The sequence below is a fragment of the Thermobia domestica genome, unplaced genomic scaffold, assembly GCF_964235325.1.
Source record: "Thermobia domestica unplaced genomic scaffold, izTheDome1.hap1.1 HAP1_SCAFFOLD_382, whole genome shotgun sequence".
NCBI lineage: Eukaryota > Metazoa > Arthropoda > Insecta > Zygentoma > Lepismatidae > Thermobia > Thermobia domestica.
The window spans coordinates 65,879-137,967 of record NW_027656095.1 but is presented as its reverse complement, the minus strand read 5'-3'; the positions used below and the strand labels follow the sequence as shown (position 1 = coordinate 137,967).

The following is a 72,089-nucleotide window of genomic DNA, read 5'->3' as shown; positions in this document are numbered from 1 at the left end:
GAAAAACTATCAAACTTTCACTAAACTAAAAATTTAGGAGTTGAGTTTGATTGTGAAATCGTGTTTGCATATTGCATTTTAAGTGCTTTTTAATTTAAAATGTAATTCACCAGTGCAACTTGTGCCAACCTATTGCGGTTTGGAAGCGAAAGTTTTTAGATTTTTGTTCAAAAATATTAATATATCTGCATTTTCAGGGAGAAGTCTAGATCTAGTGGCACTAACGATATTACTAGCAAGTGAAAATACTCGTTCAGATTCGACTGAAGTTGCTGGCTTTTCAGTCTTGCTGGAAATGTCTTTTTTAGCAAGACATGCTAATTTTTGAAGCCGATGTTCGTTAAGTTTCCACCATTCAAGGCTGTTGCCACTTTGCGAAAGACACTTATCTAATTTATAGAGTAAGCTCATCTGTTACATTAGGACTTTTTGAACACGTTGGAAATATTCCAAGCAAATAGTCTAATGCTGATGACCCACCGGACGATTGCTGTGATAAATCATCTTCTGATCCTTAAGATTCTACGAGCATATCATGAACCAATCTACGGATCTTTGTTTGCATTTTAAAATTCAGAAATGGTAATGATTTGTACTTTGGGTCCAAGAATGTTGCTAAGGGGTAACATTTCAGAACACTATTTGACAAAAAATCTGATGATTCAGAATCGGATAATGCATCGAGCTGAAGACGCTTTCCTAAGTCAACTGATATTGAAGATTTCAAGTTCTTAACAATTTCAGAATCTGAAGAACATTCCGACATGTGGTTAAAAATAAGATCATAGCCTAATGGTAAAGCAAAAGAAATGAACACTTTTGATCACACATAACTGTTGTAGCCATTTGTACTGGCTTCAGTACTCGAACGATATCTTCCATCATTTGCCACTTGTCTTCAGTTAATGTTTAGTGACATTTCTATCAGAGAACACTGCAATTATTGCTTCTCTTTGTTCCAGCTACCGTTCGATCATCGAATATACACTGTTCCAGCGAGTCTTTGTATATTGAATAAGGCGATGCTTTGGTAACTTCAGAATTTCTTGTTTCTTTTCAAGCGCGACTGAGGCAGTGGTGCTATGTTTGAAGTGCCCTACCACTTTGCTACAGATTGAAATTCGCTTTTCTCTAAACTGGTCAGTATGGATCGCTGCAATGTATGTGCCAAACATGATACATTGTAAACCGGCAACAAACGTCCAGCATTAATCATATTCGATGCATTGTCGTGAACTAATGCAACTACTTTGTCTTTGATGCACCATTCCTCCATACACAGTTTAATAGCATTAGCTACATTTTCAGCTGTATGTCGTTCTTCTAGTTCAATTGTCTTGAGAACAAAATCTTCTGTACAGAAATTCGTATACAGGGCATGACATGTCACTGTAATGTAAGAACCTGTTGCTCGAGACGTCCATATATCTGTCGTTAAAGCAACTACTTCTGCTTCCTGTAGCCTCTGTTGTACTTGCTCTTTCAGTTCAGAATAAAAAAAGCTGCAAGCGTCTCCATAGTGTCCGCCTAGACGGTACGCTATAATCTGGTTCAAGAAAGGACATTAACTTCCGAAACCCTTTCCTGGGAGTAGATCTGTTACTATCATGTTTGCAATCCTGTTCGAAATCTGTTCTTCATGTTCTGGTGTGCACGGCCGGCTATTTTTAAGATACTTTACTATTGATCTTTGTTCATACGTTCGCTTTTTATTGTGTGTTTGAGGAACTCTAATTACATCATCACGCGTTTCGCCATTGGTGACAGTTTCACAGGAAGCTTTCACAGTAGTATCTTCTGATATATTTGTGGCCTCAACACAGTCTGAAAGTCCAGGAGAATCTTCAGAACTATCCGAATAGGAAGCTTCCACAAAGGTACTGTTAAAAAAGAAAATGACACAATATTATGTTTAAGCAAAATCACAATGTAATTCTATGAACAAATTAAATATAAACTTATTTTAAAGACAAAAGCAGAGAAATTATGAATATAAGCATTGAAAATTGTTTTAGTGTATTACTATTTGACTCATCAAGCCACTACGTGGGTATGCATGTAACAGTTGTTTTGACAAATTTGCCTCAGGAGATTTGTTCGTACTTCCGCTGTCTTGAAATTAGGGTGGTGGGAAACTGGATGGCGTTCTGGTCAAGAGCATCCTTGTAGTAAGTTATCAGAGAAGGAAAAATATCCTCCATTAAAAAGGAGATTCCATTCCATGTCGCCTAACGATTTATCAGTCACTGATGTCTCCAAGAGAAGAATGTCAGCTATTTTAGGTGAGATGGGAATTCACATCTTGCCTAATCCTTTCTCGCCTATAATGGCGGTAAGATACAAGGAGGGAATTTCTGCACTAAAGAGAGAATTCCTCTACTAGCATTTTAGCCAGATATTTTAATCAATATTTTCAATTTCTGTCAACTACAATATAAATATTTAATAAGTACTATACAACAAGAAAGCATAGGGGAGGGGGACGATTAAGTGGATGTAGTTCACTTTTGGTTTGTTTTGGGAAAACTGGAAAGTGCTTAGCAGACAGGAGCTAATCAGAAACAGGATAGAAATATACAGGATAGAAATATATAGTGTTTCAAAACAACACTGACAACGTTTGGGAGCCGATTCCTGACACCAAGGTAAGAGAAAAAGTATAGACCAACCTGGGTGTACAAATACTTCCTTTCGGTACTATGACCAGAAAACTATCTGTCGGAAGATGCAAAAAAAAAAAAACATAACTCGAGAACAAAATGTCGGATCGAAGTTGGGGAAAAGGGAATGTTTATTATTTTTAGCCGTAGTTTCCATTAATACACAACTCGATGTGGTACAGGGCGGGGGCAAGAGTCACCCCAAAAAAATTGAAGAAATCCTGGGATATTTTATTAAACGTTGAGTAAAATGACATACGATTAAACTAACTAAAACTAAAGACGATGTTTCAACTAACAAAAGTCTTAGAACGTGGTCCAAATACAAGAACCTCGTTAGAATTCGAAAAAGGAAAGATAAGTATATTTGATTGATCTACTTTGTCTCAGTACAGAATTGGCTATCGAGGAAAAACTGAAATTATATGAAATCCAAAACGTTTAAATATTATGTCTTCTAGGCTAATGAAGACAGAGAAATCACTCACGGCTATGTGGGTACCATACGGGACTTTGGCATAGGAGACCCGGCTCCGATTCCCGGCAGGAACGCAAGCGGTTTGAATCTCACGTTAATTCGTAGCTCCATGGCTCATATAACTTTGCTACCGAAGGAATGCTAAACTCAAATCCGATCCAATAATACAGACAGGTAATAGATGGAAGCTAGTTATTGGAAAAAAATTCGTGAAATGAGAATGTAAGTGAAAACAGATAATCCCGAGAAGACTCATTGGTACGATGGTATCCACCACGAACTTTTATAACCTGGGATCGAACGAGGTCCATCTCGCACCAGAAGTAACGCTCTATCACTAAGCCATCGTGACCCTACTTTGGAGAAAGCACTAGGATTCTGACCGAAGTATCGGTCCAGAAAATATTGTGTGTGATAAACCAATATAACTTACTAGAAGTACAAACAGTCAGAATGTGGAACTTCTTTCGTTCGGGTCGAATGATTTTCGATAAGTACCTCGCATATGATAAATAATACAAAATAGCAGCAACGTGAGCACAGCAGCCAACAGTTTTGTTCACGAAAACCGAAATTGTTCCAATATTGGACGGAAACTGTGATGAGAATTAATTTCTTTCTATTCATTCTTTATTTGATCATATTAAACACACATATACAGTAATACCATCGAAACAAACTAAACACATGAACAGCTATTAATAACAGGCATATTATTAACCAACTGTTACAAACAAAAGAACAATTACTAAAGAAAGATCTATATGTATCACAGAACATTGATTATGTGCACAATTAACAAAAAATGCGGGAATGTATAATTTCAGTTGATGTACAGCAGTGGTGTAGCCAAAGGAGGTGTGAACATGGTCGAGAATCCCCTTCATCCTCAGAGACCAATTACCGTTAAGACAATAAATATTTGTTATCATAAGATTCCAATGTTATAACAACTTCATCTCCTCCCCCATTCAAAGGTATTGGTTATCCTAGTGGTGTACAGTGTGTATCATATGTATACCACATAGATGCTGACCTATGTACATTTGTCTTTTTTCACTATGAGGTAAATTTGCGAACAAAATGAAAACAATATATGTTGTTAGGGACCCTCTCAAGAAAAAGCTGGCAAAAAATTGTGGGTGTCCCATTTAGTCTTCTATTTTTTTTGAAAATTTCAAAAAAAATACCAATTTTCAACCTCAAAATATTTAAAAAAAATATTTTCCGACTTTTCTCTTGCTGAGAACACCTAACATCTTTTTTTTCATGCAAATCAGTTGAGCCGTTTAGGAGAGAAAAAAATTTCAATTTTCCTTCCCCCCTCCTAACACCCCTCCAAAAGCGCTTGGGAAGCTGAATCTTTTGGAAACCGAGTTTCTCATAAATGTTAATCGATACTGTAAATTTGGTGCAGATATGCTTGGGGGAGCTTTCACATCCTTATTCCGTTAAGCCCTTTTTTCCAAAGTAACTGCAACGGTAACGCGTCAGAAATTTCTAAGGAATAATATACCTAGTTTGCTTTAGTTTCTTTTGCGTTACATTTCGGACGAGTAACTATAATATGTATGGTTTTCCGGAAACAAATCTTTATTTTCTTTCCTGTTTTAAATCTCTTAGAATGGAGCAATGGAGCATGAACTGTCAGTGACCAACAGTCACTCACACACAAAGAAACAGATAAGATCTTAGGGCCACTTGCTGGTTCCAGAAGGGGAGTATAACCTCAGGGAAATCACGTGTACTGATTGCAAGCCAAGCACCTGGAAGATTTTGTAGTAGACTTTAACAGCTCTAAATCAATACATTCAGTGAGTGAACTGCAAGTGCAATGATAGTCTAGCTTTCCTTAACGAAAATATTTGAAAAAATACTTTTTCCTAAAAGCTGAGGATGAGGACATAATTTGAAAGTAAAATGTCTGAAGTGTACCGGTGGGAAATATATATCAATAGGCAGGAGTTCGTCTACATATTTGAAGAAACATCTGAAGTTTTTTATTATTATTATTATTTCTAGAGTATACCGAAACAGTACCCACACAAGCATTGCGGATAAAGCTATTGTCCAAATGTTAATAATTTCTTTACACGTGCTCTTACTAATACTATATTAATACTTTCTTCAATACTTCATTCTTGTTTAGTGATATTCTGATTATACTTATGGAGATTTGTTTATATTTATGGATGTTGCAATTTCTTCGAAAAAAATGTTTTAATTGCAATTAAGTAAGAAAAAAGATTTCATTTTCTCAAGAGATTAAAAAAACGAAATGTATATTGAGTGTAGGTGAAGTAATATGTAGATTGGTTATCGTGACAATAATATAGTAGTAGTAGTCCCCGACATATGGCGAACTGAGTCAGCAAAAATTTTTGTGACGTCATAGGTCAAAGGTCAATGACCTTGGCCCGGGGTCAATGACCTAGGGGTACCTAGGACCACCCCCTCTAAATTTTGGCAGGGGTACCTTGGCCCACCCCTTAAATTTTGGCAGGGGTACATAGGACCACCCCCCTTAAATTTTGGAAATTGCCAAATCTAAAAATTGGGTATGGTAGCCTAGGACCATAGTATGTACCTCTATCAGTATTCGGGGTCTATGTCGTTCCCTTTCATGGATAAAAAATTGCCAAAAATTGAAATTTCGGGGGTTTTTGACCTAATTTATCCCCTTTGATGAGGTGTTATTACCTTATATAGTTATATGCGCGTATACAGGGGTTCATTACCTTTCATAAGACATGGGTATATTTGTGCACCCCTTGAGAAATTTGGGAGGGGTACCTTGGCCCACCCCTTCAATTTTGGAAATTGCCCAATTTCAACATTTGGTATTATAGTACAGGACCCTAATATGTATTATGATAAATTTGGATGGTCCACCTCGTTTCCTTTTAGGGGTACCAAATTGCCAAAATATAAACGTAAGCAATACGTTGTACCACGTGTTTGGTTTTTGGCTCAATTTATCCCCTTTGATGAGATGTTATTACCTTATATGGTTATATGGTCATGTATAGGGGTCCATTACCTTTCATAAGACATGGGTATATTAATGCACCCCTTGAAAAATTTGGGAAGGGTACCATGGCCCACCCCTTAAATTTTGGAAATTGCCCAATTTCAACATTGGGTATTATAGTATTGGACCCTAACATGTATTATGATAAATTTGGGTGGTCCACCTCGTTCCCTTTTAGGGGTACAAAATTGCCAAATTTTAGTACAACCACATGTTTGGTTTTTTGGCTCATTTTATTCCCTTGGATGAGGTCCTATTACCTTATATGGTTATATGGTCATGTATAGGGGTCCATTATCTATTATAAGACATGGGTACATTGGTGCACCCCGGGAGGGGTACCTTGGTCCACCCCTTAAATTTTGGAAATTGCCCAATTTCAACATTTGGTATTATAGTACAGGACCTCAATATGTATCATGATAAATTTGGATGGTCCACATCGTTCCCTTTTAGGGGTACAAAAATTGCCAAAATATAAACGTTGTACCACGTGTTTGTTTTTTTTTGGTCCATTTTATCCCCTTTGATGAGATTCTATGATTACAGGGGTTCATTTCTTATCATAAGACATGGGCACCCTTCTTAAATTTTGGCAATGGGGGTCCACTGAAATTGTCCAATTGAAGCATAGTACAGGACCTCAATATGTTTCGGTGGTCCTATTACCAAATTTGTTTAGTACAACCACGTGTTCGGTTACTGACTCAATTAAGGTTATAAGGTATGGATGGGTATCCCCTTTCAATTTGGTAGGACCCTTCGGGTGTAGTACAGTCACGTGATCGATGATTTGGTTTTAATGCGCGACGAGGTCCCTGGTCAATGTTCTCTAGGAATTAGGTGGAAACTTTGCCCAGGGTTCTCGTCTTATATCACACAGTTCTTTAGGAGAATCTGATACCGTTGTATATGGAATGGACAATAAAAACACATAAATAAGTATAAATTGTATTTTATTCATTTTTCTGGTTTCTTCTTTTTCTTTCTTATTGACAATGTTTGTATATTGAGCTGGGTTTCTTCATTAGACTGCCTCCTCTTCTTGATTGCGATGATTTGTTTCCATGTTTTGCAGCATAGCACCCGTTTGCAAAGCTTCGTATTGTGAATTCTGTAAAAAAGAACGAGGAAAAAGATGATTAGTATAGAAATAGATGATGATAAAACAAATACACTTACAATGATAAATATGATAAAATTACCTGGAAGGTATATTGCAGCAGTCTACGATCATTAACCGTGGGTACTGTTGTGAACAAGTATTGAATTTCACGCAGAGATTTTCCTTGGGCTTTACAGCACAAATAAAAATAAGCATAATAGCCACATACGGATGAACCAAGACTTTGCATTTGGCTATTATTATATTTATAGTATATACAATGAAGTTTTAAGAATGCAACATGTTGTGGTACATAAGGAGGAAGGCCATAGCTGTCAAAATATTCTCCAACACCGCGCTGATCAATATAAATTGCTATCCAATGACTTCCTAGTTTTGTAGATGGATCTGTATTTACAATGATTGCCAGAGGAAGAGAAATCCGTGAGGGCAACTCATCGCTTGCAAATACCCCGGTAAAATGATTTCTGAATAATGGACTATCGTGTAAAGCACTAGCTAATTGTAATGTATTTAACATCGTGAATGGAAATGATACATAACGTATACGTACCTTGTAATTTAAAAGTCCAGGATAATGTTGCGCTGGTGGTCTATCTCTAGGAGTGAGGAAAACTCTCCATATACAATACAGTTTGCAGGTGCTGCTAATTTCTCTTGGAAATGAACTTCCAATCGGATGGCTCCATGTCGTTGTAAATTCCAATAGTGACAATCTCCAGCAGAAGAATCGGGAGTTAGGTCAAATACAAACAGTGTATATCCATTCTTGTAGTCGGCTCTTGAAATTGTATTTCCAGTATTGGTAAAATGTATGCCAGAGCCTGAGAACAATGTGTGGTACGATGAAATGTAGAGATTTTCTTCAAAGTTGGGTTGCAATGGTTTTGAAGGTACAGCTTTTCCATCCACGTACAATGTAAAGAAATTAATGTTTAGATGTTGAAATTCAAATGGATTGGTGGTAATAGTTCCACTGGATGCTTCATTCGATGTAAATCCTACAATAATACGATTTGGCAATGTTCCCATAAACAGGTTATCAATAGTTTTGGATTGTATATCCTTCGGGATGGTAAATGATTTCATTTGAACCCTTGTCAGAGGATACTTTTCCGGTGTAGATTGTAAAATTTTATTGTGTGCCAATTTGACACTAGGGCTGATGCTGACTTTTTTCACCTGCAACGATGCATCTAGAATATTGATTTTTGCACTGACACCACTTTCACCGGCCATGAGACAAAAGTTTGGCTTTGCAGGAATAAGTTTCACACGTAATTCCACTCCATGAATTAAAAATTTATCTTGATTAAAAATGTCATAATGAAGATGTCCAATCATATCGAATTTCATACTTTGTTTTGTCAGTTCATAGCGTTGTTGAAATCCTTTGTTCTCACTTGTGGTTGCGTTCATATGACCAGCCGTATCTTGAAACCACATTGCTGTTTGTAAATGTGTATTTTTAGCTCCATCACTATAATTGAGTAGTTTTTCCATGTACGAACGATATGGATGATTATGTGACGGAAATGAAATCAGTTTATTGTTCAAGTAGATTTGTACTTCACTAAACATAGCATTTAGAAAATCATTGACAGGTGCAATTGCTTTATCCGTATTGATGAAGGAGGAACCATCTGGTTTCACAATTTGTGCTTGGATGTACAATAAGGTTTGTGGTAAATCAATATATTCATCACTGCTACCACTCACTACAAATTCTATTGGTGAATTTTCAGCTATTGAACTAATTGGTTTGTAGCCTATAATACGATTGTCCAGAACACTGGTTTGCGTGGGCAACGTTGAAAAAATGTCCAATTCACTTTTTACACATTCACAGGATTGATGATGTAAGAAAGCCATCGTTGAATTAATCAAAAATATCTGGTGACGATGCCAATGATCTCTTCTTCTTCTTATGTGATAATTTACGTCTCTTTGTAGGATTGATGGTGTTGTTGATCGTTGGAAGGTCAACCTCAAACTGAGAGCAGTCATCCCATTTTCGTTTATGATATCCACTTCCCAGCATAGTTTTCAACTTGTTTTTAGCTTTTTCTTGTAAATTCGATTTTGCTTCTTGCATACGTTGATGAAACGATTCATCCAGCGGTTGATTCGAGATCACAACATCATTAATCATATTGGCACCTGATTTTAATAATCCTTTTCCCACAGTTTTAGCGCCTTGCTTCACAAGTGGTAACACTGAACGAAATAAGCCACGAAGGAAACTTCCAATGCCATGTCCTGCTTGATAGGGACTTCCCACATAGACGTTGCCGATACCGGATAACGCTTGTTTTTGGTAGTATTGCAAATACGGATCAGTCATGACGACGACGACGGAAATGTAGTTTTGTACACACCGTTCCAAAGGTGAATGGCATACGATGACCTGTGCTATCCCTTATATCGATTTGTATTTGCTCAAAATTCATTTTTTCCACCGGAACATAATGTGCAGGATTAAAGATTTGTACTGCATGACTTCCAAAAGTATGATTCACAGGATCCATGTTGACAATTCGTAGCAAGGGTACCATTGTATCTCCAACAATGACAGATTCAATAATGTCACAATAGACGTACATTTGTGATGGTAAGCCTAATCGTACATCCGGTGTATATTGTCCCTTTTCCATATCTTTTAAATCACTTTTCGGGTCAAATCCAAGCATTAAACTAACACTTGGTGACAATTGTACAGAAGTATGGATTTCCTTTTTGGGATGTCTTATGAGGCATATATTATTAATTGCGTCATGAGATATAAATAAATTGGTTTCTTTATGATGTATATTAATTGCATGAATAAGATCCCGTATATTGTTATAATAGCGTACAGGGATCGTTACAACCTTCCACGGTTCTTGATCATTACTACTTGATGATTTGTAATATATTTTATTGTTTTTACTGTTAATGTTCAGCAAAGAATGTGGATAATGAATCTCTACAATTGCCACATCCCATTTCTGGCGAAACTCTACACGTCGTTGTAATTTCGTAATATATGAAGTCAATGTATTTTCTGGAAAATAATCCATGGAACTATTACTGGGAAGTGTAACGTAAAAATCTTGATCAGGTTCCATTCTTCTTCTTCTTCTTCAATGAAGTTGCAGGGATCCACGAATTGAATGAGGAAGGATATCCTTTCCACTGGACGAGATACTCCTTTCTGCGACCTTTTGTTCTTGTACGTAATATTTTATCGATGAGGAACGTCGAAGGGAGCGGTACTGGTTGTAATTCTTCTCTGTAGAAAACACCATCGATAAGTTGATGATTTAAATCCTCTAGTCGATACACTGGTGGGTTTCTTGGTACAATGGCTTTTACTCTGAATATTTCCCAAGTCCAGTTCTCGAGGTAACCCTTGTCAAAGATACGTTTTGTTTTACTTATACGAACAGTATCACCAACAGATAAATCCGTATCTTGTTTTGAACGTTGTAGCTTTTTGTCGTATAAGTTATGCCACACCTCCAGTAAATTGTCCTGAGAAACGTTTGCAGGTGCCATTTTAATACTGGAATGCCGACTTTCATTGTATGCTTTTACAAGTAAAGGCAATACTTTGATGTAATTGTATGTTTGATATTTGGTAAAGTATTTCCACATACGATGTTTCAATGTCTGATTAAATCTTTCTGCGATGCTGGCTTTAATATCTGGATCCTTTGTTGTAACATGTTGCACGTTGTGTTTTCTGAGAAACTTTTGTACTGTCTTGTTGGTAAATTCAGTTCCTTGATCACTACGTAGTACAATTGGTTTCCTCTCCTGGAAAATCATTTCAAATGCATTCACTATATCCTCGGCACTTTTTGATTTTAGTGGTACAGCCCACCCGTACCGACTAAACACATCAATCACTGTAAGAATATAGCGGTAATTGTCATTATAGTTTTGAAGTGATTGTAAATCATTTAAATCACATTCCCATTGATCATCAATATTGTTGACAAGATAAAAATCTCTACGGAAACGACGACGTACAGGACGATGTAACGTGTAGGTAGGTTGTTTGTTTAACCAAAGTTTTATTTTGGTTAGAGGTATAGATTTTCCTGTAGCTTGCCATAATTTCTTTGCAGTAGAAAACGATGCAGGATGTGCTGGATTGTAATAAATGGATTTCAACTTTTTGTTCATGGTTTGTACGTTGACCATTGTGGAATGATACGTTTTCTTTTTGGTCGGACTTCTAAAACATCATCATCATCATCTTCTTCTTCTTCTTCTCCGGAAGAAAATAATTCAGGTGCCGGTTTTGGTGGTGCAGATCCTTCAGATGCTGTTGTACTATTATGCTTGACAATATAGTTTAATCTTCGTGGATTACCAATCAATTCTTGAGGTGTGTTTGACGATGCAAGGTAGTTGCAAAACAATTCCCAGCCTTGAGGATTAGAATGTTTCCTCGGTCGAGTCACATCGCACATTAAATCTACAATATTGGATCCATGTAGTTTATTATCGTTGATGTACACTGTTCCTTTATGATCCCACGTAATTGCGTCATCTTGTTTTAAACGACGGAATAGTAGTTCGGCTTTCTTACGATACATTTGTGGTATTGCGGCTAAAATTTCTTGTTTCGTGCTATCGTCAACATTCGGGACGTCACCATCAGGTTTCATTGATGTAATTGTAAGTGGTATTGGTTCTTCTTGTTTACGTATCACATAAAGATATTTCTGTAATATTCTATTGTACTGATTCCATTTTTCTTCATCACTTGGATACGATGTATTCAATATGGATTGCATTTCACGATCGAGATTAGATTCTCGATTTTCACTCACACGGGATGATGATGCATGCATTCGTTGAAGCATTTCTGGTGGGACTAAAACCATCTTCTTGCTATGTTCCATGATGTTTATTGTTTAAACAAAATACTGGATAACACACTTCCTACAATAGGTGCAAGTAATGCAGGTAAGAATCCTCCTTGTTGTACGGCTAAATGTTTCTTCTTTTTATCCAATGATTTTGTATTGTCTACGAGATAGCGGAGCGTGTTCTTGTAACGCTTTAATCTTGACTTCTGCGCACTTGTCAGTGGAACATTGCCTTTTAAGACATTATAACAACATTCACAAATACTATGAATTAATGAAGCGTCTGCATTGGCAATAATAGCTTTACGCAATCTTGGTTTAGCTTTGTGCAGAGCACGTAGCAGATCAGCGTGTTTCACTGTAGGAGACATCGTGACAGACTAAGTCATTCTTTTCACATGCACAATAATTTAAACATGTTTTGTTGGTACGTAAACATAATGATGCAAATCGTCGGGAAAAATATTTGTACGAAATCGCATTTCATCGGGTGTATCTTGTTTAAGATCCATCAGTAAATAGCCATGTGGATTTCTTGTTGCGTCTGCATAACTTTCTTGTAGAAACAGTGGATGCTCAGGCATGATTTGATAACTCATATGCTTGATTTGTGACTTGTCACGTGGATTTTTAAACAACACCAAATACGAACAATTTAAACTGATATTTCTATTTGCTTTACTTTGATGAAATACATTTTGTGATATAAAAATCACACTAATATTTCGATGATGTGATCCTTTTGTGAACATATCAACAATATCACTATTCACTTCTCGCATATGGTCATCAATAATAATCAAATGTGGTCCATCTTGAGGCTGAAAATCTTTCATTCGTGGAAGTCCTTCGTGAAATTCTACTGGAACTGGCATTGTTGCATACACGTCTTGCCATTCTGCATAATACCAATATATCTTACGAAATTTTGCATTGATCATGGTTGGGAGATGTGACAGTAATCGCTTCACAAAATACGTTTTTCCACACCCACTAGGCCCTGCGAGAATACAGGTAAATGGATGTTTCCACTGTGTATCCATGATGAACACTAACACCTTGTTTCAAATATGATGCGTATTTAAAGCGAGTACAACAATTCTTGCACTCACTGGTGTGAAAAGGAAAAATCCGTTCATGTGTTTATTGAATAGTTGAAAACCGTTTATTTGTTAATCGAATAGTTGAAAACCGTTTATTTGTTAATCGAATAGTTAAAAACCGGATAAAGTTTAACGGTTAACCGTGAAAGCTGATCACTGTTTGATTTAAATTCTATTTGAAAATTTTTCGTTTCAAATTTGTTTTGAAATTTTTGCTTCAAAAATTTTGTTTAAAAATTTTTTTTGTTTCAAAATTTTTGTTTCAAATTTTGTTTAAAAATTTTTTCGTTTCAAAATTTTTTTTGTTTGTAAATTTATTGTTTCAAAATTTTTTGTTTGAAAATTTTTCGTTTCAAATTTTTTGTTGAAAATTTTTGTTTCGAAATTTTTGTTTTAAATTTTTCGTTTCAAATTTTTGTTTTGAAAAATTTTTAGTTTCAAGATTTTTGTTTAAAAGTTTTCGTTTCAATTTTTGTTTTGATTTTTTTTTTAGTTTGAAAAGTTGAAAAAAAAAGTTTTAAATGCCAAGAATCTTGTTCAAAGTTTCCACCTAATTCCTAGAGAACATTGACCAGGGACCTCGTCGCGCATTAAAACCAAATCATCGATCACGTGACTGTACTACACCCGAAGGGTCCTACCAAATTGAAAGGGGATACCCATCCATACCTTATAACCTTAATTGAGTCAGTAACCGAACACGTGGTTGTACTAAACAAATTTGGTAATAGGACCACCGAAACATATTGAGGTCCTGTACTATGCTTCAATTGGACAATTTCAGTGGACCCCCATTGCCAAAATTTAAGAAGGGTGCCCATGTCTTATGATAAGAAATGAACCCCTGTAATCATAGAATCTCATCAAAGGGGATAAAATGGACCAAAAAAAACAAACACGTGGTACAACGTTTATATTTTGGCAATTTTTGTACCCCTAAAAGGGAACGATGTGGACCATCCAAATTTATCATGATACATATTGAGGTCCTGTACTATAATACCAAATGTTGAAATTGGGCAATTTCCAAAATTTAAGGGGTGGACCAAGGTACCCCTCCCGGGGTGCACCAATGTACCCATGTCTTATAATAGATAATGGACCCCTATACATGACCATATAACCATATAAGGTAATAGGACCTCATCCAAGGGAATAAAATGAGCCAAAAAACCAAACATGTGGTTGTACTAAAATTTGGCAATTTTGTACCCCTAAAAGGGAACGAGGTGGACCACCCAAATTTATCATAATACATGTTAGGGTCCAATACTATAATACCCAATGTTGAAATTGGGCAATTTCCAAAATTTAAGGGGTGGGCCATGGTACCCTTCCCAAATTTTTCAAGGGGTGCATTAATATACCCATGTCTTATGAAAGGTAATGGACCCCTATACATGACCATATAACCATATAAGGTAATAACATCTCATCAAAGGGGATAAATTGAGCCAAAAACCAAACACGTGGTACAACGTATTGCTTACGTTTATATTTTGGCAATTTGGTACCCCTAAAAGGAAACGAGGTGGACCATCCAAATTTATCATAATACATATTAGGGTCCTGTACTATAATACCAAATGTTGAAATTGGGCAATTTCCAAAATTGAAGGGGTGGGCCAAGGTACCCCTCCCAAATTTCTCAAGGGGTGCACAAATATACCCATGTCTTATGAAAGGTAATGAACCCCTGTATACGCGCATATAACTATATAAGGTAATAACACCTCATCAAAGGGGATAAATTAGGTCAAAAACCCCTGAAATTTCAATTTTTGGCAATTTTTTACCAATGAAAGGGAACGACATAGACCCCGAATACTGATAGAGGTACATACTATGGTCCTAGGCTACCATACCCAATTTTTAGATTTGGCAATTTCCAAAATTTAAGGGGGGTGGTCCTATGTACACCTGCCAAAATTTAAGGGGTGGGCCAAGGTACCCCTGCCAAAATTTAGAGGGGGTGGTCCTAGGTACCCCTAGGTCATTGACCTTTGACCTATGACGTCACAAAAATTTTTGCTGACTCAGTTCGCCATACGTCGGGGACTACTACTATAGTGATTTTCTACTATATACTCTTTCAACTTGAATAAGTAGGTTTTAAGTTAATCATCGAAACGTAAAAACTTTGACATAAAAATATTCTAAAATGTTTTATTATAAATCAACAATTAAGAATCGCGGTTAATATATACAGTGGCGTATTTACGATTTTGTTTCGGGGGCCTTTGCCTGAAAATGTGAAAATTCTGCAAGATATTACATATACTTTACTATAGTAAGTAAGATTTCGGGGGGGCTTAAGCCTGGAAGCCCCCCTAAATACGCCACTGTATATATATATATACTTTTCAAAATATTTTATTTGTAAATAAACATGTTTACAATATGCTATAGCAACTACTAATAGTGCAACACAGACACTGTAAAAAAAAATCCCACAATTTTTGGATCAAAATATCCAATATATTACAATCAAAATTTTTCTTGTATGCCTTATATCTGGAGAACTACATATAACTAACTAACTAACTCTATGGCGTATGGAACCCGGAGGATCAATGCCGCGATCACAAAAGCTCCCCATTGACGTTTATCCTTAGGCAATTGAATCCAATTGAACCCAAACTATCTCTAAACTCTGTATGGTGTGCTCATTCCATAAAAAATACGAGGCCGTTCAAAAATTTTGTGATCCCTGATCCGAAAACTAATTATTAGCCAAGATCGCAATCCTTTGATGCATTTTTTTAAACATTCTTAAAGTTCTTGCCCAAGATCGCAATCTTTTGATCATTTTTTGGGATAATCCCTAAAAGTCATGTACGCGTAAACTGCACCGACTTCTAGTTACTTCTTTATATATATATATATGTATGCAACAGGAGTGCAATTGTGACAAAATGTGTGGGAAATGCGCAGAAACTTCCAAGGGTGCAAGTCGTGCACATTTCTCACACGTTTTGTACACGCTTCTCAACCTTCTGTTGCTTAAATATATAAATGTAAAAGAAGTGATCAAAAGTTGCAGTTTACGCATACAATTCTTTTTACAGTGCAGTATAGCATTTCAATAATAGCGCATTGTTTATTGTTGCTATTAGTGTAGATATGTTTGATGGGTGCCATAATTAACGCTGATGAGCAAGCCTAAACTGCCCGCATGAAGGGATATAGCAGCGCTACTATTATCAACCTACAGTTCTAATCAATTATTACGATCGGGAAAAATCAGAATGTGTAATAATAATAAAAATAATAATAATAATAAATAATAATAATAATAATAATAATAATAGTGATAGTAGTAGGAAAAATTTAATGAAAAGAAGGTTTTTTGTATATGATTATATTCAAAGTTCCAGACATAAAGGTAACGTGTTACTTGTCTTGCTTTCGAAGTAGGGTAACAGTTACTTTTCTAGGGGAAGTAACGTTCCCTTACTGTTAACGATATGCAGTAAGGGAAAGTAAACTAACTTATAGCGCGTTACATTTTTACAAGTAATTTACCCAACACTACCTCAAAGCTTCAACAAGTCTTTGATGGGTACCTGAAACTAGCTTTCGGAAAACTGATTAGTAGATGGGACAAATACATTCACATGAGAGTGTTTCATGCATAGTGTAAATAAAATTTTGTGAGAATAGCATTCTATAATAAAATGAGCCTTGTAACTATTTGAATGACCCTCGTCTTTGTTCTCCTCACAACTGATGCTATATGCCCAAACACACACAAACATACACATTGACGATTTTAGAAGAGTCTCCGCGGAGAAACTGAATAAGCAACGAGTGTAAGTAGTACAGTACTACTAAAATACTAGTTTTCCAGAGGTTAAGCCCAATCAGAGAAATGCCCACGGAAATTTCGTCGTTCTGGTGCAGTATCCTCAGGCCACTGCATGAAATTATTGCTCACACAATATTAAACACCAGTAGTTTAAGCAGTAACGAACGCTTGGTTTTTCCAGGGTGGGAGGCTGACATACAAGCAAAATTGCAAATACAAGCCCCTTGAAACACACAATAAGTTCTACTGCATGCTCATGGCGTAAGTTTACTACAGTAATGTGTGTGAATAAGCAAATTTGTTTTTATATGTATTTTGAGGAATCGAACCAATTTTGATAATCCAGGGGGCAATGTCCTCCTTGACTCCCGTTGCAGGTGGGCATGAAAGTAAGGATATAATTTTTTGGTAAGGGATACGCGCAACTGTTTTCAAACATATAATGTTACCCATCATCCCCATATATGCTTCTTCTTTCGTAAAATTAAAATGGGTGAGTATTATGGTTACCAACACGGAAAAAAGAAATTACCGGCAATCACTCAAAATTTCCTGTGATATAGGCCTAAGTGAAAAGTCTCTCTCTTCGAACCCATCCATGGGAAGGAAATGTACTATCCTGGACAAAATGCATTAGGATTTTGATTTCTGGGCTATCGGCATTTAAGGCCATTTAGCCCTTAACATTTTGAGGGATGACGTCCCTCGGCGAGCACACAATCCGGGAAAAGAGAAGGAAGAAAGGATTGGGAAAGGAAGGAAGTGGCCTGGGACTTAAAGTTAGGTACCACCCTGGCATTTGCCTGGTGTGAATGAGGAAAACCCAGGAAAACCTCATTCAGGATGGCTGGCATGAAAAAGCGTTTTACACATTTTCGGAAGAGTGCCCCCACCAGGAATCGAACCCGGGACCGCTCACACCGAAGGCGAAAGCGTTAGCGACTTCGCTACGCGGGGCCACCAAAATGCATTAGGACCCGTATTCTGCATATCCTTAATACATGCACTTATAAGCGTAATATATACATTGTGTTCTGAAGTCGTATCGATCATTTTCTTCTATTTAACAGTAACTGCTACTTCTTTAAAATTATCGAGAGATGAAAAAAGAGTATCTTAATCTGTACGTGTCATTTTTGCACAAATCCTCACGCTATATTTATGCCGCACAATTATGACAAATTAAACATTTCTGTATCCAGGGGCGGATCCAGGGAAGGAGGCGATCGGGGCGATCGCCCCCCCAGAAGAGAAAACTTTCTTATTTTATATATATAAATAAAACCCATCCCAAAATTTGGAGCCTTTAAAGGTAGCAGTATGACGACCCACCGCCCCCCAGAAGTCGGTTCTGGATCCGCCTCTGTCTGTGTCTATTGTCGAAAACAATGTTAAAAGGGACGTTAAACTCAAAATGAAAATCATGAAATGAACTGCCCTAGGTTTAAAAAAATCACCGAATGTATAATACAATGAAAACTTATTACTGTTCAAGAATTAGGATGTTTAATGTTTTATTCTGGATTATAAATTTCAAAATAGTGGTCATAAAGAGGCTGGTAAGAAGTTTATAGTGTGTACTGGTTACCGACCTTAATAAAAATAACCGCAATATATAATAACGGGCTGTTGGCAACCCTAGTTAGTATGCATAGGGCTATAACAATATAAGAAGCCTCATACTTTTATGTACAGTAATGAACACTTCTGAATGGTACACCCATATGGAAATTTACGGCAAAAGTGTACCATCCAGAAGTGTTTCTTACTCAGTGGTTAAATTCAGCCGGGGCCCACAGGGGCTCAGCCCCGGTAATTTTTTGGTTGCCGGGGCTCAGCCCGGGATCTTCTCTCGTTGCTTTTTTAAAAATTTTCTCCGCCTCTGAAATAATGTTGATAAAATCCGTACTTTAACTTTCCATTGTCACTATTTCGGTAGCTCGGTGGCTCACATTAATGTAAAATTCAAGTGCATTACTGAGGCAACCGGGGAGTGAGAAAATATCAGAAACAAGGTTCTTTTCTATCTGGTCGCTGCTGGTAGTTTTCTTTTTTCTATTTGTTTTTCAACAGGGGCTATAGCTGAGCTATAAAATCCTTGGGGGAGGAGGGGGGCGGATAGTGACAGAAACTAAGAAGTTCTTTCTTCTACTGTCTTGTGTGAGCTTTCTAGCTTTTCAGAGTCCTTGCAAGAAAAGACTATAGCCCTACCGAAGGCAAACAAGCTCATATACAGAACAATCGAGGTGTTTAAGGCCCATAAAGAGAGAGGAGGCATATACTGGAGAGAAGTACAGAGAGCCATAAAAGAGAAATATTTTAAAGAAGTTCCCTTGAAAATGAATGGCAGTAAAAACGACGCTTCGGAAATTAATAAAGGCCAGTTCTATGAACAGAAGGTGCTTGACTGAGAAGGACACTGTGTACTCCGAAATGATGAAAATTATTTACCCTGAGTACTGGCCGGAAAATATTAATGTCGATTGTAGCGAACAAGACTTGAAAGAATTGTGTGAATTGTTTTCTTTGTGTTTTCGAGAAACTATTCAAACTTATCGCGACTTTAAGGATAGTGGAGGCAGGCAGGTCTTGGGGAGAATGAAGGTACTAATGCAGTGTGTGTGCAAACGATACCAGTCAGCAATGCTGAGTGTGAGAGGGGTTTCAGTGTAATGAATAATGTTTTCACGCCAACTAGAAACGCGCTATCGGTTAGAAGTGTGTCATCTTTAATGACAATAAATATTAATGGTTTGCCATTGTCCGCAACCCCTCCTGTACGTTAAGCGCTGGATATCACAAGGAAGAAACACCGCCCTCTCAAGTTGCTAGGAAAGAAATCTCTAGGCAGAAGAAAACAAATCGAAGGAAGCTTTATGGAAACTACTGTGACTTAACTGCATTCATTGTCTTATCAGCTATTTTGATATTGTTATTCACATAAACATTATGTTAAAATACTATGTTGTCATGAGATTTGTTTGATTTGTGTTTGCACAAGTTTTCCCAACTCTATTTAATATGGAAGTGCCTGGAATTTTACAAGATTTGAATAAACCGCACAAACATACACTTTATATATATATATATATATATATATATATATATATATATATATATATATATATATATATATATGGTAGCCAGGAAAGGCCCCGGTACTTTTTTTATCACGAATTTAAACACTGCCCTTACTGTACATCCCCTTATCTCTTAAAGCCATTTTTAAGGTAAAATAAAATAACGAAAGTTTTGGTTTGTTTCAGTTTACCGCCCCACGGTTATGCCATGATGACTAAAGAGACTTGGACTTACTGATTATAATGGAGTCTGAACCACTTTTTCCGTTCAACTGTATCCCACCGGGAACCAAATCCACGCGTGCCGTAGGCAAGCTTGTTAGCCACTAGACCAAACGGATGTCCAAAATAACGAAAGTTAAATATTAAATGAAATATTGCATGATAAAACACACGACGGTATATATCCCTTGAATCAAATTACATAAGAAAGAAAAGTGTTTAAATCTTCTTACTTTAACGTGATGTGTTTTGTAGAACCAGAGATTCCAGGATCGTCATCATCTCTTGATTGAGTGTTCCGTGCAATCACTTTATTAATACAATACTCCGTGACATATTGTGCTTTGCTTCACCTTAATTGCTTAACACTTAATTGCTACTTTCACCCTTATCTTGCAGTTCACTGAAATATTAAATGCTTGCTCAGTGCGTTTGCGCAGTTGACCTTGACAATCGTTGCACCATATGCACCTGCAAATGTTTACTATCAAGAGCTCAACACATTATAGGCTTAAGACTTTTAGGTTACAAAACGTTCAAATTAGAATAAAGCACATTTAAGGACGTTATACGTTATCAAAAACGTTGTTTAGGATTTTGTTTTATATATTACAGAAAATGACATTTTCGTACATTTGATTACCAGTATATTTTAACAATGCTAGCTAATGTGCACATCGAAACATCTTTTAATACAACAATATTTTAGTTTTAAGCTATCATCTCTTAAACAAAATAAAATATTAATAGAACTGTCCTTACCTGGAGTTGTTATTGAAATCCGGTACAAATAACAATGCCAAAGGGGGCCAAGGAGGCGGGCGCTACCCGTAGGCTATACCTGCACCCCAGACTGGTAGTATATATTAATATCGCGCAAATAATGTGAAATTAACCTTTTCAGTATAACCCCCCTCAAGTAAAATGTATCCACCCTTCGATTGTGTCCACAAGAAATTAAATCTGATACTGTAATTGGTGGTATAGCATATCATAGCCAGTTTAGAACTACAATGAACCTAATATTTTTATTTTACTTATTTATTATTTTTAATTTTCTTATTTTTAAAATCAAATGCACTTCACTTTCCTAGAATCACACTAAGGGAGAAAATAATACCTATATGAGGAAGAACATACCGCGTAGAGGGAGCCTTGTTATTCCATTGTTCAAAACTGTTTGACGATGAGAGGCTAAATCAATATTTCGTGCGTTGATATATATATATATATATATATATATATATATATATATATATATATATATATATATATAAACGGCAACTTAGGGTATAGATTCTAAACGCGGGGGGGTCCGTCCCGACTTCGAAAAAGCACTTAGGCGTCGCCCAGTTCCTAAAAAAAAATACAATGGAGAAATATAGGAAGGGGGAACAAGCGTAACGTCATGCTGCTACCTACCGTCCTCCTACCTTTTCAGATCCACTTTTACCCTTTTTTATGACCCCCAAATTAGAACATTTTAGATGGTTTAAAATTCTTGTATTTTTGATCATAGCAACTTGACCTGTAAAGAAGACACAAAAATTTCTCCATTAACTGTACAGGAATGAAATAGGATCATCCTTAAGAATCTGAAGCTTCGACATAACACTCCATTTGTGATGTGTGTCACTGCATGAGACCAATGCGTGGTAGAGATTTGTGTTCATGCAAAGCAAAATGTGCGTACATCAGCACAATACAAAACTGAAAAAAGCTATTTATTAATGCTTATTTTCATTACCGCAAACTAAACGCAAATATTACGTTGTGTCGAGCTCGAAAACCGCTAGTGAATGATGCTCAGAGCGCTTGAAAAAATTGATTTACACAATAATTTTGTACTCTGAGGCCAGGAAATGAACACCAATAGGCGTACATACATTTCAATTTCTTACTGGTAAATAGTTATCCGGACTTTCGGTATCCAGTTCTCAAACAAGCCGAAAAGTTCGCTATAGTAGGTTAATTCAACGACGGTACTAAGAATGAGCCGTTTCAAAGAAACAATACACAGTAATTTTTGAAAAAGCGGTAGATGAGCCTCCGTAGGAATGCCTCCGTCTGTCTTTATTAGTGAAGACAATAAATCAAGCAATTTTTGTACTAGTATTACCATTTCTTCTATCTACTACATAATATTACGCAATTCTATCATACAGGGCATAGTGTTTCATTTCAGTATTCTCCCCATTAAATTGATCACTTGTGACTATAAATATCTATATATTAAAATGTTAGGTTTATATGTTTGTGTGCAAAGAAAAGTTTATATGTTTGTCTCCAATCGTTTTGACAATGAGATCTCGAAAACCACAAGTGCTAGAATCGTGCCATTTTTGCTGGTCGATTCCAAATTTTGTGTAGATTGGCCCAGTTCCAATTGAATATTTAAAAAACGTGGCCATTATTTCTTTAATACATATTTTAGGGTACACTGGAGGTGTTGACATTTTAAAAAATAACACATTCTATAATTTATACACTGCAACACAACATGTTTGTATACAGTGGTTGTATATTTCTCAGGCGTTTGTTTCATGATCAATTGATAATGGGAATCGAAGAAAACTATTTCTCGAGTGATGGAGAATCTTTAATATTTAGTATGTTTTGCTAATGAACACCAGATATCAGTGGCATTGTAATAAATTGTGTATGTAATGTATTTGCTTATTACATACTGCATGCAAGAAGAAAGAAAGCACTGATCATACATGAAGTAGAAATTCCAACAAGAAGTAGGCCCAATCTTGCAAACAGTGCGAGATATTGAAAAAATAATCAAAAAATTTCTCCTTTGTGGTACCCCTTGCCGATTTTTATCAAGACGTCTTTCATTTGTGTCTATAAGGGGACATGTACAGATATTGTGAGGAATGACAAGAAGATTCATGCTCATATGTGAATGATGCACTGTGTAGAGTGTGCAGGTTAAGCTAGTCTAATTAAAATAAATCCAGGTTCTGAAAGTCTATTGATAATAAAGAAGGTAATTGTATTCGAAACAACTAGAGATTTACAGAAGAGTGAATATTGAATCGAAGGAAAAACATGTTTTTAAGCGTAACTAATAATAATAATAATAATAATAATAATAATAATAAAGTACCGTTATAACAAAAATCCCAACTGGGTTTTGATGAAAGTTCAAACTGGATTTAAGTAGAAGCTCAAAGGTAGTTCTTGATGAAAACGGAAGCCAATTTTGATTGAAAACTAAGCCGATTTGAAGATCTAAGACATATGTAGATTCTCAAGGAACGAATACCGGATTCGGTAAACATCGCAATGGTTTTAGTAAAAACTAAAACTCAAAACTGTTCTGGAAAACACAAAAAACTATCTGTGGAAAGGAAATGGGTTCCGGAGAACAACGAAAAATATTCTGGTCAGAAATAGAACCAGTTTTGGAAAAACTGATACAGGTTTTGATGAAAAACTGAACCGGCTTTGAAGAAAACCGAAACCGGTTTCGGTCAACCGAAGCCGTTTTGAAGAAAACTGAAACCGGGTTCTGAAGAAAACCAATACCGTTTTTTTAAAAACCGAAACCGGTTTTTGTGGAGAAAACCGGTTTCGGTGAAAACCGTTTTTTTTTTTAAATTTTGAAAAAACGGTTTAGGTTTTTCTTGGAAACTTGAAACAGAAAAACCGGTTTCTGCGCCTACCACTAGTATATACTGTACGTGTGTGTCGTCTTTTTAAGCGTATGAGTAATTGTATGTTTATCTGCTATTTATATATTTATTTATTTATGTGGATTTATATATATTTATAATATTATTTAATTATTTATGCCAATTATTTGTTAGTTTAGATTAGTTGTGCCAAGATCGTCCTTTTTAGGTGTGTGTGTAATTTACAACAGATAGGAAGCCACGGTATAGGGAAATACGAATTAGAATACTTAAAATGGATTGGCTGCTGCGAGGAGCCAATCAGAAGCAAGATATCTCAGCTCTTGTGTGTATATAAGACTGCACGTTTCTCATGTATCTCATAGTGTCTGATGAAGCCAAAATGTTAGTTGGCGAAACTGTAACACGTATGTAATATTTTTATGTGAATATATTGTTTTGGTCAGCAAATATTTTGTTTGTGTTCAAGTATATATAAAGCAAAGCTTCTACTTATTTTAAATATTACATGTGTAAGGATAAAATAGTATTGTAACGCCGCTAGTGGCGCATCGAGCCGGAAGCTTCATATCGTGTGGAATGAGTTGATAGCAGGTAAATTTGCAATTAAGTTTGGGAGTGAGATGCGTTTTACTGATAAGTAATGTGTCAAATTGTTTCTCGTGTAATAGTTTTTAAAATATGAGTTTATGAGGTAAGTACAGGAGAATGTTGAGAAATAGAAATAAAAGTCATAGTCAAATAACTAGATACATGATCACTATGAAGTTAAATAGTTGTTTCGGGTGGAGATACATGAAAGTGCACGTACGAACCAATGTAAGTGTCATGAAAATCGAGGTGAAGAATGTTGCGAGCTGCGTGCTGAACGTGTTTTAATATTAATGGTTGTGCAAAAGACGAACGTTTTGAAGTGTGTGGGTGACAAATGCTAATAGTTTATGCATATAAAGACATTGATTAGTCTTTCGAAGTCTCACCTTTTCCATTTTGAACATAATGAGTCAATAGTGGTACTACAAGTTTCGGCCTGAATTCTTCTAGAGCAAGCCGAGACTTGCACTTGTAGTTGTATCTCGGAGGCGGGAATTGATACCAAGTGTTGCAGATTGGAACTTGTTGCAGATTCGGACAGTTTTCAAAGGAAAAGGAAAAGTGTGCACCTCTTTGTAGGATAACAGGTTCATAGGTTTCACCTGTTAGTAGGATGTACTTTGTTTTCTTGACAGCGTTTACCTGGGAGAGGAATTGGTCGTAATAAGCAAGATTGTTCAAATCGGCATCTCTTCTTGAAAACTAAGATTTGTTTATGCAAAAGGTCGTTGATAGTATCCTGTGATGTTCTCAGAATTCGAACTATGTACGTTGGTCCATGATTGTTGCGAATACGGATGCATTTTTAAAGGTGTATCCCACTTCAGGAAGTTTAGCCTATATATCAAGTGTTATAGATAGACGGACCCCTCGTACTACTATTGACATGGTATGTGGCTGAGGTTGCTAGTGTCGGATGTTGTTGAGAGAAGTTAAAGTCAGTTTTCCTGAACATTTCGAAACTGGATTGTCACGAATTATTTTGCGAAGTTGGCCGACTGTGATTTAATGATGAATCCATTTTTTTGTTTCTACCATTTGCGAAATATCTTTGCGTTGCCGATACTGGAAAAGTTAAAGAAGTAAAACCTTCGAACTAAAGTACTTTGGATTGTAGTTTTGCTTTAGCAAGCTGTAGACAGGCTGCAGAGGAGGATAAGCTGGTTGGAGTCAAAGTCGGAGCTCGAGATGCTTTGTGCATTTGTATGCTTCTTAAATGGTGGTGAACTCGTTGATGATGCTTGGTGGTTGCCACTGATCGGAGAACGAGAACTCCGGAAACTTGGTTCAGTGTATGCTGAGCATGAATGAAATTGTGGAATGATGAAAGTGGGAGGAAACTGGAGAACTCCGAGGAAACCCAAGCACAAGGTGTTTGTCCACCACAAAGTTAACTTGGCGGGAGCAGGGTTTGGACCCGAGACCCCATGCATCAGAGGTGAACGCTTTACAACTGAGCCACCCCGGCAATTTTATCTTCAAAGGATGTATGAAAGACTTTCCATCGTCAATTATCATATGCGGTAAAATAACCGAACTGAAACAGTGTTCAAAACTATGTGATGAGAACAAGATAAGAGTGAAAATGATCATAATGATGATTAAAAATTATACTACTTGTGTACTCCAGCCAAATTACGCTCGTGAAAACTCTCAATTTCTTGCAACCTGTCGCCTGTTAATGAATTAGCATCACTGTGCGCCCACATGAGTGCAATAAATAGAGTCTAGACTTGGCAGCTACGCCTCACTACATGTGCGCCAGCTGAGAAAGTATGTGAATGCACTACGTTTTTCCGGCAAATCAAAGTGACTAGCAACCTATGAAAAGGTTACGCCCTCTGTAACGTAAGTGATGGAAAAGAATTTATTTACAAAGTGTAAGTGGAGATCTGTGCTCTATCGAAATTTTACAATTATACGGTATAAAAACTAACAAAAAATCAAAAAGAAAAAGAAAAATGGGCGTATGGAACTTTGATTCTTAGCATTATTATGTAAGTAAACATATATAACACAACTTAATATAGACAGATTGATTCAATATAAATACAATACAATTAGAGAAAATAAAAAATGTGTAAAGGGATAACGAGGATGGAGAATGAGGGGAGGTGCGAAGCACAAGTTAACACATGTGTATTGTTAATGAGACAAATGAATGTGTCTTTTGCGTAGGGTCATCTCTATGTGATGATGGGAACCGGAGAAGCCAAACTGAGCAGAAAGTGATTACTGTGCAGGATAGGATGGATGAAAGAGTGGAAGATGCTAATGAATAACATAATCAGATATAACCTTGAGCCCCAGATAAGCCCCAATTCGTGACTTTTTTTGAATTATTTGTAAACAACTGCAACAACAGTTTTCTTAATTGGTATGTTAGGAACTTTGGGTGAGACACTTGTCGATTTCCGGGGAAGATGTGGATTTCGTATTTATATGCCTAAAAGACCTCCAAAATGTGGAATTAAAATTTTTATTCTTGTTGGTGAAACATTATACTACACAACAAATATAGAAGTGTATGTGAGGACACAACCAGAAGGCCCGTTCCAGATAGATAACAAACCTGAAGAAGTAGTGAAGAGATTGTATCAACAGATTCATGGTTCATCTTGCAAAGAGACCTTTTTACAATAATCGGTTTGCAAGCTGCAATTTGGTTAAATAAATGGAATGAGACAGTAAGTTAAATATTATAGGGACAATTCGTAAAAACAAGAGAGTTGCCCCCGCGTTTGTGAATGCGAAACGGAGGAAAGAATACAGTAGTGTATTTGGTTTTAATTAGAACTGCACCATTGGTTCGTATGCATCTAAGAAATATCTGTGTTTAGTGCTGATCTCAAGTATGCACAATGACGTCAAATTAGATGAGAGTACCAGAGATAACAGGAAGCCAGAGATCGTCACATTTTACAACGATACTAAAGGTGGGATGGACATAGTAGACCAGATACCTACTGAATATGACGAAGAAAGAAATACTACACGATGGCAAATAACGTGGTTTTATCACTTCTAAAATGTAGAACCGACTAGTAGTAATGTTATACATTTAGCGAACACAGCAAGGTTTTTCGGATTAACTCTAGAAGATGCTTCTGTACCAAATCATGTAGGAAAGCGAGGACGATGTTACATGTATAAACACAGTAAGGCCAGATATTTTGCCAAAAGTGCTGTAAGTGGATTTGCCTAAGTCACGCAAAAATGATGTGTGGAGACTGCTGCAGAATTGAAACGTGAATATACCGCTATTAGGAGAAATCCTGGTTTACTTCTTTCTAGTTAATAAATATTTTATTTTCAGTACCGGTATTTAAGCAATAAAATAGTCACATAATTATCGAACTTAATTTTATCAAAAAAGGTATTGCCTCAATAAAAATGTATAGTTTCGCTTAAAGCGTATCCACTGTCTGGTGCTTGTATTTAATATTATAAATATAATACAAATTTAAATCCTAGTTCACATCTTATCAGACAAAAATGTTCCTGGGTCCAGGAGGCAAAATGTTAGCATTCACAAAAATTTTTTTCACCTTACCACTATAAGGTTAAGAACAATGTATCTCACGAGGGTAAAGTGTACTGGCAGAGCGTAAACATTAGGGACAAGGAGTATGCTGATAGCGATTTGGTGTGGGTTCTAAAGTGAGGTAGTATATATTGCATGAATAAAGAGTGCTGAGTTTGGAAGCGTTTGTTGATATAGGTGATATTTACTTTTTCGATATATTAGTGTAATATGGACAAGTTATGCATTGGTATAGCTCCAAATTGGGACTACGTAACGGGACAATGAAAGGTATGTGGAAAACTTTTGGTTAGAAGGTCGACAGTTTCTTTTATAGATTTTGAATAATGAAGTTATCCACACTCTAAATCTGTATGTTAAGTTTGGCAGTAGCAAATTTTTTTATGTACTTAGGATCGTCTATGCATAAAATATAAAAAGACGGCATCAAACCGCAGAAATTTAAAGTTCGAGCTACTACTTCGGGAAAAATATTTGTGCTATCTCTATGCTTTATCATTTCTATTGTGAACCCAGTAGTAAGGCAACGGCTAGAGTCTGCGTTTGACAGTTGGAGATGCAGTGAAATATCGTTATCATTTATTGGTAGAGAACACTCAATTAAAATAATTTACAATGTTCAACTCAGATGGCAAGAAAAGAGTGAGTGACTTGGGCAACGTGATCCCACGCTAGAGAAGTGTGCCAAATCAAATGTTTTATATTCTGCGTTTAATGTGGTGATGTACAGTAGAATGCTACTCAAAAGTGCAGTGAACAGAAAACCACCTTTAAACTATACTACATAAACGTACAAAGTGTTACGAACAATTTTACAGACTGTGCCGTAAATGTGGCTGTTTAGTGGTGAGCGAAACATGTCTGAAAATATCAATAAGGAACAGTGGAATGTCGTTTCTCAACCAATTCTCTACATAGAAATAAGACCGCAAGACCATACAGGCGGATTCTTTGTAGTATTAAAATTAATGGGGCAGCAGAGCACAGAATGGTCTCGTACGTGAGTGTGAAACTATTTGAGCAGAGGTAAGTCTGTCCAAAAACAGTCTTCGTCGGGTGTTTCAGCAGACCATATAGGAACAGTGCTCTAAGTTTACTTGAAACATGCCACGAACATTTCCAGATGTTGTCAGAAGGTGACAAAGTTGCTCATTTTGGTGACTATAACTTGAGCTTAGATATGATCTACAATAAACATGGGATAACGTCAGACACAAATGACATCCCTTCGTCGACTATTCTACTCAAACATCAATTTAGGATAGTACAATTTTCATAGCACGCGTAGAAATAACAGCGTAGATTATATCATCTCTATTCCTCCAACAAAATGCGACATCTCATATAAACTCTCCGCACGTGTGAGATTTTTGTCCTTTGTGGATTATCATTTACTTTGCAATATGTGAACCTTGAGTAAACGCCTTGCTAAGATCTTTGCATCTCTTTGGTGACTGACATGTGTTCAACTGCGTTTCAACGTTTGAGCGTAGACTATATCGTCTTCCACACCTTTCACGTGTGAGGTTTTGATATTGTGTGGCTGAACACGTATGAATGTTGAAAAAATTATATTCCAGGATTTTTGCAAAGTGAGATTTGGCTACTGTTTGGATTCACGTGTGTAGCCAATTTCGAACGTAGATTAAATGCCTTACCACACTCTCGACATGTGTGATGTTTTTCTCCTGTGTGGGTTAACATTTCTCTAGCCAAACTTCAACGTTTATCAAATGACATACCACACTTAGGGCATATTAATATGTGTAGCCAGAGTTGAACTTCGATTAACCTTCTAACCACACTCTTAGCATACCTAACCTCTTTCTCCTGTATGGATTAACATGTGTGTAACCAAACTTAAACGATATTTAAATTCGCCGTCACACTCGTAACATATGTGATATTTTGTTCCTCTGAGGATTAACATGTGTGCAGCCTAACTGGAACCTCGACAACCAAATATGAACGACGAGTAAATGCCGTACCACACTCTTGGCACGTGTGAGGTTTTCCTCCTGTGCGGACTAACATTTGTGTAGCCAAAGTCGAACGTCTATTAAATACCTCACTACACTCTTAGCACGTATGAGATTTTTCTCCTGTGTGGATTAACATGTGTCTAGCCAATTGTGAACGTCGATAAAATGCCTTACCACACTCTTGGCACGTGTGAGGTTTTTCACCTGTGTGCATTAACATGTGTGAAGCCAAATTTGAACGATCATTAAATGCCTTACCACACTCATGGCACAAGTAAGGTTTTTCTCCTGTGTGGATTAACATGTGTGTAGCCAAATATGAACGTTGATTAAATGCCTTGCCACACTCCTGGCATGTGTGAGGTTTTTCTTCTGTGTGGATTAGCTTGTGTCTAGCAAAATGTGAACGTTGATTAAATGCCTTGCCACACTCTTGGCACGTGTGAGGTTTTTCTCCTGTGTGGATTAACATGTGTGTAGCCAAATACGAACGATTAATATATGCCGTGCCACACTCTTCGCACGTGTGAGGTTTTTCTCCTGTGTGGATTAACATGTGTCTAGCCAAATGTGAACGTTGATTATATGCCTTGCCACACTCTTGGCACGTGTGTAGTTTTCCTCCTGTATGAATCACCATGTGCGTAGCCAAACTTGAACATACTCTAAACTCCTTTCCACATACTCCACATATGTTAGATTTTTCACCTGAATGCACTAACTCACCACTTGACATAGTTGAACTTTGAGTAGAGCGTTTATCACTATTTTGGGACGTATGACTTTTTTCACTTTCCTGTGTCACCATATTCTTTGTCAAACGTGATCTATGAAATTCTTTGCCAAACTGCGTCGAAGTATCAGATTCATCATAAGAATGAGAAATGGATTTATTTAATGTAGTAAACGTATTCCCTTCTCCGTGGAAAGCAAAGATGTTATCGCGCCTGTAACGAATTCAACAAACAATGAAATGAAAATGGAGATAATGATTAAGTAGCAAGAAAACATGTAATCATTCGCTATATTACATGTTTTATTACATTAAATATTGTAGAAATATGAAATGGAGTACCATATCACTATTGTCTCAAAATAAGTTGCTGTAGTTTGTTTCACTATATCAAATTAAACTATCATTTATATCGTGGCGGACATAAGCCTATGACCAGGTATTGTCGGCTGTCTTGACACAAATGCACAGTATGAGAATTAAATCTGTCTTATGTGTAGATTCGTGTGGAGAAAAAACCAACTTGCGATCCAAAGGTTTAAGAACAACTCAACGTATTAATAGAAACTGTACCGAAGATAATTCACTTATATCATCATAAGAGGAACACGAAAGACGTTTTGAAACCAATTAAAAAATTACATACAACTTTCCAAGCTGAGGCAGAGAAACATAGAGTAACAAGACTAAAGACGAATCATTTACAGCGTTGTGATCGTGGTTCAGTGGCCTAGGGGCTTGACCAGTAATCTCGAAGTTCTTCGTTCGAATACACGTCAAGCATTTTTTTTTTTTACTTTAGGAATTTTGATGGAAATAGATCGGCGATAACACACGCTTCATTACATTCAAATATTTGAATACACGTTTGTTTCAGCACTTGAACTATCAAATTTTCAGAAATAATACTAACAATAATAACAATTTTCTCGAAGAATATTTAATTAATATTATCGCTCAGGTCGTACCATTATAAGCAGAAACGTGATATTAGGCAAAAAAAAATATTTCGGTTTTGTGTAATGTTGCCCATGAAAACACGAATTTCTCATCTCGATTCTAAAACAAACCAAACAAAATCGGGATGAAACATTTTAATTCGAGACGAGACTAGGTTAACTCACACTATAGTCATGCTTTGGAGATGAGAATCGAGACGAGACCAAAACTATCGTATCTCATCTTATCTCGATTCTAGAAATAGTGTATGCCACTCTTTAAGCAACAATTGCTCTGTAGACTGAATCTTATACATCATTTTGATAAGATTTCAGAGCTCACTGAATTATGATCTGTGTATATATTTTTGTAGCAAAGCTTTTTTAATTAAATCTGCCAACTTCACAAGTTAGTTTATTACAAGCTTTAGTTTTCAATTATATTCAGTTCTTTTTTTTAGTTTTTTTCCTGAAAACGTGTAGTAGAATATTTTCTCCACGAAATATTAGCCGAAATATTTCGTTTAAATTTGAGTAGCTGTAGAGATGTCTCTTGATGGTACGGAACCTCTTTCCCGAAACGCCTTCGACTTCTTCTGTAGCTTAGCCAGCATAACCATTAGTTAAAAACAACTGTAATTACGGCTCTTGTGAGTTGAGAATCCCTACTTTCTACACCAAAATTACCTCGAAACTTTCCGTTATAACATTTAACTTTCCTTGATAACATTTAGCTAGTTGTAGGGAAACATTCCGTTATAACATGTAGCTAGTTGTAATAACGTATCGAGAGGGTATGTGCTGTTGGTCCTGATACTTGTCTCAAATCCCGACTATTTTGTAACTTATGGCTTACGCTACGGGTTATTTTACAGGCTTTAATACAATATGTCCTCATACGGAATTTGTTACCTATATTATTATTATTATTATTATTATTATTGTTACTGAATATTTGAGTTCTCAATATTACGTCACACTGCCGTAGCAAAGCTGGGATAAATGCAATAAACAAGTGACAAATCTTGGGAAAAAGATTAAAATCAATGTGAAGGTTACGATTATATTTACAAGAATCTAACAACTACCAAAAAACACAATTTCAACCACATGGCGACCGTTTTCCGGATTAAATTATAGTAATCTTCCTACAACTGCTTTTACAATACCATTAGTTACACAGATAACGTGTTGAGTTTGGAGCTGATTAGCCTAGTGTCGACAGTCAATTTCTATCAGATCCTCGGCGAAAGCAATTAATTAAAAATAAAGGGGAGTGATAGAAAAAAACAAAAACTGAGTAATGTAGATTTTTCACGTAAGTTAAGTAAATATGTTTTGACCTTGAGAGCAACAGAGAGATTAATGTAGCTCATAAAATTTTTTCTTGTTGATTTTTAATTCTATGTAGATGTGAGTAGATAGCAAACAGCTGATTGAGTATACACACATACATACCTAATTACACTATGCACCTTCATGTGCATTTATGAATAAGAGTAAATGTTTTAATACTAATACACAATAACACACTGAGCAAGGCTATGTGATAATGTGTAAAAAGAAAACAGTATCACGTGACAGTTTCAACACAATAACTGTGCAAACAAACAGAGAACATATAGAGAATGTTTCGGAAAGCAGGAATTAGGACGTACAGGAAAAGAGGAAGCAGAAGAATTGAACTAGTCAGAAGAAAAAAATAGAAAAGCAATAGCGAACAAAGATCAAGGGGGAGTAATATATAGAGTAGGATGCGAGGAGTGTAACAAAATTTTCATAGGATAAACAAAAAAAATTCAAAAAAAGGATTAAGCAGCACCTGGATGTTGTAAGACTGAAAATGGACAACAATGCGATATACAAGCATCAGAAAGAAACAAACCACAGGATAGGGTGGGAAGGAGCAGAGGTCATAGAAGTAGAGAACAGGACTTTGGTGAGAAAATGGAAGGAAGCCAGAGAGATTATGAAAGCAGGACGCAAGGTGATGAACTGGAATGCAAGATTCTCGACAAATAAAGAGTGAGAGAAGTTTCTGCTTAAAGAAGAAGGAATAAAAAGGAAGAAGAAAGAAAGAGAAACTAAATAACAAGGATAATTAGAGGACAGGACGCATCCAGCGGAAAAAAGTAAACCTTTAATTTGACACGTGTGCAGCTAAAAAGTGAAAGTGAAAACCAGACAAGTGTTATTTTTTAAAGAAGGGGCGGAACCTAATTAAAATTGATCTCCGGACAGTATATATAAGTGATGACCAACTCCCAGCAACCAGAAGGAGTGGAAGTCTGATGAAGACACAGTCGTTGTGTAGAAACTGTCACGTGATACTGTTTTTCAAATATTATCACATGGCCTTGCTGAATGTGTTATTGTGTATTAGTACAAAATGGAATCAAAGCCTGATAGAATAGTTATAGAAAATATTTTATATATGGTACTAGTTTATATCTGTGTTAATTTTATATTGAGGCACTTCGCAAAATGAAACCTGAGTTGTAAAAACAAGGATTGGTTGTTAATGATCGTAATATCAAAATTCTTAGTGTTTCATGTTTTAAGTGCATGTTTCTTATTTTCGTATTAAACTCAGACATTTATATTTTTGTACTTTGAATTAGTTGCTCGTACCTCATATCAATATGGAGGCTAGTTGTTTTAGAACAATTTCAAGCAATATTGACAGAAGAATTAGAGAAAAAATTAGAAACCATGGCTCAAAAATGGTAATGAATATTGGATGCCTAGGACAAAAAATACATGAATCAGTAGTTGATCTTCAAAAGCCTGTAACAGAAACGATTTGGGAGCGTAGGAAAGAGCGAATTGAATGCCAAAGCAGACAGCTTACGTATTAATATGAAAGTAGCCAATAATTCCTTAACTGAAGTACTCTCTGAATTAGTTAACGCGGCCAATCATGTTGATTCAGTAACTGCTGAGTTTAAAAAAAGTGTAGCGGAATGAAAGAAAGGTCTCACTGTGTTCTATGAATACATGCGAACGGCACAGATTGAGTGTAGGCAAACCAACAAAAAAAAAAGAGTGCAAGGCGGAAAAGAAACCGTCTTGAATTCGAGCCAGCCCAAGTTGTGAAAGACATGTGCCAAATAAACCAGAAAGTCGATTACAGTCAGAAAAAGGAAATATGCAGTGTAGAGATAGCAAAAAAGAAGAATCGTTACGCGTACCTGTAAAAAATTGTTTCTAATGAAATTGTTTTGCCGGCAAGGGATATTGATGTTTCACACGATAAGCGGTAGCGTTCAGGTTGCGCGTATCCGACCTCTCGAAAAAGCCAGGGAAGGCTTGAGAGTTCAAGTGATGATTTTGTGTGATAACGAAGTTACAGTGTTGTTTGTTTTGTGTCGCAGGCAAATGGTTTTGCGCGAATTAAAAAATTCAAATTTGTCTTTGTAACAGTGTATGTCTAACGTAAGTTGCATTTTAGTGCTGCAAATCCATTCCGACTTTATCAGCTTTGAGTATTGTAGAAGAAAAGGACTTCAAATTCACAATAGACCCGCCAAGCGAATTCTGTTTTACGTAGTGAAGATCTCGTACATAATATATCGATCGGAAATGTTTACCGTAAACAAGCGTAACACTTCCAATAAAGCACACGCAGTCGAAAGTATATTTCCGTTATAGAACCGAAATGTAACACCAAAGTTAAGAAGAAAAATAAGATGGCCAATGATACCCAGTTGAGTTTTCGTAATACATTATTAAGGTAAACTTGATTTCGAGGAGCATAATCAGTAGAATTAAAATGAGCAGACGTGATCATATCAGTACATCAGATGCAACATTTATTAATTTTCAGTTGCCGAAATGTTTGAATTTTCAAGCTAGTACTTCACTATTGCGAAATTGTAAAAAGCGAAAGTTTAAGTGTAGTGCTACACAAAATGTAGACATGTTGATTGCTCATGATGAAAACAATGTGCGTCGACCTCCACGTACAGCGTATTCTCAGCACGCACAACCACACATTAGGCGTGCAGAAGGAAATAAGTTGAGAATAAAGGAAAGTGCCTTGGTAAGCGTAATTCGGAACGCACTAAACTCGGTCAAAGACGAACTACATGCAAATTAAAGTCGAGCTGTAGGCGAGGTTATTTCGAGTCAAACATGCAGAAGAAGTATACATCGACTCCGAAGAGCACCAGAAAGCTTAAGCGAAAACACGTACGAACATTTTATAGTACACTACATGGCAAAATATAGTAATAGTAAGCGCAAACCTAAAAAGAAATTTATGACAGGTATCGCAATGCAGCGTAAATCTAAACGTCGTAAAGGAAGGCTTGTCATTACGTGGAAATTTAGTAAATACGCTGCAAAAAGGAGAAAAGTTCCGAAATTAAACAAACTAACTGGAAAAGTACACGTAACCGTGCTAAATTACAGCTTACAAGCGTAACCGGCACAGATGGAAAATTAAAATCTTAGCACAAAGAAAGCGTGAACTTCACCCCAACTCGGGTTAAACCCGGGAAGAGATGAGAAATCAGAAATACCGAATTTGAACTTTTAAACTTTTAGATTATGAAAAAAGGATTACTGTTTATTTATTTGATTATTTCCCCGAATTTCGAAGGTTACTTTTCAGAATCAAAGTGTGTGCCCACCGCCACTGACGCACCAGTCCAAGAAACCATCAATATCGCCCTACAATCAGATACGTTTACTTAGATGTCATATATTATGGTTTCCTTACAGCATTTGGAGGTGAAAGATGAATGTGGAAAGGAGAGGAAAAACAGCATTGGAAATTTTAAACAGGTAATTGATTTAGAACGCGATTTCCGACTTTGAAATTGTAATAATACCTCACCACTTTTGAAAAGTATGGCTATCCCGTTTTGGATGCGGACTTTCAGTATCGAATTCTTATTAGGATGTTTAAGTTTTGTACTTTTTTTTTCAGGTCTTTCCAGTTTTGGGAACCATACTTCATAATAAAATTTTATTATTAAATTTTGCTTGAGTTTTTTATCATTCTCCTTTATGTTTATATTAACATTAACTGTCCCCATACAACCAAGCATTTAGAGACTTGTTAGGCAATTAGATATAATTACGAACATAATTTGTGAAGTACTAGTAATAACTACAATTAATCATAAAGTTAAAATTTTGGGTAATTAAAAAATGTGCTCTTCAGATAGTGAAGTTTTTCATCTGATGTTGTGATTGTATAATGAAAAAATATACGAAATTTTTAATGTAAGATCAAGTCGCCGTCAAAATACTGTAAGTTAAACACAATTTAGTATAATATTGAAAGTAATTGACAATAACCTTGAATTTGATAAAGTTGCTCGTTGATTTGTTCGTCGTTCAATATATACATGCAGTCTACTATGAAAAGTCAATGTGCATTCAATGTGACTTATGATAACTGAAGTTAATTGACTTCAGAGAAAGCGATATTATAAGTTAAGAAGAGTTGAAGGTTAAAATATAGTTCATCCCCTAGGGACATCTCTACTTTCGTTATAAAATTAAAGTGATGAAACCAGTCCGACGCGTGGTTGGGTCCCAGCTAATGTGCAAATTCGGCAATTGACTAAAATTTCAAAATTTTGTTCTAATTTTTAATGTTTGGCATAATTAGAGAAAAGTATAATGGTAATAAAAATGATGTTCGGATTTTAGATTTTGATATAATAATTAGTTTTGATTTGGATTTATAGAAAATAATTAGAGTTTTGATTTGCATTTAGAGAAAGTAAATTAAATGTTATTCTTTTTGATATTTGAAAATAACTCTTGTATTCTTGTGCCGGGAATCATAAACCGATCTCGAGAAAAAGAAAAAGGGAAGCCCGTTTACGATTCCACGTTACCCTTTACTACGATAAACACCGGATACTATGATGTATCGATAGTACGGAGTGCCTACGTCAGTTACGCAGTATATGGTAATACTAAGGTTTATGTTATGAGAACATATTAAGATTGCTACGTACGAGTAGGCCATGAACAACAATAATGTTTAATGAACAAGTTAATATTACTGTTATCTTGTGTTTCACTATTGTGACAAATGCTCTCGGATTTGACTTTATTCTCGATAAAGATAAGTGCAATTGCTAGTAAGCCACACATAAGTATTAGCCATCGCTCTTTAAAAGGTTACATTTGTAAACCTACCAATTTTGTAGGTACGAGCGGGCCTGAAGTAATACTAATGATTAAAAAATTGATGAATTGAAATGTGAGGCTGTAGCATTAAATCTCCTCCCAGGGTGTATTTCTTGTCGTCCTCTTCCTTATATTTATTTTCTTAAAATGCCTCCTCAAGGCCTGAATGTTGAAAGCCCAATTGGGGTTCGGACATTAACCCTGATTTGTCATGACTTGAATACCGAAGGCATGCAACTAGGGTGGTATGTAAGGTCTTAGGGTAGAAACGATTCATTCGAATCGTCAGGGACCCTGCAAGCTTCAACTGTAAGAGATTGTCAGAACTGTTGGTTTTAGGATCCAATTCATTAATCTGTATTTTTAATGAATGACTTACAACCTGTGTTGTCAAATAGTTACGCACAGAATGGCGCTCCGTATGGCTTAACCGCCGTTTTACTAATTTATTTGTATTAAAATGTTCAAACGGTTATCAGTTACGTTGTATAATGCAAGTTACAATGTTTAATATAATGAAACTGACTTAACATTGACGGAAATTCTTTTAAAATTTGGCGGTCCTTACAGTGACTGTTTTCCACGCTACTACAACAACAAAGCCTCTCTGTAATTAGAACTGATGCTGACCCCAACATTAACACCAAAATAGAGTTACATGTTCTATCGTAGGGGGTAGTTGAAACTTCGTGTACCGTATACAGTTCATGGTTTTACCGACGGATGACTGTGAAACTCTCTTCATATTTTGGCGAAGTAATGCCCGATGTGCAAAGTAACCCCTTGTCAAGGTAGCAAGTAACCACTGTAAGCGAAATGAAGTATCAAAATTTAGTGTGGCAAATCATAACACGGAACTATGAAAATGCTTGGGAATGAAGGGATCCATATAATTAAGAAGTTACGTCCCTAATGTATTGTGTTACTTTGGAACACAAATATACAAGCAAAGAAAGCATTTCAGCATGTTACCTACAAAATACTTAGGAACGTACAAGAACACATTCAACACGTAAGATGTGTAAGTCATCCTAAATACAGAATTTTGCGCTATCTTTGTTTACCCACATTCTGCGTAATGCCCTAATCTGCATAGAACTCTTATTTTTACCGGCCATCTAGCACATGCTGATTAGCGTTGTTTTTACAATAATTCATATATTATGTACGTACACCAAGCCCCTAAAGTGATCCCATATTGAAAAATACAGGTTCATACCCTAAAAAAGATTCCTGGGAATGTAAAAAGTCGACTTCCTTGAAAAAATGAGTGAAGCTGTGAAATGGACTGATGTATGGACCTCTACAAATAATGAACATCCATTGTTGGTTAAAATATTCTTTATCTTGTATTTTACTTATGTCTTTCGAAGCCAGCCGGAAAAATCAAGCTACACCCATTTGAGCTAAATCAAAATAAAATCACAAACGTCCATAGTTTATGTTCGAATATAATACATTACAGGTTTACATTTGTAAAATTTTAGAATAATTACCATTCTTATTATTTGGTATTTTACATAAGTCTCTATATAAATAAAACAATATCGTCGAGCACCCATATTTTAAATATGTGAACAATTAGTGAGAAATATGTAACCAATAATAAAGAAATCATTATTTTATCGAGATATGAACTACATAAGAATTGTGTGGATCGTATCAATCTTGTTATTACTTTTATTTGGTATACAGCTTGTCTATGTGTGCCATGTCATTTCCAAATTGTAGGCTACTAACTTACGTTCATGACATCTCCCATACCTAAATATTTCTCGTGAAGTATTGCTTTTAACCAACAAAATTTCCGAAACCATGTAACCGTATTATCAATCTGAGCCAATTAGTTAATGAAAAATTGAACATTACCTTTCTGGCCGAACTGAATTTAAACTTTTTGTTGTTAATTGTTGGGAGTCATTAGAATACGACGCGCAAGTCTCCTGAACCACAATTTTTCTTAGCGTTTCTATATTACTTTCAAATTCAGGATCTTCTTCTAGTGCTAATTCTGATTTCACCCTATCAACGTTTAGTTTCACATCCAGAGAGCACTTAGCTTTATCCTTGTCCACTGATACATCTCCTTCCGTTGTAGATAATATTAACTCTTTGTTGTCACTCATTAATTCGTATGTCCACCCTCTCCCTTCGAGCGGATCATCACTAGGTAAGTCATAAGCAATTTCTTCTTTGCACATCAATTCCGACTTAACAGACGCCTTACCAGCCATTTTGAATTGAAATATAATAAGAATTTAAAACTGTTCTTATACTCCCCTTATATTTTACGCTGCCAGTGTTAATGAAATGATTAACAAGTACGTTCACAAGAGTAACTTTGTATTTCCAATTCTTCTTCTTCCTCTTATTCTTCTTCATCAACCACTACTCCTCTCTCGGCAATTGATTGTTTGTTTGTAGTAAGCATTAAAAAATTTTTGCATAGTATCATTATCACTCTCTTGAACAAGAATATCGGCAATTTAGAAAGGTAATTAAACGTGTAAAATGTAAATATTAGAATAGTTGAAAAATGATAAAAAAGTAACAAGATGTGTACAAAGTCATAAAACAGATAGAAAGTAGTAAGTATGATAAAGCGAAAATACGTGAAAAAAGAAGTGTCGCATTCGGGAAAAAGTCAAATTTCAGGTTCAGGTTCAGGTTCAAGTTATTTTCCTTCCTTCTCTTCGGAAGTTTCGTTCCTGAAAAAAGAAAAAAAGAGAAATAAAGTACTGCCCTTTTTTCATTTAAAGTTTTCCATTTTCTTTTTCCATCAAAATTCAAGAAGTTCTTTGTTTTTTTCTATTTCTTTCTCACTTAATTCCCTTCCATTTACATTAAAGCCTAGCCTCCAAGCTTATTTAACCAAATTTCCTTCCTTTTTCATTTCATCGATCCATTTCCATTTTTCCCTGATTTTAAGGTTTCTACACATTTTAACAATAAGTGTTCTAAAGTTTCGTCTTCTTTAAAACATAATTGACATTTTTCGTTCACTTCTTTAAATTTTTTAATCTTACCCTTGTTTCAAGGCTCCCTGACCTGGCTTTGAAAAAAAAAAATGCTTCGCAAATCATTGTTCATATAATTTATTTTCTTATAACGCTTTTTATATGTTTATATTCCTTTCAAACTGCTCTTCTTGACACCTTCTTCATACCACTTTTCCTGCGCTTTCTCTTTAATTGTTTCTTCTGTGATTTTTTGGAGAGAAGTATGGTACAATATGAAAAGATCAGAATAAGGAGAGAATTTCCAACACATAAAGGGGGCTGAAGGCCAAGTTCAACACAACAAGAGGTAGAGAAAATTCAGGAGTGTAAAATGACTGGGAAAAAATGTAGAAAAATGAGGGAATGTATGAACGTGTAAAGGAAAGAAAAAGTGTGTAAGTTCAGTAAATATGTATAGAAAACCCCACACAACTCTCGTCATCACAGGACACACAAAGCGCGATGCACTCGCCATAACGGCCACTTTACTCGATATTTCATGGATACTCTCCCAGCAATTATAGACGCTCCTTGCAATCAAATACACAATCAGGTTTTAATATAATACAGAATAATTGCTTATTGAAAAAATTAGTTCTTCTTCTTTACAAATATAAAGCCCGACCTGACAAAGACCATTAGAAATTTATAATGTGTTTGAAACCACTGTTGTATACATGTTGAAGGCATGAGCTACCACTGATTTTATATATTAATAATAATAATAATAATAATAATAATAATAATAATAATAATAATAATAATAATAATAATAATAATAATAATAATAATAATAATAATAATAATAATATGCATAACAATAAACGAAAAGTGGTTGGTGTGTTTTCTTTGTACTTTTGTTTTGATATCATTATTGTTTTCCACCGTAAATTAAATTGCTCTAGTTATTTATTTCGTTTATTCTATTTGTAAAATGTTAACTTTTACCAATGTCAACTCATTCAAGAATAGTGATAGGCAGTGGGAATATTTACGGTGGAAAGGAAAATAAAAAACGGAAATATTCCCGGGTTTTTCTCTTGCATATCAATTTCCGGGAAGGAATTTATTTCCATTTCTTTATTTTATTTTCTAAATTATAAGAAAAGTATGACAAATTTCTTTATTTTCATTTATTATGATATACTTCTAGGTTTTAAACAATTTGGAGGCTACAAAAATTAAAATTCGTTGACTGTATTTTATATAACTAGTCATATGATTTTTTTCTAACAAGGGACATATTTCGGTTAAAACGCGATGATCGGTATAAAGCTTGGTATACATATACAGGACTAAGTACTGAACACTGTATGATAAGTAATTCTTGTGTAAAACTCGTTTTCCGCCGACAACGCCAACTATCCTTCGAAACACTAGCAGTTAAATTCCTCGTTATAGGTGCTGAGTGATGATCAGTCTGGCGGCCAGTGTGTCGTAGTAAGCTCGAATTAGTGTTAGGTCAGTGTGGAAAAAATGGGGCGGGCTGCTGGCATTAACCTCCTTCATGTAAGTGAATTGTCAAAAGACAAACTAAGGCGCAGATTTAAGAATCAAATATCAGTTGGAGCAGGAGATGAGTGATTTGCAACACTTTGATGGAATTTAATTATCAATGAGTACGAAAATGAATTAGAAATGATCATACTCGTCAGAGATGATAAAGAAAACTGGGCCATATGCAGAGTCCTTCTGGCTTGTGATTAGTACCATACTAAAGCGTTCGATTTATATATGCGTCCTTCAGATATCGGGCGTTTAGCATGACGCTAATCATTTGTCAAAACGACTTTGCATAAGGCGGATAAAATTTCTAAATGTTATAAACAAATTAGGTTGGGTAACTGCCAGAACACAGATACCCCACCATTTTGTCAACACTTGCGTTTAACCCTTAGGAGATCTTGGCTTTTTGGGCTATTTTTGAAACTTTCAGTCAAGCAGCTACTGCATCGTCACTATTTATTCTAGGATCATGGTTCATACCTCATTCTCTTCAGAATAGAGCTGGCTTTCAAATGGTACCACTTGCATGCTCATACCATATACCAGAAGCGGGAAAAAATTGTCAAAGTGAAAATTTCGGAGGGAAAATAATTCCTCGAACTTTGGCCACCCTGGACCCCCCCTGTGTGATCGTAGCCATCTAAAAAAATCTGATAAATAGTACTTGCTATTCTGAATGTGTGTGCCAAATTTCAAGTTTCTATCTTGAACAGTAAGGGAGAGAGAATTTTTATCAAAAATTCCCACAATCCCCCAAATCACCATAAAACACTATGATCTCAGGGAAAAAATTCCTGAGACATCCCTAATTACCCTAGGACTATAATCCGCCAATCATTCTCTTCAGAATAGAACTGTCTTTCAGGCGGTACCATTTACATGTCTCCATCATGTATCTAAGGCGGGAAATTTCTGGAAAAAGGGATTTTTTTGGGCAAAATTTCCCTTTTCTCAACTTTTGCCCCTCTGGACCCCCCTGTTTTAACGCAGAAATCAAAAAGAAAACCTTATGTAAATACTACTCGGTGGACTGAATGTTTGTGCAAAATTTCAATCATCTACGTGAAAAAATAGGCCCGCCAGAAAAAATTTCAGTACCATGCCCCACTTTTACCCTATACAGAAGTATATTTGGATAAAAATTCACTGAGACGGCCCTAATTACCCTAGAATAATAATTCGACTGTCATTCTCTTCAGAACGGAACGGCCTTTCAGACGGTATGACTCGCGTGGTCCTATCATGTAAATGAGGCGGGAAAATGACGAAAAACGGAATTTTTGGGGTAAAAATATCCCTTTGTTTACTCCTTTGCCCGTCTGGTTCCCCCCTGTTTTAGCACTGACATCTAAACAAAAAATCTGGTAAATACTACTCGGTGGACTGAATGTTTGTGCAAAACGTCAATCTTCTACGTTCAAAAATAAGCCTGCCAAAAAATAATGAACATAGGCTTAAAAAGGGAAAAAATACATTTTAAGATTATGACGTCATCACCTCCCATGTCTGGACGCAGGACGGTCTGAAACCATACGTAATGCCTTCTACAATGTCTCTGGACTTGAAAAACAAAAAAAAAAAAAAACAACCGGACGAAAAAGCTCAAATAGAAGAGAAATAACGCAATGTACCATGAAAAACGCGTATGGTACAAAATGTACCATAAGATCCCCAAAGGGTTAAATATGTATGTTCACAATATTTGCATGTATTTCCGTTTTTTTAAATTTTGCATGTAACATTGCCACACACGACTTTTCTTCCTACCTATTTCTCGAAATTCCATGCGTGAATTCACATGTAAGTTCGAGTACCTCTTCAGAAATTCGAGTCAGAGAGAGGAGACAGACTGACGTCTATTAAAAACGGCAAAATTTGATGCAAATATCTTAGAACTGTTATATATATACAGGGTGTCCGAGAAGTCCTTCCCTGATTACAGAAATTGATAACTCAGGCTAGAAATAAGACAGAAATATGAAACTGGTGTAGAATTGTTTACAAACTATAAAAGTTTTGGTCACATCAGTACACTTCCACATGAGCACCCTTGGTAGCACGTAGCACATCTAGGCGATATTCAATTTCCATCCACACATTAGCCAACATCACTGGAGGGATCGATGCAACGACTATGGTTATTCGTTGCTGCAGGGTTTCAAGATCTGGTACACGTGTTCGGTAGACCTCATCCTTAACATAACCCCATAAAAAGAAGTCTAATGCGGTTATGTCAGGAGAGCGTGGAGGCCAAGCTGTTGGTCCATCACGACCAATCCATCGCCCAGGAAATATCCTATCGAGATAGGCACGGACGTCCAAACCCCAATGAGGTGGTGCAAAGTCTTGCTGAAAAACGACATCGGGGGAGGAACAGCATACAGCTGCACATATCCAGGTACACTGCAGATGTGATAGTATCCTCAGCGAAGAAGAATGGCCTGATAATTCGATCGTGCAATAACGCGCACCAAACATTCACCTTTGGACTGCTTCTGGTGAACTCCCTGACCTCCCTGGGGGGTTCTGAACCCCAAATGCGTATCGTCATCCGCAATAAAAGTTCGCATATACTGTAACTTCCACATTTTTATTAATAACTCGCTCTTCTGACTATATTATTGCTTCTTTGTGCTTTCCTTAACAAAGCAGTGTAATAATGCATAATTATTTATTATTTAGAGAAAAAATAAAGCAAAATAAGAAAATTATAAGCAAAAAACCTTTAATCTTATGAAACCTTAATGTGTCAAATAATTACACGAAGAATATCCCGTGGGAAAAAAGAGGGAAAATGACACAGGTATTAGGAAACACTCACTAACATGTGAAGCTATTGAACAGAAACATGAACTGAAGAGTCTACTTCGTATTTCTGCGTTTAATATGCAATTCACACTTCATGCACAGTTCCAATATGCAAAATCAGTCAATATCTTCAGTTGAAATTACTGATATAGGGAGAAAATGACTATTTAAAACTTCAGGTGTGAACGTGCGCTTGGAGCGATATATGAGCATTATTACAACATATTTTTCATGAATTGTCTCGGTGGTCAAGCGTGTTTAGTAGTGTTCTTGAAAGTCTAGCATCGGAGGATCGCAGTTCGAATCTGTCTTCCGGCAGTTTTGATTTTTCTCAACATATGGAAACATTTCTTTAAATATAAAGTTCTGCTTTGAAGTGCTTGAAAAAAAATCAGATGAACTATCACGTTTCAAAGCCTGTTACATTTGTTCACACTGTCATCATTTATATACGAAGACGCTAAAATGAGGAACGTTAACATTGTTATAATGGGAACAACTTTCTGATTTGAATACCAACCTTAAATCACACGTCCAAAATGAAAATTATTCATGTTCTGATACCTATTGTAATATACAGGTGTGTATATATAGAGAAAGAAAGAGAGAGAGAGAAAGTATGTGAGAGAGATAGAAAACAATATATGCTGTTATTTTAATTACAACGTAAAAAGTTATTGCAATTCATAATCTGGATTTTTACAAAGCGATTTCAACGCTTGAAGCGACTTAATATTCATAAAGCATCTTTTTCTTGAAGTGTCGCAAATAGTCCAATGCTTTGTAATATGTGCCAAACAAATAAATGCATGTTTTTAACAGGATAGTATCGTCTACCTTTTGCTTCAATTGATGGTATAAAATAATGTTGAGTTGATTTTAACATCCCTTTCAGCATCGACGCTTTATGAGACGTTTACCTACTGATTATCGTGAAATCCGAACCACATGAGCTCACACCGGGAATCGAACCGGGTCTCTTACGTCAAAGGTGCGTATGCTAACCGCTTAGCTACGAAGGAACTCGGTATGAAACTAGAATAGCACACATTACCCCATATTATTTCACCGAAAGATTTCTGTTTTATGATCAGTTAAAATGGTATTTCTGGACACCGTAGCGAAAAATGTATTTGCTTTTTCAAGTAGTGTACGAAAAATACAAAGAATAAACACAGTAGAAACGAAACCAAGACATGAATTCAAAGTAAAGTGCTTTGCCTCTCTCGAATAAATCACTCAATGTATTACAAGTGCATATCTCGTGCATTTCCAGTAGAATTATTAAAACGCGCTGGCTTTATAACTTGGCTGTGTGGTCTAGTGGCTGGCATGTGTGTCTGTGGTGTACAGGGTACCGGGTTTGATTCCCGGTGGGAGAACTTTTGGAATTTTAAATGTTCTCGACGTGTCTGTGTTTGTGTCCCTATCATTCAAGGTTACTGTAAAACGTGTATAACCCAGTAGGAAATAAGCAGAAATTACTGATAAGCGGAAAGCAGACTTTGGTAAGTGAACTTCGGGGCCGCCTTTCGCGACGTAAATTAAGAAGAAAATAAGTGGGTTTAGCGAGGCGATTGAAATTACAGTAATGATTGACGGTTCGGTGCCCAGTCCGGTTTTCTTTCAATATAAGGATATTTTATTTTTTCTAAATACAACGTTACATTTTTAACATTTGAATTGGTTATAAAAACAAAATCAGATAAACTGTCAGCTTTCAAACCTCTGTCACTTTTATTCACCATCTGTTTGTATACGAAGATGACGCTATGGAAATGCTAGCACTACCAAAGTTCAAATAGATTTCTAAGTTAATATCAAATTGAAAACACACGCCCAAAATGAGAATATATGTTTCTGCTTTATATGTATAGTTCAATTATACCAAACAAAATCCTCTATCCCCATTCCCTTTGGCGGTAGGGGTAACTTTAAAATTTTAAAGTGGGACCCCCATTTCTTATTGGACATTTCGATTCTCCAGAGAAAAGTGACTGATTTCACCCAGAATTGAAAACAATTCCTTCACGGATGGCACTTCAATCGATACGGGAAAAGGAGGGGTAGCAAAACGTTATGAAAATGTTTTTTGTCAGATCCGTGCTCTGTGGTCATACAGTTAGCATACTGGACTGCACAGTCAGAGATCCTGATTTCAATTCCTAGTAACCCTAGGGGAACACCAAATGAGTACATAACAAGTAGTGACTATTTTCATGAATATATGCATCATATAAAAATCGCTTAAAGTTTGATACTAAGATATTATTATTATTATTATTATTATTATTATTATTATTATTATTATTATTATTATTATTATTATTATTATTATTATTATTATTATTATGTTACATATTACTTGAGCTTATAATTAGGAAGACCTAGGCGCAGATGGGAGGACAATATTAAGATGGATCTCGCAGAAATAGGAATACAAAGTAGAAACTGGATCCAGTTAGCTAAGGATAGAAGTCAGTGGAGAGCTTTTGTGAATGCGGCATTGAACCTCCGGGTTCCATAGGCCATAGAATTAGTTAGTTAGTTAGGAGGGTAAGTGTGCCTAAAGTCAGTCGTCTCCAGTAGTCAGCCATTTTTCAGTAAAAAGCATATTAAATAAACATACAGTAGCTTGTTATCAAACAAATAATCAACTACAACTAAAATCAGAGCTTCAGTATTCAACCTCATTTGTTCTGGCCTGGTGTGACTTCTCGTGGTAGAAAAGAAAAATTATCATTTGAGGTCTGCTGATGCAAGTGAGCAAAGTGCGCATTTTGTTAATAAAAAAAATAAGGAAGAAGCTTTACTTGAAAGTTAAGTTAAAATTATATTATTGTAAAATAGTACGAGTTATTGCTTTCTTCTATGCATGAATGTATCGTAGCTTATTAAAAATTCGTGGTTTATGATACAAAACAAGATATTGCGTAGAAATAAGGGGGCTGACTACAAGTTGCATTTTTGATAACGTTTTTCGGTAGTCAGCCATTAGGGACGGCTACTGGATACATATACTCCAGTAGTCATCCACTTATCATTCATTCAATTTAAATGACACATGACATACAACTAAGACACTTAACTAATACGTAGAAGACTATTCTAACGATTTAATGAAAAAGTAACTGTTATGATGTCACTAATTGCATCATACAAGTATAATACAGTTATAAAGTACGGGACAAAATTAAACGATCGAAAATGCCATTAAAACTTATGACGATGTTGGTCGTTTATTTTTGTCCCGTACTTTAATATCAGTCTGGTATTGTAACCATTTCAATTCTTGTATTTTTCTAGAACTGAGGAAAAAAGGTTAAGGATTTATGGCTGGTCTGAATTATTTCTCTAAAATTTAAAAAGGACAGGTAATGAGTATTTATTTTACCCTAATCAAGGGCGCCGATTTCCCTGTAAATTTGGGGGTCATTCGGATGCGGAAGGTTAGGATTTTAAGACAAATTGCATTCAAATTATGCCAAATATTGTATATTCATAAATCCATAGGGGGTCAACAAAAGCTTTGGGGGCGCGGGCCCCCCGGCCCTAGCAGGATCGACGCCCTTGACCCTGATCATAGCTTAGTCTTTTAATCTAAGGTAGCTATGAGGAAGTAAGGGTTATCAATATCTAATTGATTTATTTTTTTAAATTACTCCGCACAATGACGCGTTTCTGCACGTTTTTAATTCCAAGGCTGCAATTGCTCTTCAACTATTGTTATTATTATTATTATTATTATTATTATTATTATTATTATTATTATTATTATTATTTTTATTATTATTATTATCTGTTCTTATCTGCTCTGTTCCTAGAGTTGCCTGATTGCCGAAACAATACAGAATAATCATAAATATTTACATTCTAACTCACTGTGAGCGTGAGGAAAATATGTCTAACAGTTTAAGAACGCGTGATTTAGCGTTTCTTTCAACCAGTCCAAAGACATCTACTGGAATAGACTCAGTGTCAGATGTTTTGCAATCAGGTGCGTTGAGGATACTCTATCCAAAGAGTCTTCTTATTCTACACTAATGAACACATATAAGGCTATTGTTCTGTCCGAAGAGGATCGATTTGCTATCAGTAGATACTTGCTAGTGAAATGTTCGATATCTTAGTCCTGGAACATACCAAATTTAGCAATTGGCCGTCTAGAGCCTACAAATATATCTTCGATATCAGAAATAGACGTTACGTCTGACCCAAACCAGGTAAACAACATATAAGTTATGGCATCTTGTACTGAAGCGACGCAAGGTGAAAGGTCTGCTTCTGTTTCTACAGTCAGTAGAGCCAGAAATAAGTCCATATGATCTCAGAAAAAATTCAAAGAAAACCTTCGTAAAATACTTCCATATCATCTGGCTTTGATTATCATCTTTTCTGGCTAGCTCCAATCAAAAACAAAACTACCAAACATGTGCCCAGAGAAAAAGTTCAAAGTGCAGTATCCTCCCAAGCATGGAGAAATTATCAGATGGTAAAGAATGAAAAGAAAAGAAAACTAGAAGAGGAACGTCTAAAATGAAAAAGGGAGAGAATACAAAAGAAAGGAAAAATTTTAAGTCAAACAAAAAGAAAAGGACTGTCAAGCAAAGTAGCACTAGTAGTTAAAAAGACGAGACGCAAGAAGTGGTTGAAATGCTGTCTAAGGCCTGAAGAAGAATTCATAAGTGATATTGAGAACGATACACTTAAATATATTGGGTGTCACTTTTGTGATCAGTGGTATCACTTAAAATGCACGTGCCTCAGTGAATTATCGTACGAGGAACCTGCTAAACAAGTGCTTATGTGTCCTGAATGTGCTTAATGAACTTCATATTAAAGGGTTAATGTCATAGCTAAATATAAATATCAATGTAAATATAAATAGGCCTATATATTAGTTTTAAATAGGCTAGTCTAGGCCGAGGCACCTTTTTCTTAGTTTATGGTAAATATCATACAAGAAGTCTTTTTTCCTGTATCGCAATATATTTTCCACCAGGCCTGCTTCTAGCCACAGAGGTTTGGGGGGGGGGCATAGATATGTTAGGGGGGGCAAGTCATTAAAAATCTCTTACACATATCTAAATTGTGTTTTTTGTGTTGAGGTCTGGAGGGGCCACGAAAAGTTTAGGAGGGCCAGGCCCCCTAGCTCCCTCTAGTTGCGAGCCTGTTTTCCACGTAGTTTTTCTTTGTAGGAACTCTGAGTGCAATATATTTATACCTTAATTTGCTACTGAGGAATTGATCTCTAAAATTCCATTAAAAAAGTCAATTCTATAGTGTGGCTGAGTACTGGTTAAAGTAATGGCTGACCTTTGGTTTTCATAGGCCGACTACTGTTTTTTTTTTTCAGGGTTTCTGGTATTTTCTTTTTCCTGTATAATTATTTATAAAAGATTTCCTATGCGAGCTACACAAACGTAAAATTTAAACACTGTTCTTTCTAATGACATATGCAGAAAAAATTATTAGTTAAAAATGATTTTTTTATACTTTAACAAAGTTGAAAATCTCCTTAAATGGTCGACTACTGGCACATTTACCCAATTACTTGAGATGCAAACTATAGTTGCAATTTTTTGAAGGAACGTTGCCTAACTGGAAAGTAGAACTTTACATATGGTTTTGTCTGTGAAACATATGCTTGTTTAGTTTTATTTGAAAGTGTTAATTTTGCCAAAAATATTGAACGTTGGAAAACCGCAATAGCATTTCCTTATACGGGCTAAAAAAAGAGAGCTGATATTTCTAAAGGAGGCAATCGTAATAAAAACGGATAGGAGATAAACATAAATCGAAAATGTTATGTTGAAAACATTTTCATTGATTTTGTCTTCTGCCTCAGGCACTGACAAGGTCAGACAAATATTGTCTATTACCTTTAAAATTGCCTAAAGGAAAGTTGAACAGAATACCACAGATCTTATCATTCAGTAATCAGTTGTGAAGTGCTCCCTTGTAGTCAAACAAGCATGTCCAGAAGGCTCCAGGCAGTCATCGATGTAGAAGGTCATTGGACCTCCTATTAGACACATATATAAACAGCCCTTTTCAGGGCTACGTATTCCCTTCCATTCTTTTTTTTTTTGAATGCCAATGAAAATGTATTACGTCACTTTCAATGAAAATGAAAAAAAAAGAACATAATAGCAGTGGACAAGACTCGATCGTGCGAACTTGTGTATTGTAATCTCTCACTTATCCCCTGAGCTACGAAGTAACACGTAGATTTTTTTTTTTTTTTTGAAAAAGATATTAGTAGTTCATAACAACACACTCTCTTTTTATGTAATTCATGTGCTCCTTGCTGTTATCGATGGCGTGAAAACAAAATGCTACACATTACCCCATATCATTTCACCAGTAGATTGCTGTTTTCTGATCAGTTAAAACAGGATTCCTGGATATCTAAGCGAAAAATGTATTTCTTTTTCATGCATTCTACGAAAAACCTAAAGAGTAAACAAAATCGAGACAAGCAACTTTCTCGAACAAACCACTCAATGTATCAGTGTCATTGCAAACAACGTCTCGCTGATGTAATGAATAACAACATGTAGTAAAGATCATGGGGTCTTCAGATCAAATACAGCTTGTCATATGGTTTTGTTTTCTTCAGCGCAATAGATTTTTTTAAAAAAATATCCAGTCATGTGAGAAAAACAAATTTTGCAGAAATACAACATTTCGTTTTGAGAGGCGTATTAGCACAAAGAAATAGTTTTATTTCTTGCAATCCAAACCGTGAAGAATGAGCTAATGAATAGCGTTTATGGGTCTTTCGATAAGCACGATCCAGTGTGTTGTCGTCGGCAACGTTACGTTTTTTCTTTTCTTTTTTTCTCGTTTTCGCGCATCACATTCTGTTTTTCAATGACTTCTAATGCTAAATTTTAATCCGCTGTTACTTCGTTCGTCGTTTTCACTTCCACCTACAATATTAGATTTAGGCATAGCTGACTATCCTCTAATTTGTATCGAAGTTTTGTCAAGTTTATAGTGAACGTCAGCTAACCATTTTCTTCCAAGTACTAAATGTATTCAAATATTTATTTCAAACGGCTGATTTGATTTCCCGTGATGATCGGACAGACAAACACGACGTCACTTTTACATATTGACCGCCTTATTTGGAACTTGCCCCATTTCCCCCTCAAAAGTGGATTTTTAAGGACAACGGAAAAAATGAAAATGAAATCTTTCAGTTTTACGTCCCGCGGTTATGCTAAAGGAGACGGTGATGATGAGTGAAATGAATAAAGTGGGAGGAAACGGGAGAACCCCGAGAAAACCCACGAGCACGGTGTTTGTCCACCACAAAGTTCACTTGGCGGGGGCTGGGATCGAATCCGGGACCCCAAGCACCAGAGGTGAACGCTCTACCACTGAGCCACCGCGGGGCAGACGATACTATCCCGAAAAAATGCATTTATTCCTTTGGCCCGCATTGCAAAGCATCGGACAATTTGCAACATCAATTACAAAAGCTTGAAGATGAAGAATCTTTATGGACATAAGTTTCTTACATACAATATTCAATTATAAAATGCCTACTATTTATCTTTCTTATTTAATTTATGGGGCGCGATGGTTCACTGGTAGAGCGCTTACCTTTGGTGCATGCGGTCTTTGGTTTTATTCCGTCCAAGTAAGCTTGTGGTGAACAACATTATGTCCGTGACTTTTCTCAAAGCATTTCCTTTTCCTTCCACTTTCTCATTCCACCAATTCTTATATCATTTTTCTTTAATTATCTTCTCCCTTAGCCTAAAATAGCAGGATTCTAGAACACTGGTCCGTATACCAATTGAGTGGTGATGAAGAAAGCAATCAACCTGGTTAACCTGCCTTCACTCGCTTTCGCTTGCTCGACATTACTACTATATGAATTGTGTATTGAGATTTGATAAAGGAAAGAACCAAACTGGGTACTAATCCAAATTCTCCTCTATGTGAGGACCAGCAATCTAGAACCTTCCCGCCTAAAGGGCGTAATAGTGGGATGTTAAATATTTCATTTCATTTTCTAATTTAATTTAGCTCTTCCACATAATATTTTATCTAATGTAATAACAAAATATTATCAAGTGCTCGCAAAGCTGGGAGCGATCTCGGACTCTACCGTAATGTGCGGTAATCCTTTTAAATATGTTTCACTACTAGATCAGTTGTTGAATGTTTCATAATGCTATACTAAATTCCATAAGCATTCAAGCGAAATAAGTAAAATTGATGAGATTGACAATTTAAACCGCACAGTATTGCAAAGCTGGCGGTGTAAATATTTACTCCATTACGCAAACTCTGTTTCAAATACAACCATTATTATACAGTTCATTTTCATAAACTTGTTCTTATAGCAACTATATCATTTCCTATTTAAATTCAATTTATAGATAATTTTGTGTTACATATCAGCTGATACTCATGCTATAAACTATACAATAAGTTAACATTCGATGTAAATAAATAGGAAATGTATAATGTTACAGACTCTGGAATTGCAATTTAATTCAATTTTAAACTGTATACATTTTCTATATGATTGTTTAATTTACTTTATAAAAATCCAGATTATGATTTACACTAACTGTTTTAATTAAAAATACAAGCTTATACAGGGTGCGGGGAAAGTCCCGGAACGGTCCAATATCTCGCGAAATATACAGATCAGCAAAACAAAAATAACACGTGTTAAACAGTTTTGAAAAATCTATCCAATGATACCAAACGCAACCCTCCATTCCCACACGGGGAGTAACTTTAAAATTTTAAATGGAAATCCCCATATTTTGTTGCACATTTGGATTCTTCAGAATAAGTAACAGTGATTTGACCAAAATTGAAAACAGTGCCTTCACGGATAGCACTTGAATCGACACATAAAAAATGGATGAGGTAAATCTTTATGAAAATGTGGCCTCTCAGTGTCGAGCTCTGGGCCATGCGGTTAGCGTAGGGGACTCCGGCATGAAAGGTCGTGAGTTCGATTCCCACGCAGAGTAAAACTTTTATGTGATTTTTTTACCCACATAACGAATTCATACATTTTAACTTCCATAAAATAATGCATTTGTCCATATTTATTAATTTGCAAGAAAATAAAAATGGTGACAAAAAGGGCTTATTTTTGTTGTAAATAACCCTACTACTAAGAACTACTTCATAAAGCTACTTTGCAAAACAATTATCGATATTGTATTCCATGTAACTTCATCTTCGCACACACTGTTTTCAATTTTTGATCAAATCACTATCACTTTTTCTGGAGAATCCACATATGAAATAAGAAATAGGGGTTCCCATTTAAAATTTTAAAGTTATCCCCCGTAGTCCCCAAGGAGGTAGGGATAGGTGATTGCGTTTTCTATCATTGGATAGCTTCTTTAAAACTATTTAACATGTGTTATTTTTGTTTGGTGATATTTATACTTCGCGAGATATTGGACCGTTCCGGGAATTTTTCCGCACCCTGTATACAGTATTTTATCTCTCTCTTTCGCACTCTCACTCTCTATATTACAACTGAGTGTTGCAATAGGTATCAAGAACATGAATAATTTTCATTTTGGACGTATGGTTTAAGGTTGGTATTCAGGTCACAAATCTGTTCTCATTATAACGGATGTGGTATTAACGTTAATAAGGATCGTTAACGTTCCATATTTTAGTGTCTTCGTATATAGCCTAATTGATGAACATAGTGAATAAATGTGACTGAGCTTTGAAAAGTGATTGTTCATCTGGTCTTGTGTTTTTAAGCACTTCAAACTAGACATTTATATTTTAAAAAAATATTTCACTATGTTGAAAAAAAAGCGTTCCGCACTCAGGCTCGAACTGCCACCCTTCGGTTCTAGAATTTCAACAGCATTGTTAAACCCGCTTGGCCACGCAGGCATGCTACGAAATAACGCGTTCTGATATTACAAATAGACTCGCTCCAAGCGCAGGTTTACACTTGGAGTTTTAAATAGCCATTTTCTGTTTTTTTTTTTTTTTTTTCAGTAATTTCCACTGAAGATATTGATTGATTTCCCATATTGGAACTTCACGTGAAGTGTGAATTGTATGTTCATCTCAAAAATACATTATTTTCTGTTCCCTCAATTTTACGTATTTGTGAGTGCTCCTAATACCTGTGCACTGTATGGAGTGAATTTCCCTCGGGATATTCTCCGCGTAATTATCTGACAGACTAAAGTTTCATAACAATCACAGTTTTTTTGCTTATAATTTTCTTATTTTGCTTTATTTTTTCACAAAAATCATAAATAATTATTCATTACTACATTGCTTTGTTAAGGAAAGCACAAAGAAGCGATAATATATTAAGAAAACTGAGTTATTAATGAAAATGTGGAAGTTACAGTATATTCGAACTTTTTTTTGCGGATGACGATGCATTATGGCGATTCACTACTCCACTGACAAAGAATGTCGCTTCGTCGGAAAAGGCAATTCGTCTGAGATAACCATTATCGTCCTCAATACGTGATAGCATTTCGACCGCAAAGTCATATCGACGTGTACCGTCGTCGGGCAACAAGGCCTGAACGAGTTGCACTTTGTAAGCACGAAACAATAAACGTTTGTGTAAAATGTCATGGATAGAGCTTTTTGGCATCTGTAATTCACGTGAGGCTCTGCGCACCGATTTCTTAGGACTTCTCAGAAAAGACTGCTGCACAACCTCCACCGTGTCTGCTGAGATTCTTGGTCGTCAAGACCTCGGAAGGTCAGCAACCGACCCTGTGTTCTTGAACTTCTCATACCAGGCTTTAATGCTCTTGACATCAGGTGGAGTCCTCCCAAATGTTGTCTGGAATTGTCTCTGCACCGTGGTTGGTGATCGTGTCTCATGGTACCACAGGACACACTGTGCCTTCTCCTAGTTGGTTGGCATGGCTTCTTGGGCTTCTTACTTACGTACTACAAACCTAAAACAAAAAAAATTGAGACTTAGTAAAACAGAACAAACCTAAGACAGACAAAAACTTTTATAGTTTGTAAACAATCCAACACCAATTTCATATTTCTCTCTTATTTCTAGCCTGAGTTATCAATTTCTGTAATCAGGGAAGGACTTCTCGGACACCCTGTATATATATATATATATATATATATATATATATATATATATATATATATATATATATTACTAGCGTGCTATTCACCAACTCGTGTGTGTCCATAGAGAAGAGGCACGTTAGCTGTGGTGGGTATACGCGTGCAAGATGTCGAAAAATACTAATTTGTTAAAGGTGGCCACTACAAGCTAGTTTTGATTACAATTAGAAGCAGTGAACCGTTTCTATGGTTACAAGTGACCTATATAATTTCTCTTAATATTGCTGTTCCTTTCTAGCTTGACACGTTTCAGGTTGTAAGCCTGTAACAGCACCTCCGAAAAGAATGAAAAGCACTTCATCGTTGACAGTCCACAATTGCTCCTTCTGTGAAGATTACTTTGTACATAGTGTTTGTATTTTCTGTGTTAGTTCTTCATTATTACTTTTCAGCTATGACTCCTGAGTGAAGTAACTATTCTGCATACTCTTTTGTTGTGACGTGACTGATTTCACCTGGAAATGTCCAAATACTGGACCCCTTCTTCATTTTAAGCATGTGGCATCTGATATCGTAAAAACGGTTTTATGCAGTGCGATCCATTCCTACGCGATTGTGACTCAAAGCTACTTGTTGAGACCGCCTACCCCAGGGTATGGGTGTGTTTCTCAAACTCTTGTTATTTTCCACATAAGCCTATCATTCTCATCTCGCCTACTTCTAGGATTACACCCGAGCTCAGTTCCTCAAATTCCCTTCGCTTTAAATTGAACTAGATATAATAATAATAATAATAAAACACTTCTGGGCATCTTGCAGTCGTGTGCGTGATTTTCGCTCTTGACGTCTTCATGATATATAGCTAAGTGTATAAGCATGCATCTTATACATTTGCACACAATAGATGCACAAAACTCAAAAAAATAAGAGAGCAGAATATATCAGAAGATAATCAGTGAACTTTCTGGTACCATCATTTAACCTTTGTTATAGACATGCGCTAACCAAAACAAATCATTATGACAATAATTCGTGAACAAATAAATTTATTGGTTTTTGGTGATCTCTTACGAATATCATGAGGCATTCAGAGCATAACGGAATCAAGTCTTCAGAAAGCTGAGAAAGTGAGAAACCTGTTTGTAGGTACTTTTATGTATTATCTGTCAGGAAAGTAAATGTACACCTATTGTTCGAGTCTGGCATTCCTGTGCTCCATCCGTGGAGAGTATGAGAATTAAATCAATCAAATGTTTACTGAGGGGCAAAAAGAAAAGTTCAATCTGAATAAGACACTGCAGAGGGGCACAAGCTGTGAATACGAATAGTGCATAGTGAAAATAAAGGACGACACCGAAAGAGAAAGCCAGAAACAGCTGTTAAACTTAGAAAAAAGAGTAAAAATTGTCGAAGTGGGAACATAAAACATAAATACAACAAATATGCCGACAACTAAAAGTTCACCACACCGCGATCTTGGTGTAGTGGTTAAGGTGCTGGCTTACAAATGCAAAGGTCGCCAGTTCGAATCTTCGGTGGGGACCGTTTTAAAAAATTTTTGTTAATAATACATGCAGCTCCTGAGAGATGGTAAAAGAGGTCGTATTTAGTTTTTCGTAGCAATTATTATTGGTAATGTTTAGTACTGATAATACTTTTTGTCTTTGCGTATTGCTTTTATTCTTGTCTTAATTTTGAAAGAGAAGAAAATCCGAACAAATGCCACCAAAATTCCTTATATTTTGAATGTAAAGGCCATTTGCAATCAGTAAAGAATAAAATTTGAACGTTCCGATGTAGCTGCAAAAAGTAAAAAGAAAAACATGGAAGTGGAGTGTTCGAATCCATACTCATGGTTATTAAAAATACAATTTCTACATGCCTTACACCTCCCGACCACGTTTCTACGTTAGCAAGTAAGAGGTTTCTGTTTAGGTTAGGCTGCTCAAAAAGTTTTGCAAAGGGGCCCGGTTTAGCTATGACGCACCACAGGTGCGAGAAGGGAGCAAAACACTTTTTCTCTCTTCCTCTGTGTGTCTATTTATCTATCTATCTGTATATATATAACGCTATTTGTGAATGCATTAACCACCCTAATTTTCAGCGGATTGAGACGAAACTTGGCACAAACATTAATTGTTGAAATATCTTGATGAGTTCGTTAACCAGAATAATCAGATGAAAATGTTCATAATGGTGCCCCTTCAAACTTTTAAAAACTTCCAAGGGAACCAAATTTCGCCCATAAATTGGTATTCAGAAAGTTTTTCACGCCCTTTCGCTACGGTAGGCTTTTTTGTTGTTTTCTTTTTGGGCAGGAGGAGGGTTATTTTCCTTTCGGAACAAGATGATTATTAGTGATGATATGGAATTACACATTGAGAGTGAAGTAACTTGTGAAACGTGTTATTTGAAAGAATAATATAATAAATGTGCTTTACTCTAACACAGAGAACTGTAAATCATGTATTTCGAGTTCGGGAGCCTGAATGGCGAGGAGTGTTATTTGATTTGCTTTTTAGTAACACATTGCATTGCAAATAAAGGTAGGCAACATTAGTGGTAAGTAAAACAACAACAACAACAATAATAATAATAATAATAATAATAATAATAATAATAATAATAATAATAATAATAATAATAATAATAATAATAATAATAATAATAGGTGTTGTTTGCGGCAAGGGAATATCTTTTTCAACTCTGCTTCAAACGAAAGGATTGTAACGCCATATCTCCCTTACAAACAAAATATTAGCAATTTATATCGAGAGAACGGGAAACTGTAGAGTGATGGGAGCAACGTTGGACAGTATGCACTAATATTACTTAGAAAAATAAGCGATTTCAATGCAAAAGGAATGAAGAGTCATTGTCATGGGTAGTCATGGGGCCACGGCAGAGCCCTCTTTAGGCAAAATGTCAATAACTTATATCGAGAGGACAGGAGGTGATAGTGAGGTTTGAACAACGTTGGACACCGTGGACCCATAATTCGCATCGAACAAAATTAGGGGGCGGGCGCAAGCCAACCTTACTTACTTCCACATAATAGTATAAAATTATATTGTCGAAATACACACACGAGTTATCTAGTAATATTTCATATTAATATTATTATCAACAGCGTCTTTTCATTACGTGTGCATGTTTGACATGAACCCAAAGAGAAGATCCATCATTCGTAGAAAAAATAAGAATAGTCAGTTACTTTAACTGTGAACGACGGAGAAAAATACGAAAAGAGTGGCTACCTGTAGCGAAAACAAACAATACTTTCTCTGAAATGGATAAAAATTCAAGCCGAGATAGATTTGAACTCGCATGGACGGCGCAAAAAGCCAGTGCTTTGTCCACTTTTTTTTTTAACTGACTCACCGAACGTGTTTCAGTAACTTACTTATTGCTAATTTTACTTGCTTCACTCGTTTAACTTGCTTTTTCTAATAACTTACAACGACAGGGACACGAACACAGAAACATCGAGGACAGTTAAAAAATCAGAGATGCTCTCCCGCCGGGAATCGAACCCGGGACACCATACATTCGGCGGACGTGCTAGCCACTTTTTTTAAACAACTTTTTTATTAACTAATAAAGCTGGATACATACGATCATTAACACAACTGCAGAACAATATAAATATATACAGCTAATAATGCACAATATAACTCAAGGAATGAGAAAAAACTGCTTATGGAGCATAGATACAAGTTGTACATTTTGTGCGTCCTTTTTTTTAAAGAACGTATGTAGCATATACACAAGTTTTACAAATTACTAAAAACTCATTGGAATAACAAAGGAGTAGAAGTTAATTACGCATATATGGTAATGTCGAGAAAACGAGCAAAAGTACAAGTTTTCATAAGGGAGCTCATTTTTTCATAATTAGATTGAAGGTATTCAATATAAAACGAAGAATTACCTGCAGTTTCCACTGAGAGTACATACGTAATTGTTTGCGCTATAAGCCAGGTAACAGCATTGTGTTTCGTTTTGGGATACAGAGAATATTCCGGTCGCAACAGGAGATTGACCTCGATTGAGCGAGGAGGTTGGCGCATAATAAGACCCAAAAATCGCTGCAATTGGTACCAGATTTGTTTACTGTTCACACATGTTGTTAATCTATGACTCAAGGAATCAGCAACACCACAGAAAGAACATATTATATCGGCACTAAACCCACATTTATTTCGTTTTACTTTCGTATCTACAATTCCATTCACTACTATGTACCAAAAGGATTTATTTTCTGCTGTTAAATATTTTGAGTGTATATTACGAAATATTATATGCCAATTGTATTCTGGTTCTCTTTCTATTAATTTGCATGGTGATAACTATTGTAGGTGGTGCATGTACCATTGTTTACTTGTTAAAGTCAAAACATCGGGAGTTCGATGACATTGATAGATATAGGCACACAGAACATCTGTTAAGTAAGAGCAACTTGAGGGGAGGGAAGTGATCGCCAACGGCAGTGTTGGATCGATCGTATCCAATAAATATCGCAGCAAGTGTCTAGTGGGAGAAGGTACATCTTCAACTAAGGCAGTCAAGTTACGTCGTATAAACAAACTTTCAGCCTTGAACTGCACGTGAGTCATGTTAATGCCTCCGTTCGCTACCGATAAACAGATGTCATTATAGCGAACACGAAACACACAATTGTTCCACAGAAACCAACCACAAACACTTTGTAGCTTTTGCCTGCTGTAGAAGGCAGGGCAAAGACGTTAGCAACATACCACAGTTTACTCAAAATATAAACGTTGAGAAGTCGAGCACGAGACAACAAACATAGTGACCTACATTTATGCAAGAAACTTAAATGCCTGATTTTATTAATGACAAGGTCATAATTATATCTTACTGTTTCAACAAGATTACTCATAAATGATATTCCTAGTATTTTAATCCTAGATTGAAATGCAATGTCCTGAATTTTACTAAACTCCTCAGAATTATATATTATAAGACCGGTTGATTTTTTTCTATTCAATAGAGCTCCAGACACTTGTTGATATTTAGCAACACTTTGCATCAAAAGGTTATAGTCATGAACAGAATGCAGGAAAACATTGACATCATCAGCATATCCACAAACACGTAGAGGACGTGCAATAACATCAAAACCCTGAATCTTGCGGTTTACATCATACAAGAAGGGTGCAATAGCCAAGGTAAATAATTGTAAGCTTATAGGATCTCCTTGTCGAATACTACGAACTACTTTGATGGGAAGGGTAAGATGGCCATTAATATTTAATTTAGTCGCAGCGTCTTTATAGAAGAATTTAAACCATTGTATAATGCGAGCATTAAAACCAAAACCAGTCAAAACTCTCCACAAATAGGAATGCTCAATGTTATCAAATGCATTCTGAAAATCTAAATTAACAATAGCTGCGGTAATCTCACAATCTTGACATATTGTAATACAATCTCTAACGTTCATTAAAATCTGATATATAGTCTTACCCTTAACTGCAGCATATTGCAAATCACCCAGCAACTTATTCATATATGGAGCTAATCTAGAAGCCAAACAACGACTAATAATTTTAACATCAGTATTTAAAAGGGAAATAGGTCTGAAATGTGCAACCATTGTTGGTTGAGGCACTTTGGGTATAAAAATAGTGACAGCAGGATTGGGTCGACAGATATGTTCGGAAGCAAAAAACCAAGCATTGACCACATCAGTAAGTGTCTGACCTATGACGGGCCAAAGTTTCTGATACAATATACCCGATATTCCATCTTGTCCGGGTGATTTTCCTGGCTTTGCAGCAAATGTTGCCAACTTTACTTCTTCAAGTGTAAAAGGCTCCGTCAAAGACATATTATCATCATCTGTTATGACGTTAGGAATAACTTCAAAAATAAAATTCTCAAGATCCAGTCCTCGCGATTCACCAAAAAGTTTTAAATAATGATCATAAAATACCTTCTGAATTGCAAAAACATTTTTGCAGCGATCTCCGTCCGAAGTAAGAACCGTCTTGATCAGGCGGCGCTTGCCACGCCGGTTTTCTTGCAAAACATGAGTAAGAGAACACTGTTCAGTTTCATCAAACATAAGAGCCTTACTCCTAATTTTTACACCTTGAACTTGAGTCCTATGAAAATCTAAGAGTTTTGCTTTATATTTATTAACAAGTGGCAACAATGTTCTATCGGAAGGAGCATCTCGTTGAGCCTCTAATAAACATCCGTAATAAAAATTATACAATTTCAGGCGATCACGAGAGCGTTCACCAGAGTACCATTTACAGAAGCGTATTAGGTTAGGTTTACAATAGGTAGTCCACCATATGAGAATATTTGGATACCGTTTTGCTTGCTGTCTCCAATAGTCCCATTTACTCTGAAACAATGTAAGAAATCCCTCATCTGTTAATAGTGTTTCATTCATATGATAGTAACCACGTCCACGCACAATTTTATCATGTGGAATCTTAACTTTCATCACTAAAGACAGATGATCACTAAAACAAACAGGATAACGGTATATATCAAAAAGCCGAGATTTAAGAGATTCCGTCAAATTGGATCTATCGATTCTCGAGGCACTATTCTGGCGAATCAGGGTGTACCCCAACAGATCACTGTTCCTTAGTTGCCATGCATCATACAAGGGATAATGAGAGATGAGTTCATCAAGAGAAGCACAATAATTAAACCCTGGTTCCATATCTGCTCTATTCAATACACAATTCATATCACCCCCCAAAATGACATGGTCTGAGGCACAACTAAACGATGTCGCAACATCAGTCGCAAAAAAAGGTGTTGCGCGCACCACGATTATGACTTCCAGATGGCGAATACACATTGATCATAGTCATACAGAACAAATCACCTCGTATAATTCTACCACTGGGGTGACATTGTACATTCGTAAACGGTAACCCATCTTTAACCAATATCGCAGTACCAAGACGATTATACGTTGAATTGTTATAAACGTGATATGAATCATGTACATTCACCACTTCCGGACCTACCTCTTGCAGAAAAGCCACCTCAATTTCAGATTTTAACAAAAAGTCAGACAGAGCGTGATACTGTGTGGGTGAAGATATTCCATTTAGATTAATACTAGCAATGGTAAGAACAATTGCCATGAAGAGGTAGAGAAGGAGACAGACTTAATAGAACATGATGAGATGACGTAGGTACGAAGTGGGAGGACTAACTCGGAAACACACTAGAAAACATATCATGGCACACACACAAGAATCACTAGGTGACAGTTACACCAGAAAGTGGAGACCCTACAGATACAGAAGCACTGTCTTCTACCGAAGTTGTTACAGCAAGCTGCAATTGTTTGGTAACATTAGCACTAGTTATCCTGTACAAAGCATCACTAGCTGGTTTATCAGGTTTTCGAACAGATGAAGAAATTGTACAGTCTTTCACCGTTTTCCGTCTCTTCTTATCTTGAGAGGAGCGCTCTTTAGAACTACTTTGCGAGGGAACTGACGCTAAAAGGAAGGTACGATTATAAGATGAAATGGATTTCTCACTCTCAGATGGACCACTGTCAATAGTAATAGGAACATCTGCCACATCTGACGTAAGGAACACAGTCAGCAGCGTCAGCAATAGAAACCGCTGGAGGTATCGAGTCAAATACACTAATTATAACTGGAGATGAAACAGAACCTGTTGCGGGAGGTAAAGAAACCTCGACAGGTGGCTGAATATCCGGAGTATGCTTAAGCACTGGATTAGATCTGCATTCAGAAGTAGCCGAAGCTACCGATGGAACAGTAGCAGTGTCAGCGTTCACTATCTCCGCACAAGAAGGTAACACAGCTTTATCACTGTCACTAGTTAATGGGGGAAATCCTTGTCACTAAAAGACGAAGGTAATGAAACAACAGGTTGTACACCCGTAACCGAATTAGGTGTCCGGACTAGGTTAACTTCGGTTGAAGGTTGCACTCTAGGTTTAGAGTTTACATTACGTCTATCACATTGGTCATATCGATGATTAGGGCTATTGCAAGCAAAACAGGTACGTTCCTGACCAAAATAAGATACTAAGTATCGTTGACCTTGGATTTCAATAGACGATGGAATTGCCTTATCTAACTGTATGTACACCAATTTCCGCCCAGTACGCTCTCGGTATCGATGACTATTATCATAAAACTCGTCCTTGATATTTTTGACACTACCATATGGGGTCAACACTTTTAGCATTTCTTCATCGTCCAATTCACTTGGCACTAAAGATAATTTAACTAAAGTAACAGGCTTATCTGCAACTTCCACACTCACATCATACACTCCATTTTCATCAGTATAACGTAATCCAGTACTATTATCTCGAATTATCTGTTCACACAAAAGCTGGGATATTAACTTAACAAACACACAACGTCGGTAATTGTCTAATTCAATACTCACAACTTGGTCATTGCTTAACTTGAAATTGTCAAATATGAATTCATGTATTCTATAAGTAACTGGACGAGTAGGTACATTACTAAAGTTTACACGCGAAGTATTAACTCGTTTCACTACCATTTAGACGATCAGAAGAATTCAAACTTCAAGTATAAAGGTATGCCGTATAAACAAGCAACAGCGCATTCCGCAGGTCTGCTCGCCACCGCTGCTACAACACGACTGCCACTAGACCAGCGGGGACGACACTGCTTACTTCCTGTGTCGTTAGGGATTACGACAACTGTATTGCCAGCTATCACTTCTGTGGGTTGTATACTATGATCACATGTTTCTTCTTTGCTGGAAGAGTTAAACCTACATTCTATGTAATACATGAAATATTTAGGCCTACATGCTCTTCATATAATGTAATAAAAGGGTCATGCTGGGAATAAGGAAAAGAACATTCCTTGGACAAAACTGAAACTATCGGCATCAGAAATATTTATCTACGAGGCATACGCAGTAGTATATTTCAGAATAGTTACTGTTTATTTCAGTAAACGAAGAAAGAGGTAAAAAAAATCAAATATGTCGCGTCAACGAGATTGACCACAGTTGACAGAGGCGGAAAGAAATGTGTAGTAATACAACAACTTGGTTAAATTGATAATTGGTTCTTTATTCTGTAGTAGATCGTATCACAACTTTACGGGAGAGCACAGAAAGACTTACTAACGCTGTCATATAGTAAGCTTTAGTAACACGATCATACAGACACAAATGGATGTAACTGTGAGTGCTACAACTTGGATTTAACGAAAGCTGTTTACATATTCGGTGGTCTGCAGGGTTGTATAAGACACAAAAAGGTAAGACACAATTCAATTCTTCATACCTCAGCTTCCAGTAACTAGATAAATGTAATTTCTGGTTATATACTGAAACTGCTGTCGGATTTTAATACATGACGTATTGCAGGATACAAAATGCTTTGCATTACTTGTTTGTTTGTAGACAGCTACTAGCTTAGTGTTCTGAAAGGTTTTGTATAAACTAGAGATAGCCAATTCTGGAATTATTACTTTCCGGACTCCCAAGGGTAAAAGCGGGCAAATTTCGGAATTCGGAAAATTCCGATTTTGGAATAATTCCGGAATTCGGAAAAATCCGGAATTTAGAAATTTCTGATTTCGTTAAACTTCCGGAATTCGGAACAATCCGGATTTTTTTCGAAATCCTGAGTTTTTCTCAAATCCGGAATTTTCTAAATTCCGGATTTTTCCTGAGTTCCGGAATTCTTCTGAATTATGGAGTTTAACTTAATTCCATAATTTTCCGAAATCCGGAAAGTGAAAGTTCCGCTTCCGAAAAATGATTTTATTTTTATTAATATGAATCGTGGTGGAAATAAGTCTTTGACTAGGTAATGGCGACTGCTTTGAAGAAATGGGGTGTATTCAATTTAAGTCAATCTGTCATATTTGTAGTTTCGTGTGAAGAAAAACAAACTTGTGAACCAACGATTTAAGAAAAACTCAAGTTATTAATGTACATTTTTCCGACATCATAAAAGAAATACGAAAGACATTTTGAATTGAAGAAATATAACATACAAATTTGCAAGCGGAGACAAAGAAATCTAACATAACCAGACTAAAGACGAATCGTTTACCGCGTAGCGATCAAGGTCAAACTGTTTTTGAGGGCGAGTTTCGAGTTGAGTCGAGTTTGATAATGGCTCGCTCGCTCGTTCAGCTCGTTTTAACTCGTTTTGAAATAATGGTCTGATTATACTGGAAAGCGAAAGCCATGAGAAATGTAAGCAGTAATGTGGAGTACTTTTAGTGTTGCTCACGACAGGGCTGCGTCTCGTCTCGTAATTTTAGTGCATCTCGTGGGTCAATTTTAGTGTATCTCGTCTCGTCTAGATAACGAGAAGACAAGAGATTTTTTATTTATTATTATTACGAGACAGCCTCAAATGTCGTAGTCACCAATGTAAGTATATACGGTAGTTCTTAAAATCAAGGTTGAGACCTTCACTGTCGAATTCTTGAGCCCAAGCAGAAGACCAACTCGGGTAGTGATATCAACCGGCTCGGCTCGTATAAACTGAGCGAACAGCTCGAGTCGGCTCGGTTGGGATGAGCCGATGACCCGAGCCGGCTCAGTTGGAGCGAGCCATCGACTCAGCTCAATTGAGCCAATGGCTCGAGCTTTCTCGGTGGGGATGGGTCCTCTACTCGGCTCATGTGAACCGGTTCAAGCCAGCTAAGTTGAAACTAGTCCATCGACACGTTTCGATTCAGCTCAACTAAGCCGATGGCTCAAATCGGCTCGGTTGGGTGAGCGGTTGGCTCGGCTCACTTCTCGGTTCTGTTCGAAGTTAATGAGCTGTAAGCCGTGCCGCCCGAGCCGATGAGAAGCCTAAACCCGGTCCCAGCTATTTTGAACATGTTTGGCTGAAGCCTATAACTTTTAACAATTTTTGGTTCGAGCCCGAACACTTGCCCCTTCGGAACTCAAACCCAGAGCGTGACCGATGTCCTTCCCTCCTGAAGACTTCTCGACGACCGAGATCGACAGTCAATTAGTGTTTATTATTCAGATACAAACCGTATATCTTTTAAAGATTATACACGGTGTTGATATAATAATAATAATAATAATAATAATAATAATAATAATAATAATAATAATAATAATAATAATAATAAAAGTTTTAAACTTGCCGTTGAAATTTGGCAAATCTTACTTAAAAGTAGAGATTTCGGGGAAAGGGTTCCGTACCTTCAAGACACACCTCTGCAACAACCAACATTTTAAACTGCAATGTTCCATTGAAGTTTCATGTAGAAAGTATTCTACTGTATGTTTTAAAGAAATAAATGTAATAAATATAACTGAATATCAAGCAACAGTACGGCATATAATAAACTAATTTTTAGGATATGCAGAGGTAAATATAAAAGCTTTGCTACATAATACCTACACAGAGCATAATTCAATGAGCTCTGAAATATAATGTAACGAAGTAGCCTATGAGATTCAGTCTACAGAGCAATTGTTACTTCAAGAATGGACATACACTATTTCGAGAATCGAGACAAGACGGGAATTGTTTACCATACTTTTCGTCTCATCTCGATTCTCATCTCCAAAGACAGACGAAAATTTTGAGTTAGCCTTGACCCGTCACGAATGTAAAATGTTAATTCTCATGTTATTTTATTTGTTTTAGAAACGAGATGAGAAACTCCTCTTCTCGTGTGCAACATTAAACCAAACCAAAATATTCTTTCCAAATGTCACGTTTCTGCTTGTAATGGTATGACCTGAGCGATAATTAGCTCCTAGCTTTTAATCTTCTACGAGATAATAATAATTATTATTAGTTTATTATTATTACTATTATTATTGCTGAAGATTTGATAGTTCAAGTATTGAAACATCCGAGTATTCAAATAGCTGAATATAATAAAACATATGTTATCGCCGATCAATCGCCATCAAAAATCCTAAAGTAAAAAAAAATATACAATGTGCATTTGCACAAGCACCATGACCACTGAACCGCGATCGCTATGCGGTAAAAATTCGTTTTTAGCCTGGTTACGTTAGGTTTCTTTGTCTCCGCTTGCAAACTTGTATGTTATATTTCTTTGATTCAAAATGTCTTTCGTATTTCTTTATGAAGTCGGAAACGTTTACATTAATAACTTGAGTTGTTCTAAACCGCTGGTTCACAAGTTTTCTTTTTCTCCACACGAAACTACAAATATGACAGATTGAATTCTCATACACCCCATTTCTTTCATAGCCGTCGCCATTACCTGGTCAAAGATTTATTCCCGCCACCATTCATACTAACCAAAATAAATCCATTTTTCAGTAGTAGTAGGGGCCCCCGTATATTACGCTGAGTCAGCAAAAATTTTTGTGACGTCATAGGTCAAAGGTCAATGACCTTGGCCCGGGGTCAATGACCGAGGGGTACTTAGGACCACCCCCTCTAAATTTTGGCAGGGGTACCTTGGCCCACCCCTTAAATTTTGGCAGGGGTACATAGGACCACCCCCCTTAAATTTTGGAAATTGCCAAATTTAAAAATTGGGTATGGTAGCCTAGGACCATAGTATGTACCTCTATTAGTATTGGGGGTCTATGTCGTTCCCTTTCATGGGTAAAAAATTGCCAAAAAGTCAAATTTCGGGGTTTTTTGACCTAATTTATCCCCTTGGATGAGGTGTTATTACCTTATATAGTTATATGGGCGTATACAGGGGTTCATTCCCTTTCATAAGACATGGGTACATTAATGCACCCCTTGAAAAATTTGGGAGGGGTACCTTGGCCCACCCCTTAAATTTTGGAAATTGCCCAATTTAAACATTGGGTATTTTAGTACTGGACCCTAATATGTATTATGATAAATTTGGATGGTCCACCTCGTTCCCTTCTAGGGGTACAAAATTGCCAAAATATAAACGTAAGCAATACGTAGTACCACGTGTTTGGTTTTTGGTCGATTTTATCTCCTTGGATGAGGTCCTATTACCTTATATGGTTATATGGTCATGTATAGGGGTCCATTACCTTTCATAAGATATGGGTATATTTGTGCACTCCTTTAAAAATTTGGGAGGGGTACTTTGGCCCACCCCTTAAATTTTGGAAATTGCTCATTTTATATATTTGGTATTATAGTACTGGACCCTAACATGTATTATAATAAATTTGGGTGGTCCACTTCGTTCCCTTTTAGGGGTACAAAATTGCCAAAATATAAACGTAAGCAATACGTTGTACCACGTGTTTGGTTTCGACCCAAGTTATCCCCTTGGATGAGGTCCTATTACCTTATATGGTTATATGGTCATGTATAGGGGTCCATTCCCTTTCATAACATATGGGTATATTGGTGCACCCCTTTAAAAATTTGGGAGGGGTACATAGGCCCACCCCTTAAATTTTAGAAATTGACCATTTTACATATTTGGTATAATAGTATAGGACCCTAATATATATATATATTACTATAAATTTGGGTGGTCCACCTCGTTCCCTTTTAGGGGTACGAAATTGCCAAATTGTTAGTACAACCACGTGTTTCGTTTTTGACCTAATTTATTCCCTTGGATGAGGTCCTATTACCTTATATGGTTATATGGTCATGTATAGGGGTCTATTACCTATCATAAGACATAGGTACATTGGTGCACCCCTTTAAATTTTTGGGTGGGGTACTTTGGCCCACCCCTTTAATTTTGGAAATTGCCCATTTAATATATTTGGTATTATAGTATAGGACAATAATAGAGATTACTATAAATTTGGGTGGTCCACCTCGTTCCCTTCTAGGGGTACAAAATTGCCAAAATATAAACGTAAGCAATACGTTATACCACGTGTTTGGTTTTTGGTCGAATTTATCCCCTTTGATGAGGTGTTATTATCCTATATAGTTATATGGGCGTATACAGGGGTCCATTACCTTTCATAAGACATGGGTATATTAATGCACCCCTTGAAAAATTTGGGAGGGGTACCTTGGCCCACCCCTTAAATTTTGGAAATTGCCCAATTTAAACATTTGGTATTATAGTACTGGACCCTAACATGTATTATGATAAATTTGGGTGGTCCACCTCGTTCCCTTCTAGGGGTACAAAATTGTCAAAATATAAACGTAAGCAATACGTAGTACCACGTGTTTGGTTTTTTTTGTCGATTTTATTTCCTTTGATGAGGTGTTATTATCCTATATAGTTATATGGTCATGTATAGGGGTCCATTACATTTCATAAGATATGGGTATGTTTGTGCACTCCTTTAAAAATTTGGGAGGGGTACTTTGGCCCACCCCTTAAATTTTGGAAATTGCCCAATTTAAACATTTGGTATTATAGTACTGGACCCTAACATGTATTATGATAAATTTGGGTGGTCCACCTCGTTCCCTTCTAGGGGTACAAAATTGCCAAAATATAAACGTAAGCATTACGTTGTACCACGTGTTTGGTTTTTGACCTAATTTATTCCTTTGGATGAGGTCCTATTACCTTATATGGTAATGTATAGGTGTTCATTCCCTATCATAAGACATAGGTACATTGATGCACCCCGGGAGGGGATTCGGTATCATAGTACAGGCCTCAACATGTATCATGATAAATTTGGGTGATCCATCTTGTTCCCTTTCATGGGTAAAAATTGCTAAAATATAAACATAAGCAATATGTTGTACCATGCGTTTGGTTTTTGGCCCAATTTCTTCCCTTTGATGAGGTTCTATTACCTTATATGGTTATATGGTCATGTATATAGGTTCATTTCCTATCATGAGATATGGGTACGTTGATGCATCCTTTAAAAATTTGGTAGGGGTATCTTGACACATCCACTCGGTTTTAGAAATTGTTTAATATAAGCATTTGGTATCATAGTACAGGTCTTCAATATGTACCACTATAAATTTGGATGGTCCACATCGTTCCCTTTTCATAGGTAAAGAACTACCAAAAATCAAATTTCGGAGGTTATTGACCCCTATTTAGCACGTTATATGGTTTATTACCTTTATATGTTTATGTTCCCTTTTAAATTTGGGAATTATCGAATAACAAAATTCGGTAAACGTTTTCTAGGACCCGTTGGTATTCCTCTTATGGCCAAATATTCAAAATTTAAAGGTTATTGACCGGCTTTATTATTGAATAAGTACAGGATTTATTACTTTTTTCATAAGACACAGGTGTATTTGTGTACCAATCTTAAATTTTGGGAGGGGGTACATTTCTTATTGTCATATCAATAATTGGTAAATGTTCTTTGGGTAAATCATTGTGATCACGTGATCAGTTATTGACCTATGATGGGATTAGGAGTCCAGGACATTGGTACATTGAAACTTTGTAGGATAATTTGAGAATGCGTCATTGGTATTGATTATTACAGCCAAATATAAACGTAAGCAAGACGTTGTACCACGTGATTGACCTTGATGAGGTAGTGTACAGGGATACATAGCTAACCTTATTGAAACTTATGACTCATAGTCTTAAGGGAATACATGCTACAACACTGGCAAAGTTATTGTTGATGCAATTTGATTGGCTGATCACTATCTTTCGTGCAATCTGATTGGTTGATCACTATCTTTCGTGCAATCTGATTGGTTGATGAGTTTTAAATCTTTGCTGTATTCAGTTTTTAAGTTTTGTTTTACATTTAAAAATCTTGTTTTTGTTCAACATTTTGCACTCAATGATAAATATGATCAAAACCGTTTATTTGTTAATCGAATAGTTAAAACCGGATAAAGTTT

The 72,089-nt window shown here is 36.3% G+C and overlaps 1 protein-coding gene across 1 annotated transcript; it reads right to left on the bottom strand.

The window, feature by feature from the left end:
- Positions 1-20,955: 20,955 nt before the first annotated feature.
- On the bottom strand, positions 20,956-40,607 carry LOC145676815 (uncharacterized). The gene is made up of 2 exons (XM_081747594.1): positions 39,828-40,607; positions 20,956-31,081 (listed from the first exon to the last, which is right to left on the bottom strand). Exons 1-2 carry the CDS (start codon positions 40,190-40,192, stop codon positions 30,232-30,234), a joined length of 1,215 nt encoding a protein of 404 aa, XP_081603720.1. The 5' UTR covers positions 40,193-40,607; the 3' UTR covers positions 20,956-30,231.
- Between the last annotated feature and the right edge of the window lie 31,482 nt (positions 40,608-72,089).

Coding starts and splice junctions, on each gene's coding strand:
- LOC145676815 (XM_081747594.1), bottom strand. CDS start 40,192: ATGGCTGGTAAGGCGTCTGTTAAGTCGGAATTGATGTGCAAAGAAGAA. Junction 31,082..39,827: donor AATTCAGTTCGGCCAGAAAG/GTAATGTTCAAT, acceptor AATTCGTTACAG/GCGCGATAACATCTTTGCTT.